This window comes from Zonotrichia leucophrys, unplaced genomic scaffold (assembly GCF_028769735.1).
Source record: "Zonotrichia leucophrys gambelii isolate GWCS_2022_RI unplaced genomic scaffold, RI_Zleu_2.0 Scaffold_94_176072, whole genome shotgun sequence".
Classification (NCBI taxonomy): domain Eukaryota; kingdom Metazoa; phylum Chordata; class Aves; order Passeriformes; family Passerellidae; genus Zonotrichia; species Zonotrichia leucophrys.
Window position 1 is genome coordinate 111,691 of NW_026992299.1, and position 64,382 is coordinate 176,072.

The window sequence follows — 64,382 nt, forward strand, 5'->3', positions numbered from 1 at the left end:
GGGCTGGGGCCTCTTTTAGTGCCTGCTTCAATTCCTGGAAGGCCTTCTTTTGTTGTGTCGTCCATTCCAACCGATGCTGCTTCAAGGCCTCATACAGTGGCTTGGATAGGAGACCGAAGTTCATGATCCACAGTTGACACCATCCCACCATTCCTAGAAAAGATCTCAATTCCTCATGGTTACGAGGCAAAGGAATAGCACATATTGCCTCTATTCGGTTAACTCCCAAACGTCTCTGCCCTTGTGTGATCTCACAGCCGAGATAAATAACGCTATTTTTGATCATTTGAGCCTTTTCCTTAGAGACCCTGTACCCTGCTTGGCCAAGCATATTAAGTAATTTAATTGTTAATTCCACACACATGTCCCTTTCCTTAGTGCCAGAAAAATGTCGTCCACGTACTGCAGAACTACATACAAGGATGGAGATATTGTTACCTGGGTTGTCTTCCATTCCTCCAGCTCCTTGGCCAGTTGATTTCCAAAACTAGTGGGGCTGAGCTTAAACCCTTGTGGGAGTCTGGTCCACGTAAGCTGCCTCTTTCTCCCAGAATCAGGACTCTCCCACTCAAAGGCAAAATATTTCCTACTCTCTACTGCCAGTGGAATGCAGAAGAAAGCATCTTTAAGATCAATCGCAGAGAACCATTTAAACTCCTCCGATACAGATGTTAACAATGTATAAGGATTCGCAACAACTGGATGTATGTCCTTTACTATTTCATTAATAGCTCTCAAGTCCTGTACCAAACGATATTTACCATTAGGCTTTTTCACTGGAAAAATTGGAGTATTATACTCCGATTCACATTCCTGTAATATTCCTTGAACCAAAAATTGTTTAATTAACGGGGCTACTCCCCTCCTTGCCTCAAGCTTCAAGGGGTATTGCTTTACCCTCACTGGTCGGGCCCCTTCCTTTAGTTCCACCTTTACTGGCTGGGCAGCTTTAGATTTTCCGGGGACCCCTGACTCCCACACCCAGGGTACTACAGCCTGCTCAATTTCTTCTGGAATAGGAGAGGCATCCACTTCCTTAATCACAAAAATGCCTGCTATTTGTTCCTCAGGTATCTCCAATTTCACCCTTCCCCCTTCAAATATTATTTTCACATTAAGTCGGGACAATAGGTCTCTGCCAAGAAGGGGTGTGGGGCAATTTGGCATATACAAAAATTGATGATCTAGTTCCTTCCCCCCAAACCTAAGATTTAAAGGTTGTAAAAATGGTTGTTCCTCTAGCTTCCCTGTTGCCCCCACCACCTGTACAGTTGTGTCACTCAAAGGCCCTAATAGTCTATTAAGTACAGAATATGTAGCTCCAGTGTCTACCATAAATTCTTGACCCTTCCCATTTATCTCTAAAACTACCCTTAAACCTTGGTCTAGTCAGCTTTGATTCTGATAATTTCCCAAAACTAGTGCTTGAGCAGTCTCTGCTGGTCCTCCCATAAATATTCCCACATGAGTATTCCCTACCAATCCCATATTACCCCCTCTAACCGGGCATTCATTTTTCCAGTGCCCCAATTGTCGGCAAAATGCACACTGGTTTGGATCCAACCTCCCCGTGTTAGGTGCAAACCCAAATTCTCCCCGACCTCTCATCATCCCCCTCTGTCCACGATTAGCTCCTCCCCGACCTCGTCCCCTAATGAATTTTCCTCCTGCCCCTGTCTGTTGCATTCCAGCCAGAATACTAGCTTGTTGTCTTTTTGCAGTTTCTTTTTCCCTGTTGTATACCTTCCATGCTACCTCCAACATTTTATCCAAATTCCGAGTATCCTCCCCTTCCAGCTTTTGTAACTTTTTCCTAATATCCTCTTGTGATTGCCCTAAAAACAACAATATCAATTGAAGTTTCCCTGATTGATCTTCTACATCTAAATTAGTAAACTTCCGAGCCATGTCTTTTAATCGTTCCAAAAAGGCAGACGGAAACTCATTCTTGTCCTGCTTGACCGAATACAACTTAGACCAATTCATAGTCTTAGGTATTCCTGTTCTAATTCCTTCCACCAACAATTCCTGATATCGTTTTACAGCCCTTATTCCTCCCGTAGAGTTTGGATCCCACCTGGGTTCCTCACTTGGCACCAATTCATCAACTGTTTCATTTAGTTGTCGCAACCTAATCTCTCACGAGCCTTTTCTCTCATGGCTTTAATAACCATTTCCTTTTCTGTGGAATCCATTATAGTATCCAATAATACCTGTAAATCATTCCAGTCCGGATTCTGAGTTTTTATCACCATTTTAACCACCCTTGCTACTCTTTCAGGGTCCTCCCGGTAACTCCCAGCCGATTGTTTCCGTATTACCAAGTCCCGTGGAGAGAAAGGCACCTTTATAAGTATCCTTTCTCCCTGTGGTCCCACAGCTTCCCTTAACGGTGCAATTAACTGTGGTCCCTTCTGCCCCTTCCTTCCTTGGCAAGTCCACTCTGCTAACGGAGTCCTTTTAACATTTTTACTCTTTTCACCATCAGTATCGCTCTCGCTCGACCCCATTTTTATAGTTATGTCAGCAGGGGGAGCAAAAGGTACATTAGGAACAACCGGACCCCTCGGAGGTGCTACACAATAGGACAGATCTTCCTCAATCGGGGGATACAAATCATGCCCCTTTCTTTCTTTACATCCAACACACCCGCTCTCATCATTCATCTGTAAAACCAAAATACCACACTCCTTTTGCCATTCTTCTTTCCGATATAAAATGAAAAACAAATCTAAACATGGTATTTCATCCCATTTCTCATTCCTCCTTAAAAATTGCATCAAAGATTCCATTATCCCCAATTACAGTGTACCATTCACCGGCCATCCCGCTTCCCCAATCTCATATTCAGGCCACCAACGGTTAAAATAATCTATCATTTTGTTCTTATCTAACTCTTGAGAAAAACCTTCGCCTTTCCACCCTTTCAATATACAACCTAATGGTGTATTTCCAGGTATTTTTCCATTGGCCTGCACTAAAGTTTTAAAAGTTTTAAAAGACATCATATTACAACCTTTAATTTTTAATTCCACCTTTAGTCCCAATAAACCAATATACCTTTTCGCCGTCCTTCCCCAAAAAAAAAACAATAGGAGGCGAATTCTGGACCTGCGTACCCTAAACGTCTTATGGCCGGAGCCTAGGCTTTTTCCATTAACCACCAAACCAAATCCAATTATCGCCTTTTTCCAATATAAAGCACCTTAGGGCTTACCTTATGCAGTCGTCCGACAGGCGCGGGGGAGTCGGGCACGACCGATGACTCCTCTGAGAAAATGCTTGGCACTGGCTTGGAGTATCGAGAGCGAGCGAGCCGCCCCAGCTGCCCTCGGAGTCCTGCCGCGGTCGCCAGGAAACTGTTGCCTGATTGATAAAGGACACAAAACTCGGATAAGTTTTGTGCGGCCCTTTATTGAAGGGCCCGGGGGCCTGCGGACTAGCGTCCCCAAAAACAGAGCCCTGAAATTCACACATGGGTGTTTTCCTTTTATATACATCCAATTCACAACAAAGTCTCCAAGAAACAGTGGCCCTTTGCCAAACTACGGACCCTTGTAATACACTCCCTAGTTCACGAGCAAAATCATAAATCTTCTACCTGTCCTATTGTATGCTACCCCCAAACCGGTTAGTCTTCTTTACTCTCCTACCCTGGCTTAATGTTTATTGAGTTCCTAAGGCTACTTGCCAGGGTTACACAGAACTCAACACATAATGTCAACGGCTACAAAATTATTTTTACAAACCAATTCACACAAAACTCATAACTAAACTATAATAAAACATTTTGCTAAATTTCATTTCTTTTCCAACAACTCCAAGACCAGCATGCTTTGAGACCTCGACTCCAAAATGCAACGAGAAAACCCCAAAAACAACGAGCCAAATAAGAATTGAGAGACTAAAATGATGTCTGGACATGAGGAGCCAAGTGCTGAGCCTGCAGAGATGTGGAGTCCCTCTCGCCCTGACCATGGGAGACGTCCCCAGCGCCGAGACTGAGGGGGACCGCACTGACAAAGCAACATCTGACGGGGACATCACGCCCTAAAGGCTCCCACGAGGACCGGATCCCCGGCTCTGCCCCTAGCGGACAGAGCTGCGCATATCCTCCTCCTCTGAGTCGCCCTGGGAGACGCGACGGCGACTGCAGCCCTGCCGAGCTGCCCAATCCTGAGCTGATCACTTTTAATAAAGGCATTAAAAAGGAGAAGAACTCTCCTGGCCCTGTTTATTTCAATGTGAGATTTTTGAATGGCTCCACACAAGTTTTTCAAGTGTCCTCTGAGTGTCCAGGTTCCCCAGCCCCAGGACCACCACTGGCTGGTTTTGTTGGTTTTGCATGGCTTAAGTTTTGGAGAGGAGGAAAGAGGGCAGCCATCAAAGTAGGATTTCTCTGAGGAGCTGCTACAAGCTTTCTCTCTCTGAGTGCAGGCAAAACCAATCGCTGACTGGGTCTGAAAATAGGCCCACTGCTGAACCAATTAGAAAAGCTGGTGACGCCTTTGGGACAACATATTTAAGAGAGGAAAAAAGGTGTAGGAAGCTCTTTGTTTCTTTCTGCCTTCCGAGGGAGCTGCAGGGACAGCTGAGCCCCTTCGCGGGGGTCGGAGGCTCTTTGCCATCAGGGCGGCCGGGCCCTGCCGCCGGGGCTCATCCCAGCGCCGCCAGCAGCTGCGGCCAAAGCCGGGAGCGGCCCTGGGGGCAGGAGCAGGAACGGCCCCGCTGCCTGTGCCGGGAGCAGCCCCGGGACCGGTGCCAGGGGAGGCCCCACGGCCGAAACTGCGAGCGGCCAGGGCCGCAGGAGCCCACGCAGCCACCGCCACCTGGGCACGGCCCGCGACACACTTAGCCTGCCGGGCCACCAAGAGCCTGCCGCAGCGACAATCAAAGGACAGAAACCCTCTTAGCAGGAGCACTCTCTTTGTTCTCAAGGCTAAGACAGCCATTTGCACGCATTAATCAGTGCACTGGGGGAATAGAGGGCTCAACACTGTCTGGTACAGCTAAAGGAATTCAGCATTTGTTTCAATTCAACTTTTTCTCAACACCTTCCTTCTCTGGGAATTGCTCACAAGCATTTTGTCAATGCACCTCACAAATGCTTTTGCTGATTGAAGCTGCATTGCCTCTTCCCTTCAGAAATTAATGAAGAAAACACAAACTGCCTTCTGAAACCCTTCTGCTCCCTTCTAAATCGGTTCATTACCCAAGCACAAGCCTCAGGCTCATCCCCGATTCCCTCTGGGAGATAGGAGGTAATATTTTGCTGCAGCCAAAAGGTTATTAGAAAAAAGAATGAAAGTTATTGGTGCTAGGTGGTGTTAGTTATGGTTTGCATTTGTTCCAGTTAATTTGCTGGGTGTTGCTATGAGCTGGAAAAGGAGAGGTGTTGAACACCAGACCAAAAGGGATGTAGGAGAAGAGGAGAGGGGACAGAAAAGGCTGTCAGGAGGGAACAGAAGTTCCCTAGTACCCAGCTAAAGGGAAAGGGGACAGGGATGGCCCAGAGCTGGGAAAAGCAATAAAAAGCAGCATTATATTGGCGTGTGTCTATGTTCAGATCTCAGGAGAGGGGGATACACAGCTGGCTCAGTTGAATCCTTACTAAGAAGGTTCTCTTTTGCTTGAGTGACTTTGTCTCCATTTAATTGTATCTAGGAGTTTATTTATTTCTAACACCTCTCTCCCAGCAGCTCAGAGCTGAATTGCACAGCGCTTGCTGTGTGCCAGAGAGCACAAAGCAGGCTGGCCTGGTGGGCCTCAATATTTCTGCAAAACACTCTGTGTAATGGGTTAAAACTTTAAGTTTGTTCATCAAAACTGAAAAAGTTATTCCAGTAAGACTACTGCACCACCTCTAGTTTGTTTAAGTAAATTTCCAGACTTTAAAGGATAAGGAAGGTGAAACCGAAAGACAATTGATTTCACAAACATTTGTTTATCTGTTTAGTAAACTGTTAATATGGGTGGAGGGTATGCTGTGATTGATAACACAGTATCAGCTTATCCGCTCAGGAAACCTAGGATTCCAGGAACTCAGCAGATTGAGCCTAAAAATTCCAGGAATCAGACAAAGGAAAATTACCAACCTTCATCTCCAGACCCCGGGAGGTGGACTATGACCACCTAAACACAAAAGAAGAATATGCAGAGTACTACACATCAAGCCGGAAGAAGGACTGTATAACAACTTCACGGAAAATCAGAAGGGGGTGACAGTGGCAGAACGGAGTCTCCCCTGTCGTCCAGCACTGATTTGCTTATTGCCTTGCCCGCTGTAATCAATAAATTCTCAATTGGTGTTACTTGGCAAATTGTCGTCTCAATTTATAACACTCTGCATCTCACACCTTTGCTCTGGCTCAGTGCAGAACTGCAGGATTGCAGGCGCTTCCTCCCAGAGCTGCGTGAGGCGCTGGCTCCTGCAGATGTGCCCTGTCAAGCTGTCCCTGCCTCACGCTGGCCTCGCTTCCCCTGGCACAAGTGCCGGCCGGGCCTGAAGGAGGCTGCCCTGTGTTCCAGCCTGCCGAGCAGCCCGGCTCCCTGTCCCGGTGCTCAGAGTGCTGCACACACTGCTGACCTTTGCAGGAGTTGCAGGGCAGCCGGCAGAAGAGGAGGAATCCTCAGGCAGCCAGCAGCCCTCGGCTGCCCTTGGCCTTTCTCTGCTCCTGGGCACACTCCAGACGGCCAATGCCTCCAGGCCGGGCTGTGCCCAGCACGGCTGCGCTTCCCCTCAGGAGCAGCCAGCTGCCACCTGGGCTCGGAGAGCGGAGGATTCGCCCGCTCCCAGGAACAGGCACCCAGGGCCTGCCTGCTGCCTCTTGCAGCTCCAAGGGCCTCCTTCCAGCCTGCCTCTGCCGGGGCTCAGGCTGCTCCGGCCTCTGCTGGGGCTACACCCCACTTAAGGTTCGGGCCTGCTCTCACCTCACAGGTGCTGACAGCTCTGCACCACAGGAGACCTTCCCGAGCACCCTCTCTGATCCTTCTGCTTTCTCCCTTGAGCAAGGCTTTCCTCCAGCCAAGGAGATTGCATTTCAGGATCCAAATTCAAGTGGCAGAAGCCCAGATGCTCTCAAGTCACAGCTGAAGGCCTGAATCTGCGCAGGATGTCTTAGGTGCCCCACTCCTCCTTTGGGTTTTCCTGAAAATGCCATTGCCCTTTCTGCCTCAACTAGAAGTGTCACAGATGTGCCAAAACCAGCCAGTGGGTGGTATTCCAAAGGCAGTGTGGTCTGGAGAAGATGAATGAAGAAGAGCCTTCCTCACTCACGAAGTCATAAATATGACTTAGCACCCATAAAAAACAACCAGTAATTCAGGAAATGTTGAATTTTCTGAAGGGGTCAGAAGGAGGAGAATCTTCCAAATGAGTTGATGTTTCAGCAACTTTATTTAAATACAACTCTAATCTATAATCCTATTCTACAAAACTCTTCAACAACCCTGCTCTATGATCCTGCTCTAAATTGGTAACAGAGATAACATCTTGACATGATTGTCACACTCGCATCTCCTAGGGTTAGGGTTACGGTTAGGGTTAGGCTTTGGGTTAACATTTAAGGTTAGGGTTGGCCTTAGGCTTAGGCTTAGGTTTAGGGTTACAGTTGGGGTCAGGGTAAGGGCTAGGGATAGGGTAAGGGTAAGGGTTTGGCTTAGAATTTAAGGTTAGGATTAGGGTTTTGGGTTAGGGTTTTGGGTTAGGGTCCTTCTTCTTCTTGACTGAGTTGATGAGTTGTGCCAGGATGGATGCTGGCTTGGCTGAAGTTACAAATTGATGCTGTCCACAGGAAGAAAAAAAAAATACACAAAGAACAGTGAACCATTACTTTCCAAGCTCAGTGCTTCAGAGACTCAATCAGGATACATCTAGTTACGAGAAAGACCCAGAAAGTGGAGCAATGGGACCATCTACTCCCCAGTCATCTCCAATGTGCAAGATCTTGCCATCACAGGCAAATGTGGCCCAGAATCCCACTCATGTGTTTGTTCTGATATCTTCATCTTGCTGGGGTTTTTACTCTACCAGTGCTCTAGAAATGGTGCTTTCTGTCCCTGGGGTTTCTTCCTTTCAGGAAACTCCAATGACTCACTTAGGTCCTTGCCTTTGCAAGACAGGCTTTTATTTCCACAGGGAGACAGAGCAGTGTCTACCTTTCCATGCCCTGCCCCTCGTGTGCTGGATGGCACCTTCCTTCCCAGCAGGGCCAGCCCAGTGGCACTGGGTCCTGCAGTTCCCTCTATGCCACACAACCTGGCAGTAACCCTGGCACAGTTCCTGTCTGCTTGAGGGTGCCAGGCAGCAGATGGGGCTGGGACAAGTCCCTCCCAGCTGGCCCTGTTTGCGTGGCAGAAACCTCTTAGAGTGGGCTGGGGGGCACAAACCAGGGCCCCTCAGAGGCTCACAGTGAGCCCCCTACAGCCCCTCCTGCCCACAGCCAAATCTCTGACTGCTCAGCTGGGACTGGCTTCCTTGGGTTCCTGCACCACCATTTCATGTGTCTGTACCCTGCATTGCTCTACTTCAGTTATTTTGCCATTAGATAAAACTGACCACCCAACCAAATTAAAAAAGAGGGCAACAGGAACAGAAAACAGAGCACCTGTCCTCTCAGGAAATGTGGAGAGAGGTGGGAGTTATTCAGTTTTGTGAAGAACAGGCCCCAGGGAGACTTCATTGCCTCTTTCTAAGACTTCAGAGGGGTTTTAAAGAAAGTGGTGGACATCTTTTTTAACGCCAGTTACAGTAGGATGTGGGTGAATATTTTTAAACAAAATCAGGATCAAGTCAGAGTAGGTCTAAGGAAGAGCTTGTTTACTTGGAGCATGGTGCCAGCCTGGCACAGGTTGCCCCAACAGCTTGTAGGTGCCCCATCCCTGCAAACATTCTGGCTCAGGTGGAGGGCAAAGGGCTCTGAGCAACCTGATCTCTTTAAAGATGTCCCTTCCCACTGCAGGTCACCTGCACCAGAGGACATTTACAGGGCCCTGCCAGCCCAGCCCAGTCTAGGATTCCTCAGTGGTTTCATTTGAAGAACTCCAAGAGTGGAGGTGAGGAGGAAGGGCACTCATCTGATCCTTGGACTTGAGTGGAGGAGGAGCCCACCCCTCAGAGCCTGTTTCACCTGCAGCCCCTTCACATTTTACCTGCAGGAGCTCCTTGGCAGACCAGCGCTGCTCCTCGTCTCTCTGCAGGCAGCAGCTCAGGAAGTCACACAGGCAAGGTGAGAATCGGTTGGGCTGCTGCAACTGTGGGCTTCCTTCTGTGGCTATCAGGCGTCGAGCCTGGAGAAAAAAAAACCATGAGGCTCCACCTGCTGCTTTCACATTTCCAAGGCTCTCACACATCCCTTTGTTTAACCTCTGTTCTTCAGTGGTAGTTTCTGCCCTGGCAGAGACCCAGAGATGATTTTCCTTTACCAACCAAAAACCCAAACCCCGAAGCAGCCACAGCTTTTCCACCATCCCACAGATCTTGCCTTGGCAGCTGATTTCATTGACTGACCTAGTTAGTGGGAACTACATCAGCAAAAGCACATTTGCTTCTCTGAGAATTCAAACCAGCTTGAGAGGCTTTTTGGAAGAGGGACTGTGCTATAGAAACTCATTCCAAGCGTTAGTACATGAAAGGCACCTCTGCAGTGCTTGTTGGTGCTTTAAGCACATGTGCCATAGAACAAAACTCATCAAGCTTTTTGTGCTGTTCTTGAAAACAATGGGAATTGGAAGGAAAGAAAGGAAATGCATCAGTTAATCCCCAGGTAAGGAAACAAATATTTACAGTCTCATCTTCAACACAGACACATAAGGATGCCTGCACAAATGTATTGGGATGAAAATGCCTGCTTAGGCAAAAATGAGCCACCTGCACTTCTGTCTCTCAGCAGTCTGAAAATTGCAGCTTCCCATTTTGCAGCAAAAGAAAAACTGTCATGGTCAGAAGAAGGAGAGGTGCCATCCCTATGGTCACCCTCTGCTCATTTGACTACTCAAATCAATACATTAGTGGTAGGCCCATCCCCGAAAGTGCCAGGAAACAAATGGGAGGTTTTGGCAGGCTCTCCACATCACCAGGCTCTGGCTTGGTGACACAGAGAATGTGCCTTTGGCTAGGAGAGAAACATGGTCACTGAGTGTTTCAGCAGCACTGCACAAGAAGCAGAAGAGACTCTGTGGCCTTTACACTCTCACGTCAAGGTTTCAGGCATATTTCCAAAGTGAGAAGAAACTGGACAGTGGGTTAAATTCCTTTGTAAAGACCACAGCTTTTGAAAGTTTTTGAAAGTTTTAGAAACTTTGTTGGGTTTGGGTTTCCTTCCTTCATTTCTAGAAAGATACAAGCAGTTCCAAGATGCTTGTTTCCTGTTACTGGGGCCATCTCCACACACAAAAGAACTGGAACCACTTATAACCCAAAGGAAAGTGTTGCCTGAGAATGGAGTTTGTTTGCATGTGTAAGGCTTGAGTTCCCCCACTGATATATCCAAATCGACAGCAGATGCTGATGTGCTGCAGGCACATTTTTAGGAGGGGACCTTGGTAGAAGTAGTTCCAGCAGATGGCAATGGGATTTTGTCCAATGGCATGCAGGACAAGGGACAGATAAGAAAGACAGTGGGATCAGTGAGTATTTGCTCCTTACCGAGGTATGACTTTGGTCCCAGTAAGGAGGTTCTTTTTCTACCATTTCAATCCCCACAATTCCAAAAGACCATATGTCCACTTTGGGGCCATATGGTTGACCTGTGACCACTTCAGGTGCCATCCACCATGGAGTCCCAGCTACCAAGCACGGTCTGCTCTGCTCAGGGGTGAGCTGAGTAGAGAGGCCAAAATCAGCTGAGGAGAAAGCAAAATATTGGTTTTACTTGAATTCTGTGCAATTAGGAAAGCAAGCAAAAGAATTCCCCAGTAGAAGTTTGCTGGCATTGGCGACTTTAAAAATCCCCCCATTTTTTACACTGCCTCCAGCAGTGGCTTTTGTTCTTTGGAGTCTTTAGACTTGTAGCTCCCTCCCTCTGGAAGGGGCACACAGAGAGCAAGGCCACTCTTGACTGTTTGTTCCTTGTCCTGCCTCTGTGCACGTTGCAACTGTGCCCTCAGGTCACAGCGGGTGTCCCTGCACTGCCACCAGCACCATTTAGGGGAGCTGGCTGTCACTCCAAGCAGCCCCACACCCACATCCCTGGAATGCTGCACCTGACCAAGAATATACTGACTCAGCTTGACAGAACCGTCGGTTCTGAGAAGGATGTTGTCGCTCTTCACATCTCGATGGATCACACGGTTTGAGTGAAGAAAATGCAATCCTTGCAGGCACTGAGAGAGAAAACAGAAAGAGGAGGACAAAAAGAAGTGTTGTGATTTCAGCACACAAGAAAGGTAACAAAGAATCTAAAAGATTCCCTCTCCAAGGGAATGGGCAGTAATGGCAGAACACAGTGCCACTGTGAGGAAGAGTTTGCTGCTCCAACACTTGCAGAGCAGGACCTTTCTGAGGAAAGGCACGTCAGCTTTGTAAAGAGCAACAGCATCTGCTCTTGTAGACTGACCCCTGCAAACTAGCCAGGATGACTGCTGCTGCAGTGGACATGCTCAGAAGCAAAGAGCATTTTGGCTGCGCTCCTGTCCTTTTTAGCTGAGGACTGAGAGAAACTAGTCTCTCTTTTTTTTCTTTGCTGTTTGTTTCAAATTGTACCACCAGCACCTTTGCTTTCACAGGCAAGGAATGCGGTGAAGACAGGCAAAAGTTTAGCGAGGCAAGATGGAGAACAGCAAATACAAGAGACAGGGCCAGAGTACAACATCAGGAGAGAAGAGTACTGGCACTGAGTACAGGGAGTGCAGGGGCACTGGCAGGCCTTTCACTTGAGATACTTTTACTTGCCCATAGCATACCAGCAACATAGAAACCAAGCTTGGCACATGAAATCACTCCTGATCTTTGCCCCTGTTTCCAGGACAATGCTGCCCAAGCCCTTGGAAACAGATGGGATTGCTGACCTCCCGACTGATGGCTGCAATGTGATGTTCAGACAGGCAGGTCTTGTAGATGATATCACTCAGAGCACCTCCATCCATGTACTCCATAACCAGCCAGAGTTCCTCGCCCACAAGGTAGCTGAAAGAAGGAAACAAGGGCATGGAGATAAACATGCATGACTACCTTGACTTTTTACTTGGCATCTTCTTGTTTCCAGGTGGCTTTGTGACGAGGACAGAATCAAAGGAATAGGGACTCTGCAAACTGTGCAGTCTGGAGGAGAAAGGCACAGCTGTGAAAAAGGAGATGTCTTAGATGGCCAGCAAGTGAAAAATGCAGTTTACCAACAGCCCAGATAAAAATCCTGTCAGGCATGGTGTTTCTGGAAATAAGCACCTAGTATCTCTGGCATGCACAGCAATGGCATAGAGGGGCAATGACCTAAGAGATATCTACTTTAGGATGGTTCATCACCATTTAAGAGCCTTTAAAATTCCCTCCCGAAAAAATGTGGAGGCAGTGGACTTTGAGGGTATTGACTTAGGAAGATACAGCTGATCCAGGTTTTGAATAAGTTTGGAATAATTTTCAAACGATGAGTGGCAGGGAAAACTCATGCAGACAAGATGCACTCTCTTCTCATCCATTGGAGATGAGTAGAGAAATATGAATACATAAAAATTAACAGCTCTACTTTCTGCCACCAACCAAAGTGGGTTTTTAACCTCTCATGTTTTCTGTATGTAAATGCACATCCTTGGGATAAGATCATGACCTCTCACCTGTCTAAATATTTCACAACATTTGGACTCCTACACCTCTTCATGATCCTTATTTCATTAATGGTTAGTTCCTTCCTCCTCAGTCCTTGAAGATTTATTTTTTTTATGGCTACCTAAAATGACATTGAAAATCAGTAACTTGAGCAGTTGGTGGCACAAGACCACAACACACATGCAGAGAGTGATTTTTGCAATGACATTGCTGAGCTGTGCCAAACTGCCTTGTGATTAGGCACTGCAGTAATTAGGAACTGACATTCCAACAGCCCATTTCTCTGCTCCCTTCGGGGCCAGTTACAGGATACGATACGTGGGGCCACTGACATTTTGCCTTGTCCACTTGGTAACAGTGGTGTCTCAGCTATCACCCACAAACTTCTAACCACACTCTCTGTTGCTTTGTTTGGGATTCAGAAGAAGTAATGCATGCCTTATTACAGTGTGGATACATTTTGGGCTATGGGCAGGGCTTAGGGCTTTTAGGGCACCTTGCAGATCTCTCCCTACGTGCAGTTCCTAAGTGCAGCACTGCAGGTGGCTAAGGAACTACCGGTAACTTTCAGATGGATTTTCTGGCAGCCAGAAAGGAGAATTCAGGACTCTGAAGCTGTAGCCCCAAAGAGCAGTGAGGTGCTCAAAGGCACCACCTTTGTTTTAGCAATGGAGAGCAAGTGAGTGCGTCCTTCTCTGAAAGGAACTGCTGCTCTCCGTGCCTTCCTTCTGGCAGCTGAGGAGGAGAAAGTCCCAAATGTATTTTCCAGGCTGGAACCAGTTTGTGCTTCTTGTGCCTTTTCAGCACAGCTCTACCCAAAGCTCCAGCCACAGCCCACACCAGAGGGGAAAGCCTCTCAAGAGCAGCAGAGTCTGCAGGGGCTGTTGACATTTACCTCTCTCCCTGTGACATTGTTGAGTGCTCTGACCACATCTCCAAAACCCCTAGGAACAAAAAAGAAGAGAAATGAGAAGCCATTTAGATCTTGCAGTGAAAGCCAGCCCACACAGGAGATCTGTGCTGTAAATGCCTAAAGCCTGCAGGATGCAGGAGGGCTCTGCCAGAAGGCAGGTGATGCATTTTCCTCTCGAGTGCATGGGCACTGGGCTTGTTCCTGAAGCATTGGGGTTCAACTTCAAAAGAGACATTCTTCTTTTGTCTTGGGTTTCACTTTCTAAACTGTGTGGTTCCTATCCTGACCACAGACTATTTCCTTCTGCAAACCAGGGGAAAGAAATGTTCCTGGGAACTGTTATCTTAAAGCTTTGATCGGGTAGGTTGCTCTTTCAGGCAAGCAAGATTCTTCTTTTTTCATTAGTGTGCCAGTATGATTTTGAGACATACAAAAAATGCTAAAGAAATTAACACAGAGCTGTCCCACACTTTAGAGACAAGGAGATCTTCCAGGTCCTGTTCCTTGATGCAGGCAAGACCTCGGCAGCATGGAAGTGTCTCTGACAATGCCTTCTGAGCCCACTCACAAATTCTGTGCAGCATTGATAGATGGGACAATCTATCCCCAGTTTGGGAACATCTTTGCAGCTGGCCTAACTTCATGCTGGATAGACATTCCACCAGAAAAACACCTGGCCTGTGGTTATGTAGAAGTAACTGTGGTTGGACTCACCCGCTGCCAATATGTCCCAATTCGGTGTATTTCATCATGGGATTTATCTGGTTCACCATTCTCCCTGAGGGAAATAAAATGCATTAGCTGACTTTAAAGCAGAGATCCCAGCTTCCAGGAGATACAAAAGTGTCGTGGTTTGACCAGGAAGGAGTGGGAATTCTGGGAAGCTGTGGTCAAACCAATGAAGGTTTTGGGTTTGAGACTGGTGTCCGGTGTGGCCAGTGGGGTTTGGACACACCTCCGAGAATACACAGGGGTTAAAAGCAAGGCACTGCCCTTGGCACTCCCTCTTTTGGACATCGCGGCGAGGAGTTCAGATCTCTCTCCCCCGCCCAGCCTGTTGCTGCTGGGCGGGGGAGGGGCCGGCCATGCGGTAGGCCCGGGGCCTGGACAGAGATGGGGTTGAGGGGGCTTCGGGGGGGCTTCGAGGATGGAAGGGTGGAAGATCCCAGAGAGTCAGCCCTCGGGCAGCCAGCTCCCCCCCCCCCCCCCCCCCCCCCCCCCCCCCCAGGAGAGCAGCCAGCCAGGAGGAGAAGGAGGGAGAGTGCCCGGCCGGAGCGGCAGCGTGTGGGCAGCGTGCGTGGGAGTCGCTCCGGACCGACAGAGACTGAAAACTTTTAACCCTTTCTTGCATGATTGGGGCCTTGCAAAAATGCTAATCCTCCTCGAAGCTGAATAAGAAGGGAGATAAGAGATGAGATGTGGAGATGATTGGATGGGGAGAGATGATTTGGAGTGGCCTTTTGGCTGGACTTTTCTCGTGGCTATGGACTCAGTTGTTCCTGTGACACAGACTGCATTTAGGGGGAGGCAGTGCCTCAAAACCAGGAAGGTTCTTCGTGAGGACCCCCCGGCCCCAGGGGGTTGGAAAAATATGGGGGGGACAGATGTCCCAAAAAGCAGAGACTGTGCCTTTTTGGAGTGAGACAAGGCATCCTTGAAAGACAACCCTAAAAGCAGCTCTGGTCCATGTCTCAGTGGTGAGAGCACTGGGCATGGAAGGAAGATGTCACAAGCGGCAGAAGGACTTTTTTTTCCGGGCGGTGCCGAAGTAACAGAGAAGCACACGAGGTTTCAGTGTGTTTCCAGGAGAAGCCTATGGAACGAGAAGGACTCCTTTCCTCTTCATGAACTGATGTTTGAGTATACTAAAGTGTCGTACCAGTTGTTTTGGGAGAATGTATTGGATTGGGAAAGTCAGGTGGTGGGGAGGAGGAAAATGGTTTTTTTTGTAAGGTTTTCAATTCTTTTCTTCTTTTTCCTTATGGTCTTTCCCTATTTTCCTGTAGTTTAAGTAATAAAGTGTCCTTTATGTTTAAGTTAGAGCCTGTTTTGCTTATTCCTGGTCACATCTCACAGCAGACACCAGGGTGAGGCATTTTCATGGGGGGGCACTGGCTCTGTGCCAGGCTCAAACCATGACAAAAGGCAGCCCCAATGTCTGGGGCTCTCAGCCCTTTGTGGTCAGCTCGGTAACAACAACCACAACAGCAACAGGACAGGCAGCCCTGCAGTGCAGATGGCTGGCACAGAGACTGATTTTGTAGAGTCCCTTGAAGAGTTCTCTTGACAGGAAACAAAGCATGGGGAGATGCAATCCCAGGAGTGAAGGCCATCTTCTCTACCTTTCAGCAGTTTGCCAAAAGAATGCCTTTCCATTTGTAAACCAGAGCAGCTCAAACTATAACCAATCGCAATGGGGCTTTCAGCATCAGGACCCTGACACATTTATGAGCAGGCTGAGCTCCAAGATGCCCCTCTCCCAGATAAGGAAGGCTCCAGCCTCTGCAATCCCTCCAGCCCTCAGGGACAGGGCAGCTAGCACAACAAGGCTGGCAAAGCCCAAGCATGAGCACTGACAAGCAGTGGGAAGTAGCCACAGCCAGCCTGAGCCCTGTACAAGCTGTTGCCCCCATTCAGGACACAACAGGATGGGCTTTGAGATCAGCCACACCAAGGTGCAGATCAGTGCCCTTTTTGTCCCAACAGGTGATGGTAGACACAGAATCCCCTGGGCTGTGGTCTCAGTCCCACCAGGTCTTATCTGAGAGCACAGCAGTGGCAGCTGTTACGGGCAAGAGGCAGATTCATTGGGTTGTGCTGCAGAATCACAAAGGGCTTGATGGGTTTTCCTAGAGACTGATCTGAGCAGGGCTTGGGCCAATGGCTAGGATTCTAACAGTCATGGGAAAGAGTGGGAATCAGGTACGGAAAAGTGCCATGGATCTGAGGAATATACCATGGCTGGGCTGGAGGCTCTCTTCTGAGAAATGCCTGCAGTACAGTTTTATCTGATCATGTCACTTGGATGTGTCTCTTGGACACATCTTGATTAGCATAAAACTAGAAGATTAAAAAATACCTGTTTTTTTTCTTTGGGGGCACATGGAAAACACCACGTGCTCTCTATTTGTCATGTAACCTGATGTTCTTTCAAAGTAGATCTTATTGACAAAAAGATAGCATTCTCATGAAAATAAACTGCAACAACACAAAATCAGTGGTAACAGTAACAGTCATAAAAATGCCATCAGTAAGACTGGGGACAGAAGGGCTTTTTCAGGCTGGAGAAAAATCAACTCCACCAAAAAAGCCCCATAAACCATCAAAACAAAAAAAACCCCAAAACACAACAAATAAACCCCACAGAAACAAAAAACAAAAGGCCCCTACAAAAATTAAACACAAAAACAACCCCGCCCCCAACCCCCCCAAAAAAAATCCCCAACCAAAAAGACAAAACTCCAAAGTCAGTCTATTTCTGTGAAGTTGTTTTGCTCTGATGACTGGTTGGAAGTAAGGAGTCTAAGGAGAATTTAGGAAGCTGACAATTCTGTTCAGTTTGGCCACGAGCACACAGGACTCGCCTAGATCATTTGCAAGGTCACAGCCTTCTGCTGATCCAAGAACAATCCCTGCTTCAGCCTTTAGCAGAGAAGGAAGCTCAGGCAAACCCAAGCCAGTCCAAGGTGCCCTCAGAGGCAGCAGGAACAGCCAGAGCGCTCTCTCGCTGCCTCGGAGCAATGCTAGCACTTCCTCTGCGGAGTCCAAAATGGCCCTGTGACACCCAACTCAGGAGGAGCATTTGGTACAGCTCTGCTGACACCTGCACACAGCACACTGTCCCTCAGACAAGAAACACCCCAGACGTACCCAGCATCTCCAGGTACTTCTCCTCGGTCTGCTCTTTCGGAGAGTTTAAGGAACTGCCCGAGCTTGAGTTCCCTGGTTTGAGAGAAGAGCTTCCTCGAGGTGATGCTGCTGCGGCAGCAGGTTCAGAGTGCATGATGTGCTGGACATGGAGCACTTCTGGTGGGCACTGTTCCTGTGCCTCACTCCTGACTTGGGGTCCTTCATTGCCAGATATTCGCTGGAAGTCTTCACAGGCTGCCCGGTGAGATGTCAGCACTTGCACCTCAAATGAAACAACAAAGCAGTGAGACACTACAGCTTGTCCCTGTCAGCCAGGAGTCATTGACTGTGAGGAAAGGCAAAGAACAGATTGACAAGGGATACAGACAGCTTGTTTCAATCCTCCATCTGGGTCACCACGTTCTACTGTAAAAACACCTCAAGAAAGAAGGGGAGAGCAGGAACAGGCCAGCAGGAATCAATTTGGATGACTGCTGGCCAAAAGGCCAAAGGACAAGTTTCACTGTCCAGGGCAGCAGTTGAGACTCAGCACAACAGAAAATGTCCTTCAGAATGACTGTGATACCCACTACAGCAGGATGGCACTCAGAGGCATGGCCCCCCTCCCTGCTGCTCTGCAGTGTCAAAGGCAAGAAGGGCAGAAACCACCAGTTTGGTGACTGCAGTGACTGCATCCCTCTTTTACTCACTTGGTCTTCTAGAGCCTGAGGGAGGCAATTAAGTTTCTCTCTGACGCTTTTCATTTCTTCCTCCAGCCTCTTCTCTCTTGCCTTGTTGGTAGCCTCAGAGTCCTGCAGGTCTGCCTGCACGTGTCCCTTGATAGACTGCAAACAAGAAGGGAGAGGGCATTTCATGAGTGGAGTGGCTGCCACTCTTTCACTCACCTGGTTTTCTTGATCGCCCCTCTGCTGATGGAGATTCTTCTCTTGAATTCTTCCCATGTCTTCCTTGTTCCTCCTCTTCACTGCCATGATGGCACTCTGAGCTTGGGGCAGCTCTGCTTGTGGCTCTGCCTTGATGTTCTGTGCACACAAATGCAGAGCAAGTGACTGCGAGCTGCCATAGGCTCAGCTTTTTCCTCTTGCAGCCTCAAATTCAAATTTATGCACCCACTTCTTTCTGCTTCCCTCCCCACTTCTGCTTCCAATGTAACCCTCCTGTCCCAGGGCTGATCTCTGCAGATTCCAAGGCTCTGTGCTTCCAGTGCCTGTGGGCCTCCTGGCCTCCTCAGTCCCAAGAGCTCTGGCTTATGCCCCCCTTCCTGCCCTTTCTTCTGTCACCTGGCCAGTCAGGCTTACCTGGCCATTCTCCTGTGCCTCTTCCACCTGCTGCCTGAGCTGCTCTTCCTGCTCTCGGGCTGGGAACAGCTCTCCCTGAGTCTGGCATGGCATCTCTGATGAAGCAGTCTGCTCCTGCTCTCCCTCTAGAAGCACCTGCACAGAAAGTAAGAAAAGATGGGTTTCAACTTCCCATATGACATTTGTGGGCCAAGACTCAAAGACTGCTGGGCTTACACGTTCCCAAAGCACTGTGTTGCTGCTCTGCTGGGTCATTCTCTCTTTGAGGGGAGGCACAGACTCCAAAGTGACCCTGGCCCTACAGTCAGGGGCCATCTAGAAATGAAGCTCCAACAGCCTCGCAGGCAGCTGACAGGGAAGGTGTGGCATTTCTCAAGGGTCTGGTGAGGGCCTCCCTCTGCTTCTGCCATGTCCTGTTTGTCTTTCAGTAGTGACTGACACCCTGCCCTGTCCCACAGGTCCATCCTGGCTCTGCGGGTGGCTTCCTGGGTGAGCTCAGCGCTTCTGGAGTTCTCTTCAGGCCTGCAGCAGCATTCTTGCCTTTTTGACATTCACACTCTTGTTAGAAAACCTGGTTATTCAGGAAATGAGGATGCGTGCAAAGATCTCTGATGGAGGTCACAGAGCATCTATGGCCATCTCAGTATATGGAGGAGGACCAAGGTGTTTCTTCTCCCTCTTTTGTCAGCTGAGAATTCTGACCAGCAGTAACAGATAATCTCCTAAGCCCCCCTTAATGAATGCACTTACACAGCCCTGGGGATGCCAGCGAGGGAAACCATGTGTCATGTAATGCATGGCATGTATGACCAGAGTCACCAAACACCACCTAAACATGGAATTGTTCCGCCTCTCTAGGACAGGTAGAAATTTAAAGAATTAATTGAGGACTTCAGGGCATTAGAGGCCAGAAGAGGAAAACAACTCTGAGGGGAAAAAACCACCATATCTGGATAGGGAAGCATCGCTGCCTGCTCAAAATCATTTAAGGGAACATGTCTCTAATCCTCTCCTGAGAGAAATGCTTTAGGTGACCTTTTCACATCCAGCTGCCTTGGACCAGAGCCAGGAAGATTCAATTATGTAAATGTTACATAGACAGATAGGTAGGAAGATAGACAGATAAATCTCACTACTATAATCTCTTTTTTCTGTCCTCTCTGTTGCTACACACATCAAAACTTGGTAGCCAGTGTCTCGACCAGCAGCAATTCTGGGATTTCTCTCCTGTTGCTCAAAAACTCATAGTCTTGGGAATCTGGAGTGTGCAGGTCCTTATGGAAAGGGATCAGATCCAGAGCGTTGCACTGCAAACTGCTCTCATTGTGCATCTCTGCTCAGGCAACTTCTCTTGGACATGACCACAAAGATGGCGCTAAAGTAGCTGGAATTAGAAGTCCAGTCCAGCCCCTCCCAGCTCCTGTGATCTCTGAGGGGCAGCTGGAATGCAAGGGCATTGATCTCCTGCTCAATTCCAAAAGATAACACACGCTGATTCCCGGGGCTGTAGAAAATCATAGGCACTATTAAAATAAAAGTGATCATTAAGGCTGTGATAAACAGGTATGATTCGTGATGATAAAAATTGAAACAGTAATCAATATCGATACAGTAATTAATATTTGAGAATAATAAAACAGTTAATAGTTAAAAGTTGTAATGCCAAAGAAGAGAGGGAAAGGAGGGGCTCCTTCCCAGCAGATGTTCTCAAGGACCACAAGAAAGAAGCTGAAGATACAGTTGCTAAAAATGACCAAGAACCTGGTTGGGTCCAAGAAAATGCTAATTATAAAGGACTTATTGCTTTGATATGTAGATGCAGCGATACGTTAGTCTTGGCTTATATTGTACTGGCTTGGTGCGCATGTGTAACCCAAAGGTGAATTAAAGGACAATGAAGAAGACTACAGGGCCTTCATCAGTGTCGACCCCCAAAGACTTGTGCGACCACCAAACTGAGTGGTGGCGCATGTGTGGTAAAGGTGGTAATGAAGGCGGAGACAGAAAAGTGACGAACCGAAAATGGGAGGAGATGGTATTGACACATGGCATATAAGGGGTGACTTTTACTTGGCAAGCTTGTACGTGAAGTGGCAAGGGTCAAGAACCCTGCCCTCTGTACCCCGCGGTTGTTTTTGCTTATGGGCTATTATTCAAACCAAATTATCCATTATTTATATATTTTCTAAACTATTCAATTAAAATTGTTGCTACCTTAAATATTGTTTGGTTTTTTTTTGATGGGATAATTGGGCAAACATAACAAGGCCATGAAAGAAGGCCAGGAAACACGAAAGATCCATCTCAATAAATATACAAAAAGGGTGTGGAATGCCTTCCAGAGCTTGATAAGAGCAGAAAAGAATGTGCAGAAGCATCTTTGCTTGCTGGAAAAACTGGATAAGGAACAGGCCTTCTCCTCCTTGGAAACCTGCAAACTACAAGACGGAAGTGTCAGCCACTACAGTGTCCAAAGCAGATGGATAGAGGAGGGCATATTTTGCAGGGAAACAGCCATTGTGCTGAGCACTGTCATGTAGGGATCGATGGAAGTCTCCTTTAAGGTCCAGCACAAGGCCCCCATTTTCCAGGCTAAAGCTCCCTCAGCACCTCCTCCCTGGCCTTGTGCTGCACCCCATTGCCCAGCTCCCCTGTCCTTCTATGCACACGCTGCAGCCCCTCCATGACTTTCTGCTTCCCAGGGCCCACAGGTGCACACAGCAATGCAGCTGTGGCCGCAGCGCTGCCCAGCACAGGGCCACGCTCACTGCCCTGCTCCTGCTGCCCCACTGCTGCTGGCACCGGCCACCATGCCCTTGGCCTTCTTGGCCCCCTGGCCACATGCTGCCTCATCTTCAGCTGCTCAAGGCCGCCAGCCCTGTGTCCTTTTGGCCCACACAGCTCCCCAGCCACAAAGGTGCCCTTTTCCCTTCAGATACACCAGGTACCACTGCAAGATGGTCTTGCTCTTCCGAGCAACAAAAGACAGCAGTCAAAGACTTGCAGCTTCATCCCCACTCTAAGATCCAATGCATTTGCCCAAGCCGCAGACTTCAGTGCAAAACAGATCAGCAGAAACTTGCCCTTTCTTTTGTTTGCACCTTCTCAAAAACATAAAGGCTGTGGGCCAACATTAACTCAACAAGTGCAGAACAACTCAGGAAAACTGCAGAAGACTTCCACAAGACAAAGACATTTTTCCAAAAGGGAAAACAAACCAACAAAGACTTTTGTCCTCCAGCAGTACCACATGTGCCCTTGGCCCTAACTCTGCACATGCCCAGAGATGGAGCTTCCCTGAGCCAAGCAGCCAGAAGCTCTGCCAGAGCCCCCAGTTGTGAACTTCCCAACAAGACAGGTCAAAGACCAATTTCTAGCTGTCACTGCCTGCAGGAAAAGGCCATGTCCTGCAGGACTCCAGCACTCAGCATCCTCGGCCAGACACAGCAAGTGCTGGCAACTCAGAAACTTGCACCTCTGCCTTGCATTAAAGACAGCACCCCCCACAACAGGAACTTACTCTCTTAAAAATATGAGCAGGCTGTGGTGTGACCATGGCTGGACAGACTTGGTGGTCGTCTCCCTCATTTTCCTCTTCTCTGTCTTCTTCTGGAATAGGAGAAAGAGCCAGGGGAAAAATGGCTCTTGCTCTTGTCACCTGTGGCAAGACAGAATGATAGGGACAGGCCGTTACCTAGCGCTTAGAACCTCATTTCTCCTCACATCCACAGACACATCTTCTAAGGAGAACTCATGAACTTTGTGAAGCAATGGCATTTGAAGTCACTCCAACCAGACTGAAATGGGCACATTCAACAGAACAGTATAATGCTATAAATTCAATATACCTCACTGGCTGCTGTTTGCAAGCAATCTTCTCTCTGCAAAAGGCAGCTTTTAGTTCTTGAAAGCTCTGAAATGGAAAACTAGGAAACAGCCAGCAAGACCTTTGCTACTGCTGCTGAAGACATGGAAAACCAGAAAGGGTTCAGAATCCCTTTCAGTGATTAAAGGAGCAGGAAAGGTTGTGGAAAAGCCTCCTTGCTTGCTGGAAAATGAGAAAATGAACAGGGTTTCTCCTCATTGGAAACCCAGAAACGACAAGATGGATGTGTCACCCACTCAGGTGTCTAGAGGCCTTGGATACAGGAGGGCATGATTGGCAGGGAAACAACCCTTGTTCCAAGCACTGTCATGAAGGGATTGATGGAAGACTGCTTGAAGGTGCCTGAATTGCGTCCCATTTTCCAGGCTAAAGCTCCCTCAGCACCTCCTCCCTGGCCTTGTGCTGCAGCCCGTTGCCCAGCTCCCCTGTCCTTCTGTGCACACGCTGCAGCCCCTCCATGACTTTCTGCTTCCCAGGGCCCACAAGTGCACACAGCACTGCAGCTGTGGCCGCAGCGCTGCCCAGCACAGGGCCACGCTCACTGCCCTGCTCCTGCTGCCCCACTGCTGCTGACACAGGCCACCATGCCCTTGGCCTTCTTGGCCCCCTGGCCACACGCTGCCTCATCTTCAGCTGCTCAAGGCTGCCAGCCCTGCTTCCTTTTGGACCACGCAGCTCCCCAGCCACAAAGGTGCCCTTTTCCCTTCAGATACACCAGGTACCACTGCAAGATGGTCTTGCTCTTCTGAGTAACACAAGACAGCAGTCAAAGACTTGCAGCTTCATCCCCACTCTAAGATCCAATGCACTTGCCCAAGCCGCAGACTTAGGTCAAAACAGATCAGCAGAAACTTGCCTTTTCTTTTGTTTGCACCTTCTCAAATGCCAAAAAAGGTAGTTGGGCCAACAGTAACTCAACAAGTGCAGAACAACTCAGGAAAACTGCAGAAGACTTCCACAAGACAAAGACATTTTTCCAAAAGGGAAAACAAACCAACAAAGACTTTTGTCCTCCAGCAGTACCACATGTGCCCTTGGCCCTAACTCTGCACATGCCCAGAGATGGAGCTTCCCTGAGTCAAGCAGCCAGAAGCTCTGCCAGAGCCCCAGTTGTGAACTTCCCAACAAGACAGGTCAAAGGCCAATTTCCAGCTGTCACTGCCTGCAGGAAAAGGCCATGTCCTGCAGGACTCCAGCACTCAGCATCCTCGGCCAGACACAGCAAGTGCTGGCAACTCAGAAACTTGCACCTCTGCCTTGCATTAAAGACAGCACCCCCCACAACAGGAACTTACTCTCTTAAAAATATGAGCAGGCTGTGGTGTGACCATGGCTGGACAGACTTGGTGGTCGTCTCCCTCATTTTCCTCCTCTCTGGCTTCTTCAGCAATAGCAGAGAGAGCCAGAGGAAAAACGGCTCTAGCTCTTGTCACCTGTAGCAGGACAGAATCACAGGGACACGCCGTTACCTAACGCTTATAACCTCATTTCTCCTAAAATCCCCAGACAAATCTTCTAATAAGAACTCATGAACTTTGTAAGCAATCTCAATTGAAGCAACTCCAACCAGATTGAAATGGGCACTTTCAACAGAACAGTATAATGCTATAAATTCAATATACCTCACTGGCAGATATTTGTAAGCAATCCTCTCTCCAAAAAAGGTAGCTTTTATTCCATTAAAGAACTGACAGGGAAAACTAGGAAAGAGCCAGCAAAACAATTTGCTACTGCTTCTGCAGACATGGAAAACCATAAATGGTTCAGAAGGCTATTCAGCATTTAAAGCCTGAGAAAAGGAACTGCAGAAGTCCTATATCTTGCTGGAAAAAAGGAAAATGAACAGGGCATGTCCTCCTTGGAAAGCCACAAAAACAACGTTGAAAGTCTCACCCACTCCAGTGTCAAGAGGCCTTGGATAATGCAGGGGATGTTTGGCAGAGAAACAGCCCTTGTGCTGAGAACTGTTAAGCAGGGATTGATGGAAGCCTCATGAAGGTCCCTCAAGAGCCTCCTGTTTTCCAGGCTAAAGCTCCCTCAGCACCTCCTCCCTGGCCTTGTGCTGCACCCCCTTGCCCAGCTCCCCTGTCCTTCTGTGCACACGCTGCAGCCCCTCCATGACTTTCTGCTTCCCACAAGTGCACACAGCACTGCAGCTGTGGCCGCAGCGCTGCCCAGCACAGGGCCACGCTCACTGCCCTGCTCCTGCTGCCCCACTGCTGCTGGCACAGCCACCATGCCCTTGGCCTTCTTGGCCCCCTGGCCACACGCTGCCTCATCTTCAGCTGCTCAAGGCCGCCAGCACCCCTGGCTCCTTTTTGCTCACGCAGCTCCCCAGCCACAAAGGTGCCCATCTGACTTCAGATACAGCAGGCACCATTGCAAGATGGCCTTCCTCTTCCGAGCAACACAACACAGCAGTCAAGCACTTGCAGCTTCACCCCCACTCCGGGCTCCAAGCCACTTGCCTAAGCTGCAGACTGCACCAAAATATGCATCAAGAGAAACTGCCCACCTCTGCTTTTGGCCTCACAAGGAGGCTTTACAACTCCGCACTTTGTTTCGTTGGCCGTACAGCACGGGGATGGCCTGCCACAGCTGCATGGACCACACAATCCTCCTCTTGCAGCTTATGAAAAGCCAAAAGACAGCTGGCCCACATTAGACTGTACAAGTGAAGAACTACTCAAAGAAATTGCAGACTTCTTTCACAAGCAAGCACACCTTTTCGAAAAAGTGGAAACAAACAAACCAAGGCCTGGCACCTCCAGTACTCCCTCCTTTGCCCTTGGCCATAGCAGTGCAGAAGGCAAGAGATAGAGCTTCCCTGAGCCAAGCAGCCAGATGCTCTCCCAGAGGCAGCAGCCCTTTGCTGCCTCAATGTGACAGGTCAGTGGCAAAGTTCTGTGGTCGCTTCCTGGAGGAAATCCCAAGTTCCTGGCAGGACTCCAGCACCCAGCATCCTCAGCCGGCAACAGCAAAGTGCTGGCTGCTCCAAAACTTGCAGCTCTGCCTTGCACTAAAGACAGCACCGCACACTACTAGCACTTACAGCTTCACAATATTCAGGCTCTGGTGTGAGCACTGATGGAGGCTGGCCGTCATCCACCTGTGTTTTCTCCTCTCTGCCTTCTTCTCCAGGAGCAGCGGGAGCCAGCAGAGAGACGGCTCTGGGTTCTGCCATCTGTGGCAAGAGACAAGCATGAGGGAGAGGCCATTTCCTATCATGCAGAACCTCATTTCTTTTCACATCTACCACTATATCTTCAAAAGAAAAATTATAACATTTCATAGCGACAGAGGGGTTCTAAGTCACAGCCACCAAATTGAAATGGGCCAATTCAACAGAGCTCTAGATGGATATGAAGTGGTTTCTCCTGCCTGGCTGCTATCAGCAAGCAGGGTTGTCTCGGCAAAACGGTGCTTTTAGTGGTAGCAAGCGCTGAAATGGAAAAGTAGGAAAGCCACAGCAACGCCTTTGCTACTGCTGCTGCTGATGTGGAAAACTAAAACTGCATCAGAATCCCATGCAGGGCTGGGAAAAGCAGGAAATGTTCTGCAGAAGCATCTTTGCTTGCTGGAAAAACAGGAAAAGGAGCAGGCCTTCTCTTCCTAGAAAACAAGGAGCCAACAAACCACAAGATGGAAGTGTCACCTGCTCCAGTGTCTCAAGCCCTTGGATGCAGTGAGGAGATGTTTGGCACTGAAACAGCCCTTGTGCTGAGCACCGTCATGCAGGGATTGATGGAAGACTGCCTGAAGGTGCCTGAATTGCGTCCCATTTTCCAGGCTGAAGCTCCCTCAGCACCTCCTCCCTGGCCTTGTGCTGCAGCCCGTTGCCCAGCTCCCCTGTCCTTCTGTGCACACGCTGCAGCCCCTCCATGACTTTCTGCTTCCCAGGGCCCACAAGTGCACACAGCACTGCAGCTGTGGCCGCAGCGCTGCCCAGCACAGGGCCACGCTCACTGCCCTGCTTCTGCTGCCCCACTGCTGCTGACACAGGCCACCATGCCCTTGGCCTTCTTGGCCCCCTGGCCACACGCTGCCTCATCTTCAGCTGCTCAAGGCTGCCAGCCCTGCGTCCTTTTGGCCCACGTAGCTCCCCAGCCACAAAGGCGCCCATTTCACTTCAGATACAGCAGGCACCATTGCAAGATGGCCTTCCTCTTCGACCAAAACACAAACAGCAGTCAAGGACTTGCAGCTTCACCCCCCACTCCGGCTGCAAGGCACTTGCCAAAGCTGCAGACTGCAGAAAATATGCAGCAAGAGAAACTGTCCACTTCTGCTTTTGGCCTCAAAAGAAGGCTTTACAACTCCGCACTTTGTTTCGTTGGCCGCACAGCACGGGGATGGCCTGCCACAGCTGCATGGACCACACAATCCTCCTCTTGCAGCTTATGAAAAGCCAAAAGACAGCTGGCCCACATTAGACTGTACAAGTGAAGAACTACTCAAAGAAATTGCAGACCTTTTTTCACAAGCAAGCACAACCTTTTCGAAAAAGTGGAAACAAACAAACCAAGGCCTGGCACCTCCAGTACTCCCTCCTTTGCCCTTGGCCATAGCAGTGCAGAAGGCAAGAGATAGAGCTTCCCTGAGCCAAGCAGCCAGATGCTCTCCCAGAGGCAGCAGCCCTTTGCTGCCTCAATGTGACAGGTCAGCGGCCAAGTTCTGTGGTCGCTGCCTGGAGGAAATCCCAAGTTCCTGGCAGGACTCCAGCACCCAGCATCCTCAGCCGGCAACAGCAAAGTGCTGGCTGCTCCAAAACTTGCAGCTCTGCCTTGCACTAAAGACAGCACCGCACACTACTAGCACTTACAGCTTCACAATATTCAGGCTCTGGTGTGAGCACTGATGGAGGCTGGCAGTCATCCACCTGTGTTTTCTCCTCTCTGCCTTCTTCTCCAGGAGCAGCGGAGCCAGCAGAGAGAGGCTCTGGGTTCTGCATCTGTGGCAAGAGACAAGCATGAGGGAGAGGCCATTTCCTATCATGCAGAACCTCATTTCTTTTCACATCTACCACTAATCTTCAAAAGAAAAATTATAACATTTCATAGCGACAGAGGGGTTCTAAGTCACAGCCACCAAATTGAAATGGGCCAATTCAACAGAGCTCTAGATGGATATGAAGTGGTTTCTCCTGCCTGGCTGCTATCAGCAAGCAGGGTTGTCCCGGCAAAATGGTGCTTTAGTGGTAGCAAGCGCTGAAATGGAAAAGTAGGAAAGCCACAGCAACGTCTTTGCTACTGCTGCTGCTGATGTGGAAAACTAAAACTGCATCAGAATCACATCCATGGTTGGGAAAAGTTGGAAACATTGTGCAAAAGCATCTTTGCTTGCTGGAAAAACAGGAAAAGGAGCAGGCCTTCTCTTCCTAGAAAACAAGGAGCCAACAAACCACAAGATGGAAGTGTCACCTGCTCCAGTGTCTCAAGCCCTTGGATGCAGTGAGGAGATGTTTGGCACTGAAACAGCCCTTGTGCTGAGCACCGTCATGCAGGGATTGATGGAAGACTGCCTGAAGGTGCCTGAATTGCGTCCCATTTTCCAGCTAAGCTCCCTCAGCACCTCCTCCCTGGCCTTGTGCTGCAGCCCGTTGCCCAGCTCCCCAGTCCTTCTGTGCACACGCTGCAGCCCCTCCATGACTTTCTGCTTCCCAGGGCCCACAAGTGCACACAGCACTGCAGCTGTGGCCGCAGCGCTGCCCAGCACAGGGCCACGCTCACTGCCCTGCTTCTGCTGCCCCACTGCTGCTGACACAGGCCACCATGCCCTTGGCCTTCTTGGCCCCCTGGCCACACGCTGCCTCATCTTCAGCTGCTCAAGGCTGCCAGCCCTGCGTCCTTTTGGCCCACGTAGCTCCCCAGCCACAAAGGCGCCCATTTCACTTCAGATACAGCAGGCACCATTGCAAGATGGCCTTCCTCTTCCGAGCAACACAAGACAGCAGTCAAGGACTTGCAGCTTCACCCCCCACTCCAGGCTGCAAGGCACTTGCCAAAGCTGCAGACTGCACAAAAATACGCAGCAAGAGAAACTGCCCACCTCTGCTTTTGGCCTCACAAGGAGGCTTTGCAACTGCGGGCTTTGTTTCTTTGGCCGCGCACCAGGGGGATGGCCTGCCACAGCTGCATGGACCACACAATCCTCCTCTTGCAGCTTATGAAAAGCCAAAAGACAGCTGGCCCACATTAGACTGTACAAGTGAAGAACTACTCAAAGAAAGTGCAGACCTCTTTCACAAGCAAAACACACCTTTCCAAAAAGTGGAAACAAACAAACCAAGGCCTGGCACCTCCAGTACTCCCTCCTTTGCCCTTGGCCATAGCAGTGCAGAAGGCAAGAGATAGAGCTTCCCTGAGCCAAGCAGCCAGATGCTCTCCCAGAGGCAGCAGCCCTTTGCTGCCTCAATGTGACAGGTCAGCGGCCAAGTTCTGTGGTCGCTGCCTGGAGGAAATCCCAAGTTCCTGGCAGGACTCCAGCACCCAGCATCCTCAGCCGGCAACAGCAAAGTGCTGGCTGCTCCAAAACTTGCAGCTCTGCCTTGCACTAAAGACAGCACCGCACACTACTAGCACTTACAGCTTCACAATATTCAGGCTCTGGTGTGAGCACTGATGGAGGCTGGCAGTCATCCACCTGTGTTTTCTCCTCTCTGCCTTCTTCTCCAGGAGCAGCGGGAGCCAGCAGAGAGACGGCTCTGGGTTCTGCCATCTGTGGCAAGAGACAAGCATGAGGGAGAGGCCATTTCCTATCATGCAGAACCTCATTTCTTTTCACATCTACCACTATATCTTCAAAAGAAAAATTATAACATTTCATAGCGACAGAGGGGTTCTAAGTCACAGCCACCAAATTGAAATGGGCCAATTCAACAGAGCTCTAGATGGATATGAAGTGGTTTCTCCTGCCTGGCTGCTATCAGCAAGCAGGGTTGTCTCGGCAAAACGGTGCTTTTAGTGGTAGCAAGCGCTGAAATGGAAAAGTAGGAAAGCCACAGCAACGCCTTTGCTACTGCTGCTGCTGATGTGGAAAACTAAAACTGCATCAGAATCCCATGCAGGGCTGGGAAAAGCAGGAAATGTTCTGCAGAAGCATCTTTGCTTGCTGGAAAAACAGGAAAAGGAGCAGGCCTTCTCTTCCTAGAAAACAAGGAGCCAACAAACCACAAGATGGAAGTGTCACCTGCTCCAGTGTCTCAAGCCCTTGGATGCAGTGAGGAGATGTTTGGCACTGAAACAGCCCTTGTGCTGAGCACCGTCATGCAGGGATTGATGGAAGACTGCCTGAAGGTGCCTGAATTGCGTCCCATTTTCCAGGCTAAAGTTCCCTCAGCACCTCCTCCCTGGCCTTGTGCTGCAGCCCGTTGCCCAGCTCCCCTGTCCTTCTGTGCACACGCTGCAGCCCCTCCATGACTTTCTGCTTCCCAGGGCCCACAAGTGCACACAGCACTGCAGCTGTGGCCGCAGCGCTGCCCAGCACAGGGCCACGCTCACTGCCCTGCTTCTGCTGCCCCACTGCTGCTGACACAGGCCACCATGCCCTTGGCCTTCTTGGCCCCCTGGCCACACGCTGCCTCATCTTCAGCCGCTCAAGGCCGCCAGCCCTGCGTCCTTTTGGCCCACGTAGCTCCCCAGCCACAAAGGCGCCCATTTCACTTCAGATACAGCAGGCACCATTGCAAGATGGCCTTCCTCTTCCGAGCAACACAAGACAGCAGTCAAGGACTTGCAGCTTCACCCCCCACTCCAGGCTGCAAGGCACTTGCCAAAGCTGCAGACTGCACAAAAATATGCAGCAAGAGAAACTGTCCACTTCTGCTTTTGGCCTCAAAAGAAGGCTTTACAACTCCGCACTTTGTTTCGTTTGCCGCACAGCACGGGGATGGCCTGCCACAGCTGCATGGACCACACAATCCTCCTCTTGCAGCTTATGAAAAGCCAAAAGACAGCTGGCCCACATTAGACTGTACAAGTGAAGAACTACTCAAAGAAAGTGCAGACTTCTTTCACAAGCAAGCACACCTTTTCGAAAAAGTGGAAACAAACAAACCAAGGCCTGGCACCTCCAGTACTCCCTCCTTTGCCCTTGGCCATAGCAGTGCAGAAGGCAAGAGATAGAGCTTCCCTGAGCCAAGCAGCCAGATGCTCTCCCAGAGGCAGCAGCCCTTTGCTGCCTCAATGTGACAGGTCAGCGGCCAAGTTCTGTGGTCGCTGCCTGGAGGAAATCCCAAGTTCCTGGCAGGACTCCAGCACCCAGCATCCTCAGCCGGCAACAGCAAAGTGCTGGCTGCTCCAAAACTTGCAGCTCTGCCTTGCACTAAAGACAGCACCGCACACTACTAGCACTTACAGCTTCACAATATTCAGGCTCTGGTGTGAGCACTGATGGAGGCTGGCAGTCATCCACCTGTGTTTTCTCCTCTCTGCCTTCTTCTCCAGGAGCAGCAGGAGCCAGCAGAGAGACGGCTCTGGGTTCTGTCATCTGTGGCAAGAGACAAGCATGAGGGAGAGGCCATTTCCTATCATGCAGAACCTCATTTCTTTTCACATCTACCACTATATCTTCAAAAGAAAAACCGTAACATTTCATAGCGACAGAGGGGTTCTAAGTCACAGCCACCAAATTGAAATGGGCCAATTCAACAGAGCTCTAGATGGATATGAAGTGGTTTCTCCTGCCTGGCTGCTATCAGCAAGCAGGGTTGTCCCGCAAAATGGTGCTTTTAGTGTAGCAAGCGCTGAAATGGAAAAGTAGGAAAGCCACAGCAACGCCTTTGCTACTGCTGCTGCTGATGTGGAAAACTAAAACTGCATCAGTATCACATCCATGGTTGGGAAAAGTTGGAAACGTCGTGCAAAAGCATCTTTGCTTGCTGGAAAAACAGGAAAAGGAGCAGGCCTTCTCTTCCTAGAAAACAAGGAGCCAACAAACCACAAGATGGAAGTGTCACCTGCTCCAGTGTCTCAAGCCCTTGGATGCAGTGAGGAGATGTTTGGCACTGAAACAGCCCTTGTGCTGAGCACCGTCATGCAGGGATTGATGGAAGACTGCCTGAAGGTGCCTGAATTGCGTCTCATTTTCCAGACTAAAGCTCCCTCAGCACCTCCTCCCTGGCCTTGTGCTGCAGCCCGTTGCCCAGCTCCCCAGTCCTTCTGTGCACACGCTGCAGCCCCTCCATGACTTTCTGCTTCCCAGGCCCACAAGTGCACACAGCACTGCAGCTGTGGCCGCAGCGCTGCCCAGCACAGGGCCACGCTCACTGCCCTGCTTCTGCTGCCCCACTGCTGCTGACACAGGCCACCATGCCCTTGGCCTTCTTGGCCCCCTGGCCACACGCTGCCTCATCTTCAGCTGCTCAAGGCGCCAGCCCTGCGTCCTTTTGGCCCACGTAGCTCCCCAGCCACAAAGGCGCCCATTTCACTTCAGATACAGCAGGCACCATTGCAAGATGGCCTTCCTCTTCCGAGCAACACAAGACAGCAGTCAAGGACTTGCAGCTTCACCCCCCACTCCAGCTGCAAGGCACTTGCCAAAGCTGCAGACTGCACAAAAATACGCAGCAAGAGAAACTGCCCACCTCTGCTTTTGGCCTCACAAGAGGCTTTGCAACTGCGGGCTTGTTTTCTTTGGCCGCGCACCAGGGGATGGCCTGCCACAGCTGCATGGACCACACAATCCTCCTCTTGCAGCTTATGAAAAGCCAAAAGACAGCTGGCCCACATTAGACTGTACAAGTGAAGAACTACTCAAAGAAATTGCAGACTTCTTTCACAAGCAAGCACACCTTTTCGAAAAAGTGGAAACAAACAAACCAAGGCCTGGCACCTCCAGTACTCCCTCCTTTGCCCTTGGCCATAGCAGTGCAGAAGGCAAGAGATAGAGCTTCCCTGAGCCAAGCAGCCAGATGCTCTCCCAGAGGCAGCAGCCCTTTGCTGCCTCAATGTGACAGGTCAGCGGCCAAGTTCTGTGGTCGCTTCCTGGAGGAAATCCCAAGTTCCTGGCAGGACTCCAGCACCCAGCATCCTCAGCCGGCAACAGCAAAGTGCTGGCTGCTCCAAAACTTGCAGCTCTGCCTTGCACTAAAGACAGCACCGCACACTACTAGCACTTACAGCTTCACAATATTCAGGCTCTGGTGTGAGCACTGATGGAGGCTGGCCGTCATCCACCTGTGTTTTCTCCTCTCTGCCTTCTTCTCCAGGAGCAGCGGAGCCAGCAAGAGACGGCTCTGGGTTCTGCCATCTGTGGCAAGAGACAAGCATGAGGGACAGGCTGTTACCTATCATGTAGAACCTCATTTCTTTTCACATCTACCACCATATCTTCAAAGGAATAATCAAAATATTTCATAGTGACAGAGGGGTTCTAAGTGAAAGCCACCAAATTAAAATGGGCCAATTCAACAGCACTCTAGATGGATATGAAGTGGTTTCTCCTGCGTGGCTGCTATCAGCAAGCAGGGTTGTCTCGGCAAAACGGTGCTTTTAGTGGTAGCAAGCGCTGAAATGGAAAAGTAGGAAAGCCACAGCAACGCCTTTGCTACTGCTGCTGCTGATGTGGAAAACTAAAACTGCATCAGAATCCCATGCAGGGCTGGGAAAAGCAGGAAATGTTCTGCAGAAGCATCTTTGCTTGCTGGAAAAACAGGAAAAGGAGCAGGCCTTCTCTTCCTAGAAAACAAGGAGCCAACAAACCACAAGATGGAAGTGTCACCTGCTCCAGTGTCTCAAGCCCTTGGATGCAGTGAGGAGATGTTTGGCACTGAAACAGCCCTTGTGCTGAGCACCGTCATGCAGGGATTGATGGAAGACTGCCTGAAGGTGCCTGAATTGCGTCCCATTTTCCAGGCTAAAGTTCCCTCAGCACCTCCTCCCTGGCCTTGTGCTGCAGCCCGTTGCCCAGCTCCCCTGTCCTTCTGTGCACACGCTGCAGCCCCTCCATGACTTTCTGCTTCCCAGGGCCCACAAGTGCACACAGCACTGCAGCTGTGGCCGCAGCGCTGCCCAGCACAGGGCCACGCTCACTGCCCTGCTTCTGCTGCCCCACTGCTGCTGACACAGGCCACCATGCCCTTGGCCTTCTTGGCCCCCTGGCCACACGCTGCCTCATCTTCAGCTGCTCAAGGCTGCCAGCCCTGCGTCCTTTTGGCCCACGTAGCTCCCCAGCCACAAAGGCGCCCATTTCACTTCAGATACAGCAGGCACCATTGCAAGATGGCCTTCCTCTTCCGAGCAACACAAGACAGCAGTCAAGGACTTGCAGCTTCACCCCCCACTCCGGCTGCAAGGCACTTGCCAAAGCTGCAGACTGCACAAAAATAGCAGCAAGAGAAACTGTCCACTTTTGCTTTTGGCCTCAAAGAAAGGGTTTGCAACTGCGAGCTTTGTTTCTTTGCCGCACACAGGGGATGGCCTGCCACAGCTGCATGGACCACACAATCCTCCTCTTGCAGCTTATGAAAAGCCAAAAGACAGCTGGCCCACATTAGACTGTACAAGTGAAGAACTACTCAAAGAAATTGCAGACTTCTTTCACAAGCAAGCACACCTTTTCGAAAAAGTGGAAACAAACAAACCAAGGCCTGGCACCTCCAGTACTCCCTCCTTTGCCCTTGGCCATAGCAGTGCAGAAGGCAAGAGATAGAGCTTCCCTGAGCCAAGCAGCCAGATGCTCTCCCAGAGGCAGCAGCCCTTTGCTGCCTCAATGTGACAGGTCAGCGGCCAAGTTCTGTGGTCGCTGCCTGGAGGAAATCCCAAGTTCCTGGCAGGACTCCAGCACCCAGCATCCTCAGCCGGCAACAGCAAAGTGCTGGCTGCTCCAAAACTTGCAGCTCTGCCTTGCACTAAAGACAGCACCGCACACTACTAGCACTTACAGCTTCACAATATTCAGGCTCTGGTGTGAGCACTGATGGAGGCTGGCAGTCATCCACCTGTGTTTTCTCCTCTCTGCCTTCTTCTCCAGGAGCAGCAGGAGCCAGCAGAGAGATGGCTCTGGGTTCTGTCATCTGTGGCAAGAGACAAGCATGAGGGAGAGGCCATTTCCTATCATGCAGAACCTCATTTCTTTTCACATCTACCACTACATCTTCAAAAGAAAAACCATAACATTTCATAGCGACAGAGGGTTCTAAGTCACAGCCACCAAGTTAAAATGGGCTAATTCAACAGAGCTCTAGATGGATATGAAGTGGTTTCTCCTGCCTGGCTGCTATCAGCAAGCAGGGTTGTCCCGGCAAAATGGTGCTTTTAGTGGTAGCAAGCGCTGAAATGGAAAAGTAGGAAAGCCACAGCAACGCCTTTGCTACTGCTGCTGCTGATGTGGAAAACTAAAACTGCATCAGAATCACATCCATGGTTGGGAAAAGTTGGAAACGTTGTGCAAAAGCATCTTTGCTTGCTGGAAAAACAGGAAAAGGAGCAGGCCTTCTCTTCCTAGAAAACAAGGAGCCAACAAACCACAAGATGGAAGTGTCACCTGCTCCAGTGTCTCAAGCCCTTGGATGCAGTGAGGAGATGTTTGGCACTGAAACAGCCCTTGTGCTGAGCACCGTCATGCGGGGATTGATGGAAGACTGCCTGAAGGTGCCTGAATTGCGTCTCATTTTCCAGACTAAAGCTCCCTCAGCACCTCCTCCCTGGCCTTGTGCTGCAGCCCGTTGCCCAGCTCCCCAGTCCTTCTGTGCACACGCTGCAGCCCCTCCATGACTTTCTGCTTCCCAGGCCCACAAGTGCACACAGCACTGCAGCTGTGGCCGCAGCGCTGCCCAGCACAGGGCCACGCTCACTGCCCTGCTTCTGCTGCCCACTGCTGCTGACACAGGCCACCATGCCCTTGGCCTTCTTGGCCCCCTGGCCACAGGCTGCCTCATCTTCAGCTGCTCAAGGCCGCCAGCCCTGCGTCCTTTTGGCCCACGTAGCTCCCCAGCCACAAAGGCGCCCATTTCACTCAGATACAGCAGGCACCATTGCAAGATGGCCTTCCTCTTCCGAGCAACACAAGACAGCAGTCAAGGACTTGCAGCTTCACCCCCCACTCCAGGCTGCAAGGCACTTGCCAAAGCTGCAGACTGCACAAAAATACGCAGCAAGAGAAACTGCCCACCTCTGCTTTTGGCCTCACAAGGAGGCTTTGCAACTGCGGGCTTTGTTTCTTTGGCCGCCACCAGGGGATGGCCTGCCACAGCTGCATGGACCACACAATCCTCCTCTTGCAGCTTATGAAAAGCCAAAAGACAGCTGGCCCACATTAGACTGTACAAGTGAAGAACTACTCAAAGAAATTGCAGACTTCTTTCACAAGCAAGCACACCTTTTCGAAAAAGTGGAAACAAACAAACCAAGGCCTGGCACCTCCAGTACTCCCTCCTTTGCCCTTGGCCATAGCAGTGCAGAAGGCAAGAGATAGAGCTTCCCTGAGCCAAGCAGCCAGATGCTCTCCCAGAGGCAGCAGCCCTTTGCTGCCTCAATGTGACAGGTCAGCGGCCAAGTTCTGTGGTCGCTGCCTGGAGGAAATCCCAAGTTCCTGGCAGGACTCCAGCACCCAGCATCCTCAGCCGGCAACAGCAAAGTGCTGGCTGCTCCAAAACTTGCAGCTCTGCCTTGCACTAAAGACAGCACCGCACACTACTAGCACTTACAGCTTCACAATATTCAGGCTCTGGTGTGAGCACTGATGGAGGCTGGCCGTCATCCACCTGTGTTTTCTCCTCTCTGCCTTCTTCTCCAGGAGCAGCGGGAGCCAGCAGAGAGACGGCTCTGGGTTCTGCATCTGTGGCAAGAGACAAGCATGAGGGAGAGGCCATTTCCTATCATGCAGAACCTCATTTCTTTTCACATCTACCACTATATCTTCAAAAGAAAAATTATAACATTTCATAGCGACAGAGGGGTTCTAAGTCACAGCCACCAAATTGAAATGGGCCAATTCAACAGAGCTCTAGATGGATATGAAGTGGTTTCTCCTGCCTGGCTGCTATCAGCAAGCAGGGTTGTCCGGCAAAACGGTGCTTTTAGTGGTAGCAAGCGCTGAAATGGAAAAGTAGGAAAGCCACAGCAACGCCTTTGCTACTGCTGCTGCTGATGTGGAAAACTAAAACTGCATCAGAATCCATCAGGTGGGAAAAGCAGGAAATCGTTCTGCAAAGCATCTTTGCTTGCTGGAAAAACAGGAAAAGGAGCAGGCCTTCTCTTCCTAGAAAACAAGGAGCCAACAAACCACAAGATGGAAGTGTCACCTGCTCCAGTGTCTCAAGCCTTGGATGCAGTGAGGAGATGTTTGGCACTGAAACAGCCCTTGTGCTGAGCACCGTCATGCAGGGATTGATGGAAGACTGCCTGAAGGTGCCTGAATTGCGTCTCCATTTTCCAGCTAAAGTCCCTCAGCACCTCCTCCCTGGCCTTGTGCTGCAGCCCGTTGCCCAGCTCCCCTGTCCTTCTGTGCACACGCTGCAGCCCCTCCATGACTTTCTGCTTCCCAGGGCCCACAAGTGCACACAGCACTGCAGCTGTGGCCGCAGCGCTGCCCAGCACAGGGCCACGCTCACTGCCCTGCTTCTGCTGCCCCACTGCTGCTGACACAGGCCACCATGCCCTTGGCCTTCCCTGGCCACACGCTGCCTCATCTTCAGCTGCTCAAGGCCGCCAGCCCTGCGTCCTTTTGGCCCACGTAGCTCCCCAGCCACAAAGGCGCCCATTTCACTTCAGATACAGCAGGCACCATTGCAAGATGGCCTTCCTCTTCCGAGCAACACAAGACAGCAGTCAAGGACTTGCAGCTTCACCCCCCACTCCAGGCTGCAAGGCACTTGCCAAAGCTGCAGACTGCACAAAAATATGCAGCAAGAGAAACTGCCACTTCTGCTTTTGGCCTCAAAGAGGCTTTACAACTGCGGCCTTTGTTTCTTTGCGCCGCACGGGGGATGGCCTGCCACAGCTGCATGGACCACACAATCCTCCTCTTGCAGCTTATGAAAAGCCAAAAGACAGCTGGCCCACATTAGACTGTACAAGTGAAGAACTACTCAAAGAAATTGCAGACTTCTTTCACAAGCAAGCACACCTTTTCGAAAAAGTGGAAACAAACAAACCAAGGCCTGGCACCTCCAGTACTCCCTCCTTTGCCCTTGGCCATAGCAGTGCAGAAGGCAAGAGATAGAGCTTCCCTGAGCCAAGCAGCCAGATGCTCTCCCAGAGGCAGCAGCCCTTTGCTGCCTCAATGTGACAGGTCAGCGGCCAAGTTCTGTGGTCGCTGCCTGGAGGAAATCCCAAGTTCCTGGCAGGACTCCAGCACCCAGCATCCTCAGCCGGCAACAGCAAAGTGCTGGCTGCTCCAAAACTTGCAGCTCTGCCTTGCACTAAAGACAGCACCGCACACTACTAGCACTTACAGCTTCACAATATTCAGGCTCTGGTGTGAGCACTGATGGAGGCTGGCCGTCATCCACCTGTGTTTTCTCCTCTCTGCCTTCTTCTCCAGGAGCAGCGGGAGCCAGCAGAGAGACGGCTCTGGGTTCTGCCATCTGTGGCAAGAGACAAGCATGAGGGAGAGGCCATTTCCTATCATGCAGAACCTCATTTCTTTTCACATCTACCACTATATCTTCAAAAGAAAAATTATAACATTTCATAGCGACAGAGGGGTTCTAAGTCACAGCCACCAAATTGAAATGGGCCAATTCAACAGAGCTCTAGATGGATATGAAGTGGTTTCTCCTGCCTGGCTGCTATCAGCAAGCAGGGTTGTCTCGGCAAAACGGTGCTTTTAGTGGTAGCAAGCGCTGAAATGGAAAAGTAGGAAAGCACAGCAACGCCTTTGCTACTGCTGCTGCTGATGTGGAAAACTAAAACTGCATCAGAATCCCATGCAGGGCTGGGAAAAGCAGGAAATGTTCTGCAGAAGCATCTTTGCTTGCTGGAAAAACAGGAAAAGGAGCAGGCCTTCTCTTCCTAGAAAACAAGGAGCCAACAAACCACAAGATGGAAGTGTCACCTGCTCCAGTGTCTCAAGCCTTGGATGCAGTGAGGAGATGTTTGGCACTGAAACAGCCTTGTGCTGAGCACCGTCATGCAGGGATTGATGGAAGACTGCCTGAAGGTGCTGAATTGCGTCCATTTTCCAGGCTAAAGTTCCTCAGCACCTCCTCCTGGCCTTGTGCTGCAGCCGTTGCCCAGCTCCCATGTCCTTCTGTGCACACGCTGCAGCCCTCCATGACTTTCTGCTTCCAGGGCCCACAAGTGCACACAGCACTGCAGCTGTGGCGCAGCGCTGCCCAGCACAGGGCCACGCTCACTGCCTGCTTCTGCTGCCCCACTGCTGCTGACACAGGCCACCATGCCCTTGGCCTTCTTGGCCCCCTGGCCACACGCTGCCTCATCTTCAGCTGCTCAAGGCTGCCAGCCCTGCGTCCTTTTGGCCCACGTAGCTCCCCAGCCACAAAGGCGCCCATTTCACTTCAGATACAGCAGGCACCATTGCAAGATGGCCTTCCTCTTCGAGCAACACAACACAGCAGTCAAGCACTTGCAGCTTCACCCCCACTCCGGGCTCCAAGCCACTTGCCAAAGCTGCAGACTGCACCAAAATATGCAGCAAGAGAAACTGTCCACTTCTGCTTTTGGCCTCAAAGAAGGCTTTACAACTCCGCACTTTGTTTCGTTTGCCGCACAGCACGGGGATGGCCTGCCACAGCTGCATGGACCACACAATCCTCCTCTTGCAGCTTATGAAAAGCCAAAAGACAGCTGGCCCACATTAGACTGTACAAGTGAAGAACTACTCAAAGAAATTGCAGACTTCTTTCACAAGCAAGCACACCTTTTCGAAAAAGTGGAAACAAACAAACCAAGGCCTGGCACCTCCAGTACTCCCTCCTTTGCCCTTGGCCATAGCAGTGCAGAAGGCAAGAGATAGAGCTTCCCTGAGCCAAGCAGCCAGATGCTCTCCCAGAGGCAGCAGCCCTTTGCTGCCTCAATGTGACAGGTCAGCGGCCAAGTTCTGTGGTCGCTGCCTGGAGGAAATCCCAAGTTCCTGGCAGGACTCCAGCACCCAGCATCCTCAGCCGGCAACAGCAAAGTGCTGGCTGCTCCAAAACTTGCAGCTCTGCCTTGCACTAAAGACAGCACCGCACACTACTAGCACTTACAGCTTCACAATATTCAGGCTCTGGTGTGAGCACTGATGGAGGCTGGCAGTCATCCACCTGTGTTTTCTCCTCTCTGCCTTCTTCTCCAGGAGCAGCAGGAGCCAGCAGAGAGATGGCTCTGGGTTCTGTCATCTGTGGCAAGAGACAAGCATGAGGGAGAGGCCATTTCCTATCATGCAGAACCTCATTTCTTTTCACATCTACCACTACATCTTCAAAAGAAAAACCATAACATTTCATAGCGACAGAGGGGTTCTAAGTCACAGCCACCAAATTGAAATGGGCCAATTCAACAGAGCTCTAGATGGATATGAAGTGGTTTCTCCTGCCTGGCTGCTATCAGCAAGCAGGGTTGTCCCGGCAAAATGGTGCTTTTAGTGGTAGCAAGCGCTGAAATGGAAAAGTAGGAAAGCCACAGCAACGCCTTTGCTACTGCTGCTGCTGATGTGGAAAACTAAAACTGCATCAGTATCACATCCATGGTTGGGAAAAGTTGGAAACGTCGTGCAAAAGCATCTTTGCTTGCTGGAAAAACAGGAAAAGGAGCAGGCCTTCTCTTCCTAGAAAACAAGGAGCCAACAAACCACAAGATGGAAGTGTCACCTGCTCCAGTGTCTCAAGCCCTTGGATGCAGTGAGGAGATGTTTGGCACTGAAACAGCCCTTGTGCTGAGCACCGTCATGCAGGGATTGATGGAAGACTGCCTGAAGGTGCCTGAATTGCGTCTCATTTTCCAGACTAAAGCTCCCTCAGCACCTCCTCCCTGGCCTTGTGCTGCAGCCCGTTGCCCAGCTCCCCTGTCCTTCTGTGCACACGCTGCAGCCCCTCCATGACTTTCTGCTTCCCAGGGCCCACAAGTGCACACAGCACTGCAGCTGTGGCCGCAGCGCTGCCCAGCACAGGGCCACGCTCACTGCCCTGCTTCTGCTGCCCCACTGCTGCTGACACAGGCCACCATGCCCTTGGCCTTCTTGGCCCCCTGGCCACACGCTGCCTCATCTTCAGCTGCTCAAGGCCGCCAGCCCTGCGTCCTTTTGGCCCACGTAGCTCCCCAGCCACAAAGGCGCCCATTTCACTTCAGATACAGCAGGCACCATTGCAAGATGGCCTTCCTCTTCCGAGCAACACAAGACAGCAGTCAAGGACTTGCAGCTTCACCCCCCACTCCAGGCTGCAAGGCACTTGCCAAAGCTGCAGACTGCACAAAAATACGCAGCAAGAGAAACTGCCCACCTCTGCTTTTGGCCTCACAAGGAGGCTTTGCAACTGCGGGCTTTGTTTCTTTGGCCGCGCACCAGGGGGATGGCCTGCCACAGCTGCATGGACCACACAATCCTCCTCTTGCAGCTTATGAAAAGCCAAAAGACAGCTGGCCCACATTAGACTGTACAAGTGAAGAACTACTCAAAGAAATTGCAGACTTCTTTCACAAGCAAGCACACCTTTTCGAAAAAGTGGAAACAAACAAACCAAGGCCTGGCACCTCCAGTACTCCCTCCTTTGCCCTTGGCCATAGCAGTGCAGAAGGCAAGAGATAGAGCTTCCCTGAGCCAAGCAGCCAGATGCTCTCCCAGAGGCAGCAGCCCTTTGCTGCCTCAATGTGACAGGTCAGCGGCCAAGTTCTGTGGTCGCTGCCTGGAGGAAATCCCAAGTTCCTGGCAGGACTCCAGCACCCAGCATCCTCAGCCGGCAACAGCAAAGTGCTGGCTGCTCCAAAACTTGCAGCTCTGCCTTGCACTAAAGACAGCACCGCACACTACTAGCACTTACAGCTTCACAATATTCAGGCTCTGGTGTGAGCACTGATGGAGGCTGGCAGTCATCCACCTGTGTTTTCTCCTCTCTGCCTTCTTCTCCAGGAGCAGCAGGAGCCAGCAGAGAGACGGCTCTGGGTTCTGCCATCTGTGGCAAGAGACAAGCATGAGGGAGAGGCCATTTCCTATCATGCAGAACCTCATTTCTTTTCACATCTACCACTACATCTTCAAAAGAAAAACCATAACATTTCATAGCGACAGAGGGGTTCTAAGTCACAGCCACCAAATTGAAATGGGCCAATTCAACAGAGCTCTAGATGGATATGAAGTGGTTTCTCCTGCCTGGCTGCTATCAGCAAGCAGGGTTGTCTCGGCAAAACGGTGCTTTTAGTGGTAGCAAGCGCTGAAATGGAAAAGTAGGAAAGCCACAGCAACGCCTTTGCTACTGCTGCTGCTGATGTGGAAAACTAAAACTGCATCAGAATCCCATGCAGGGCTGGGAAAAGCAGGAAATGTTCTGCAGAAGCATCTTTGCTTGCTGGAAAAACAGGAAAAGGAGCAGGCCTTCTCTTCCTAAAAACAAGGACCAACAAACCACAAGATGGAAGTGTCACCTGCTCCAGTGTCTCAAGCCCTTGGATGCAGTGAGGAGATGTTTGGCACTGAAACAGCCCTTGTGCTGAGCACCGTCATGCAGGGATTGATGGAAGACTGCCTGAAGGTGCCTGAATTGCGTCCCATTTTCCAGGCTAAAGTTCCCTCAGCACCTCCTCCCTGGCCTTGTGCTGCAGCCCGTTGCCCAGCTCCCCTGTCCTTCTGTGCACACGCTGCAGCCCCTCCATGACTTTCTGCTCCCCAGGGCCCACGAGTGCACACAGCACTCCAGCTGTGGCCGCAGCGCTGCCCAGCACAGGGCCACGCTCACTGCCCTGCTCCTGCTGCCCCACTGCTGCTGGCACAGCCACCATGCCCTTGGCCTTCTTGGCCCCCTGGCCACACGCTGTCTCATCTTCAGCTGCTCAAGGCCGCCAGCACCCCTGGCTCCTTTAGGCCCACGCAGCTCCCCAGCCACAAAGGTGCCCATTTCACTCCAGATACAGCAGGCACCATTGCAAGATGGCCTTCCTCTTCCGAGCAACACAAGACAGCAGTCAAGGACTTGCAGCTTCACCCCCCACTCCAGGCTGCAAGGCACTTGCCAAAGCTGCAGACTGCACAAAAATACGCAGCAAGAGAAACTGCCCACCTCTGCTTTTGGCCTCACAAGGAGGCTTTGCAACTGCGGGCTTTGTTTCTTTGGCCGCGCACCAGGGGGATGGCCTGCCACAGCTGCATGGACCACACAATCCTCCTCTTGCAGCTTATGAAAAGCCAAAAGACAGCTGGCCCACATTAGACTGTACAAGTGAAGAACTACTCAAAGAAATTGCAGACTTCTTTCACAAGCAAGCACACCTTTTCGAAAAAGTGGAAACAAACAAACCAAGGCCTGGCACCTCCAGTACTCCCTCCTTTGCCCTTGGCCATAGCAGTGCAGAAGGCAAGAGATAGAGCTTCCCTGAGCCAAGCAGCCAGATGCTCTCCCAGAGGCAGCAGCCCTTTGCTGCCTCAATGTGACAGGTCAGCGGCCAAGTTCTGTGGTCGCTGCCTGGAGGAAATCCCAAGTTCCTGGCAGGACTCCAGCACCCAGCATCCTCAGCCGGCAACAGCAAAGTGCTGGCTGCTCCAAAACTTGCAGCTCTGCCTTGCACTAAAGACAGCACCGCACACTACTAGCACTTACAGCTTCACAATATTCAGGCTCTGGTGTGAGCACTGATGGAGGCTGGCAGTCATCCACCTGTGTTTTCTCCTCTCTGCCTTCTTCTCCAGGAGCAGCAGGAGCCAGCAGAGAGACGGCTCTGGGTTCTGTCATCTGTGGCAAGAGACAAGCATGAGGGAGAGGCCATTTCCTATCATGTAGAAACACATTTCTGTTCACATGTACCACCACATCTTCTAAGGAAAAATCAAAATATTTCATAATGACAGAAGGGTTCTAAGTCACAGCCACCAAATTAAAATGGGCCAATTCAACAGACTCTAGATGGATATGAAGTGGTTTCTCCTGCCTGGCTGCTATCAGCAAGCAGGGTTGTCTCGGCAAAACGGTGCTTTTAGTGGTAGCAAGCGCTGAAATGGAAAAGTAGGAAAGCCACAGCAACGCCTTTGCTACTGCTGCTGCTGATGTGGAAAACTAAAACTGCATCAGAATCCATGCAGGCTGGGAAAAGCAGGAAAGTTTGCAAAAGCATCTTTGCTTGCTGGAAAAACAGGAAAAGGAGCAGGCCTTCTCTTCCTAGAAAACAAGGAGCCAACAAACCACAAGATGGAAGTGTCACCTGCTCCAGTGTCTAAACCCCTTGGATGCAGTGAGGGGATGTGGGGCACTGAAACAGCCCTTGTGCTGACCATTGTCATGCAGGGATTGATGGAAGTCTGCCTGAAGGTGCCTCAACAGCTTCCCCTTGTACAGGCTAAAGCTCCCTCAGCACCTCCTCCCTGGCCTTGTGCTGCAGCCCCTTGCCCAGCTCCCCTGTCCTTCTGTGCACACGCTGCAGCCCCTCCATGACTTTCTGCTTCCCAGGGCCCACAAGTGCACACAGCACTGCAGCTGTGGCCGCAGCGCTGCCCAGCACAGGGCCACGCTCACTGCCCTGCTTCTGCTGCCCCACTGCTGCTGACACAGGCCACCATGCCCTTGGCCTTCTTGGCCCCTGGCCACACGCTGCCTCATCTTCAGCTGCTCAAGGCGCCAGCCCTGCGTCCTTTTGGCCCACGTAGCTCCCCAGCCACAAAGGCGCCCATTTCACTTCAGATACAGCAGGCACCATTGCAAGATGGCCTTCCTCTTCCGAGCAACACAAGACAGCAGTCAAGGACTTGCAGCTTCACCCCCCACTCCAGGCTGCAAGGCACTTGCCAAAGCTGCAGACTGCACAAAAATACGCAGCAAGAGAAACTGCCCACCTCTGCTTTTGGCCTCACAAGGAGGCTTTGCAACTGCGGGCTTTGTTTCTTTGGCCGCGCACCAGGGGGATGGCCTGCCACAGCTGCATGGACCACACAATCCTCCTCTTGCAGCTTATGAAAAGCCAAAAGACAGCTGGCCCACATTAGACTGTACAAGTGAAGAACTACTCAAAGAAATTGCAGACTTCTTTCACAAGCAAGCACACCTTTTCGAAAAAGTGGAAACAAACAAACCAAGGCCTGGCACCTCCAGTACTCCCTCCTTTGCCCTTGGCCATAGCAGTGCAGAAGGCAAGAGATAGAGCTTCCCTGAGCCAAGCAGCCAGATGCTCTCCCAGAGGCAGCAGCCCTTTGCTGCCTCAATGTGACAGGTCAGTGGCAAAGTTCTGTGGTCGCTTCCTGGAGGAAATCCCAAGTTCCTGGCAGGACTCCAGCACCCAGCATCCTCAGCCGGCAACAGCAAAGTGCTGGCTGCTCCAAAACTTGCAGCTCTGCCTTGCACTAAAGACAGCACCGCACACTACTAGCACTTACAGCTTCACAATATTCAGGCTCTGGTGTGAGCACTGATGGAGGCTGGCCGTCATCCACCTGTGTTTTCTCCTCTCTGCCTTCTTCTCCAGGAGCAGCGGGAGCCAGCAGAGAGACGGCTCGGGTTCTGCCATCTGTGGCAAGAGACAAGCATGAGGGAGAGGCCATTTCCTATCATGCAGAACCTCATTTCTTTTCACATCTACCACTATATCTTCAAAAGAAAAATTAAACATTTCATAGCGACAGAGGGGTTCTAAGTCACAGCCACCAAATTGAAATGGGCCAATTCAACAGAGCTCTAGATGGATATGAAGTGGTTTCTCCTGCCTGGCTGCTATCAGCAAGCAGGGTTGTCTCGGCAAAACGGTGCTTTTAGTGGTAGCAAGCGCTGAAATGGAAAAGTAGGAAAGCCACAGCAACGCCTTTGCTACTGCTGCTGCTGATGTGGAAAACTAAAACTGCATCAGAATCCCATGCAGGGCTGGGAAAAGCAGGAAATGTTCTGCAGAAGCATCTTTGCTTGCTGGAAAAACAGGAAAAGGAGCAGGCCTTCTCTTCCTAGAAAACAAGGAGCCAACAAACCACAAGATGGAAGTGTCACCTGCTCCAGTGTCTCAAGCCCTTGGATGCAGTGAGGAGATGTTTGGCACTGAAACAGCCCTTGTGCTGAGCACCGTCATGCAGGGATTGATGGAAGACTGCCTGAAGGTGCCTGAATTGCGTCCCATTTTCCAGGCTGAAGCTCCCTCAGCACCTCCTCCCTGGCCTTGTGCTGCAGCCCGTTGCCCAGCTCCCCTGTCCTTCTGTGCACACGCTGCAGCCCCTCCATGACTTTCTGCTTCCCAGGGCCCACAAGTGCACACAGCACTGCAGCTGTGGCCGCAGCGCTGCCCAGCACAGGGCCACGCTCACTGCCCTGCTCCTGCTGCCCCACTGCTGCTGGCACCGGCCACCATGCCCTTGGCCTTCTTGGCCCCCTGGCCACACGCTGCCTCATCTTCAGCTGCTCAAGGCTGCCAGCCCTGCGTCCTTTTGCTCCCCACCCACAACGGTGCCCTTTTCACTTCAGATACAGCAGCTGCTGGGTTCTGGAGCAGACTTCACTGCTTTGGAGTTTGCATTTCAATGCAAAGGGAAGATCACAATTTTCGCACTCTGTAAAGGGTCAAGTTAGACAGTCAGATCCTTTCAAGAGAAACTGTTGAAAGAAAGAAGCTTTCCCTGAATTCTGGGAAAAATTGCAGAGTTTTAAGAAGGCCTTCCAAGAAGGTCTGCCAGTCTACATTTTCAAAGGTGTCTTGCTTGTCCCAGCAAACTGAGGAAATGACAGACTCTGCTGCCACAAACTCTCCCATGGAAGGAATTGAAGCCCTGCAGGTTCCCTTGCAAATGCTGCCCCTGTGGCTACAGACACCCCCTTTTTAGCTGAATGACTTGACAGGAGCTTTACCAAAGCAATGGCATCCTAATGCTCTTTCTGTTTCAAAATCAGAAAATCAGTCACTAAGAAAGAGCAGAAGGACATACAAAAGCCAGGTTAGGTTACACCCTAACCTAAGTAGAAGGGAAACCTCTACTTACGTGTTAAATTCATAAAATAATAAATGGAATAAGTAATGGAATATGCAGCAAAAGCTGCAGTGGCCAGATGGTTAATTATTGTCATTTCTGCAATTTTTCTAAAAACTAAAAAGTCAAGCCTCTTGTCAGTGGGCAGCTGCCTAGTGACAAATGCTACGACCAGGAGGGTTCTCCTGATCTCAGCAAGGCCTATGGCTGCTCTGACACTCAGGCCTTCCCTGCACCAAGGCAACCTTCTGATGTCACTACGACAATGTGGCAACCACGCCTTTGACATCACAAAAGGACAGCTCTGTGTTGTCTGTGAGTTTATGCAAAGCAATAACCAACCTTCCCTTGAGCAAACACAAAATAGCCTGGGAAGTTCTCCTCTGTCACAAAGCAGCACAAATTCCCCTCATGGGCCAAACCCTGTTGTTCAGGGGGTCCAACAGGAACTCCAAGCACTGAGTACTCAGCTGGGACACAAGCAAAGGAAACCAGACCAAGAGAATGGCCCACAGCATTGCACATCTGAGAAATTACTGTAATTTTTAACATTTCGAAGGTATATTAAACATTAACAAAGGAATGAAATAAGGAAAAATTGCAGCATTGAGAGCCTCCATGACTAGCAGACATGCACTCATCCAGAAAAAGGATGCTCTGCCTTTTATACCCTTAGCCCCTCCAAAAGTTTTGTCAGTCAACTCTTTCTCTGCTGTCCATTGGTGGAGATTACTTTCTTGCACCTTGACTGGAGGTCAGGTATTGTTACACCCTGCCTGCTGGTCACAAGCCAGCCCTCCCCAAATGCCCTGACTACCAAGGCAATTCCAAGGGGGAGGAGAAAGATGACTGTGGGAGGATTGTCCTGGGGAGACGTTATGATGCTTGTATATCCCCATTCATCTGTTCTGTGCCTTTAAGACCGGCACTGAAGAGTGGAAGTTTTGTTTGGGTTTCTCTTATCAGGACACAGAGACAAGCGGTACACAGAGCTGTTTTTTTTTTACTTCCAGCTTTTGCTTGCTGCTTTTGCTTGCTGCTTTGGCTTGCTGCTTTTGCTTGCTCTCTTTTTCTGCTCTTGCTTCTGCTCTGCTTTCTGCCTCTGCTTATTAGCTAGTTCTAGCTAAACAGTCCACATTGCTTCCTGGACTGTTTCTCCTCTCCTGTTCCTGTGACCATCTCGAACCTGCTCCAGACTGGGACCCGGGAACACCAAGGGTTCGGCTGCAGCGGCTGGCCCAGCGCCGGAGGGACTGAGAACAGAGCAACCACCCCCGAAAGAGACTTTCTGATTTTGCCATCTTTCTCAGAGCGGTGTCATCGGGTATTGTTCATTTTGTGTGCTGGGGGGTGCGGGGCCAGTCAAATAAACAGGTTCTTTCCACCTCTCTCCGAGGAATTTTTTCCCGAACCGGTTGGGGGGAGGGGCCGTGTGGGTTTCGCTTTCTGGAGGGGTCCTCCTTTGCAGATTCTTTAACAAATTTGCCCTAAACCAGTACAAGGATATATTACAAATTCATCAGTACACATTTGAACATCCACATAACATCTACTTCTTACTTGTCAGAGCCAACCATTTCATTACTCGTCTAGAACACATAGAACAAGGAGAGAAGGCACTGTTGGCATCACAGCTGAAAAGCTTCCTAACAAATCTGCCCACATACTTGCACCTTTATTGGACGTGCCCAGGGCTGTGGTGCATGTACATCTCTGCCTTTCTTCCCCTTTGGAAGCAGTCCAGCTGGCAGCATCTGCCCACCAGCAGCAGCTGCTCCAAGCTGGGAACGCCACTGGCGGTGCTGATTTCCAGAGGCTTCTGTGTCCCCGGGGAAGCCAAGGCAGGAGCGGGTTGAACGGTGCTGGCGCTGCTGCTGCCCTGTGCCAGAGAGCCCCGGCTGGGCAGGGCACGGTGCCCACTGCACTGCGGGCTCCTTCTCCTGGCAGAGCTGGGCACACCTGGGAACAAGGCATGGCAACTTGTGGGCAGCCCAAGGGGTTTCTGGGGCTGCTCTGCTCTGCACACACCCAGGACACCGGCAGCACTGAATTTTAACCCTCAAACAGGTAAACCAGAGGGAAACAGCTAGAAAAGATTTCATTTGGACTGTTGTTACCTGCTCAACACAAGTCTTCCAAATGAACGTTACCAAGCAGGGCCCAATCCCTGCTGCCAGCTCAGGGTTGGAAGAGAGACAACACTTGATTTCAGCACAGGGTGTGTGGGGAATCACTTCCCTAATACGTTCACACCAATCTCACTTACTAGTTTGTATCCATGGATCTAAGACATATTCAATACTTTGCTGAGACTCACAGGCTAAATATTCCCCCAAATTGTTTGATTTACTGACTGATACTTATTGAATTATTGATACTTAAATCACTTCTCTGAATTTACTGACATGAGATAGGAGTGTCCTGTAGGTCCATTCTGGTTTTTGTCACAGGCTCAGGAGGAGACCCATGCACAATATAACCCAGGACAAAATGGGGCTTGCAAAGCAAATTCATTCTATTAGTTGCAGTAGCAAATAATACCTACCAACCCCTGGATTCCTAAAAAAATGCTGAGCAGTAGAAGGAGGTGGAGCGTGGTTCTCTGCAGCAGGGGCAGGTAGGCAGTGCACTTTCAGGACATCCCCTGGATGAAAACGCTGCGCATCTCATCCTTCTCACCCTTCCAGCTCAGAACCAGGCCTTGTATCTCCTGCTCAGGAGTGGAATTTCTCAGTTACAGCATTGGCTCACACATGGCTGGTGTGTGAGATGAGGCTAATGAATCAAGGATTTAAAAGAACTGGAAGAGTTAAAATTTTAGCAAGATTTAGTTAGGGGGAAAGAGTATAGCAAGATGAGTAGAAATAATAAGGGATTGTTAATTATTTGCACTAAGGTAGTTAAGGCTATGGTAATATATCCCTTGCCTGTCTTTACTATGTTTAAAGAAGAAGGATGGGATGCGGATTTCTTTGTGACAAAGAAGAGGACCAGAGCCTGCACCTGGGCCCCGAAACTTCAGCTATAGCCAAGAAGTGCAAAAGCCTGCCAACAGGTCATAAGTAAAGAGGTCAAACTGAGGAAGACGTCTTGGCCTTCATCAGAAGGACACCATTCCCCACTGTAAAACCCACCAACCCATTTGAAGTGAAAGACTGCAGAAATGTGAAGGAACTTTGGACTCCATTATAATACATTTTAATACAAAGGAGGGTAGGCAGTGTTACCTAATGAATATGTGTTAGGTTTTTTGGGAATTATATGAATGTGTAAGATATTTTAGATGAGTAGAGAGCCAGTGATTCTTCACACATGTCTTTAGGAGACAACTCCTCCTGTGCCTGGCGCTGTAATAAACACACCACCTTCTAACTTCAGCTGTGGTGAGTTCTATTCCACACCTCATTTGGTGACCGCGCCAGGAACGCTTCTCTGCTCCAGCGAGCACAACCGCGCTGTGGACGTCTCTGGGCACTGCCAGGACATTCCTTTCCTGGAGGCACCTCCGCTCTCGGCTGTTCCTCGTGGAGGACAGACAAGACTGCTGGGACTGTGGAGAAAGGGAATGTTTAACTCTGTATAAAGTAACCCGTAAGGCGAACGCAGGGGAAGGGCCGTTCCTAAGTCACACAGAGATGTCCTGCGCACAACGTACGCCTGTACAGTTTGGGTTTGGGTCTGGCTGCCGGCAGAAAGGATTTGCTGTGTCAATAAGGACCTGCTAGCAATTCTGGGGGTGAATTGAGCAAATCCTGTTTTATTGCTGCAATTTTTCCTGTGTGTTGTAATTGTGGTTGTGTTTTCAGTGTGTGAATGTTTGAGGAAGATGATGTGGGTGGATGCTGTTGTGATTTATGGTGTGTGTTGTGTTGAGAAAAGCGAGCACTCTGTCCCCTCATAAAGAGATACTCCTTTCCCGGTGAGCTTGTGTGTGTGGACTTTGTAATTGCAGGGGTTGGTACTCCCTGTGACACCTGGTGCCTGGGTATACAGGGGGGTTGAGTGGTTTTTACTCCCTCATTGTGATCATTTGGGACTGTACGGGGGGGTTGAGTAGTTTTCTCCCTCACTGTTATCATTTGGGACATACAGGGGGGTTGAGTAGTTTTTCTCCCTCACTGTTATCATTTGGGACTGTACAGTTGTGTTTGGGGAGATTTTAGGATTTCATTTGCATCAAGTGCAGCGATTTATGCAGAAAACTACAGTCTGATTTAACATGTTGCACTGTGGTAGTTCCTTTCTACTGCTCCCCTCCACCAGGATTTAAAATCTCCTGCCACGAGGTGGACGCTCTCTTTCCTCTCCTGGACATCCTCTTTTCTCTCCTGGATGCTCCCTTTCTCTCCTGGAGTTGTTCTCCATTAAAGCTGTGGGACTTTGGTCCCGAGAAGAAAGAGCGCCTCTCGTCTTTTGCTTTTGTCCCTGTCAGTGTCACTGGGGTCCAGAGCTCGCCAAACTGATCCCCCACGAGGCAAAAACCGACAAATGGCCCCACATGCAGAGCTCAAAAATTGGCCACATTCTTGATGAAATAGGGTGTTTGCCACACTTTTGGAATTCCCTATTCCCCCACAGGTCAGGCAATTGTTGAAAGGACACACCACACTCTAAAACCCATTCTAGATCAACAAAAGGGGGAGTGGCCCAGGCAACAACCCAGATGAGGTTGAGCTAAGCTTTAGATGTCTTTATGTTTTGAATAGCTCATTTTCAGGACCTAATCCTCCAGTTTTGAGGCATGTTTCAAACAGCCCACAAGCAAAATTGAAAGAAAATCCTTCCATTTTGATCAGAAACCTTGAGTTAGGACAAATTGAAGGACCATTTGCACTAATCACTTGGGGCAAACGGTATGGTTGTATTTATTTGCACAGGTGCCAGACCTAAGTGGTCCCCTTGAAGGATGTGAAACCGTCTCATACACAAGAGCGCACCGACAGCTCCACCAGCAGGGAAATGAGCACCCAGACATGAGCCGCACGGAGAAACTACGGTTCATGCCAGATGTTCCCTGTTCAAGCTGTGGAAGCTACAAATCTTGAGTTTGATTGTTGATTTTTAGGCTGTGAAAAGGGTTTGTATCATAGAGCTCTTTCAGCAAAAGCGTGGTGTCCATTGTGTTCAAAAGAATTCTAAGATATCCAAATTTGTAAAACTTGAAGGTTAGAGGGACTGTGTAGTGCCCTATATTTGGCCAGTCCCTGAACAAGTGCTACAAGATTTTCTTGAGAACTGAAATAGATGGGGAAGCTTTTGCCAAAAAGCAGCTGAACAGGACCATGGAGTTTGCTCAAATGATATACTGGCACTTGTTGGTTTTTCTTGCTTGCTTTTGTAGTGCATGTATGCCTGTAGATCAACCAAAAATGAATGTTTGCCTTGCATTAGCCAAGTCAGCAGGCTCAGACACCACATGTTTGACCAATTCGAGCCCAGACAAATCCCTTGTGACATATTTGTTGGTGCGCCAGTGCCAGCCAAGGAATGCCCAATACCCAACTTTGTAGAATACATCTTTGTAGAATAGGTCTCTATGGATTGGGTGTTTTGGCAGTGATACTAGTAGTAATACCTTGCTTACGTCGGTGTATGTGACAAATGATGGGCAAAACTATCAAAGAAATTTTTATCAGACAAGAAAGAGAGATAGGAAATGGATTCACAGAGAGTTCTTGAAATCTCACACAGTTGGTGAATGAAGGTATAGAAATGGAGGAAGGTTTTGAATTAACACCTTGAAACAGACGAGACTTTTTTGGAACAATGACTTGTAATTGCTATCAGATATGACTTAGCCCTTTGAACTGACTGGACTTTCACAGCATTAAAATTGCTGTGTTGGAATATAGCAAGGTTTAATGCAAGGAAAAAAGATGCTTTAAGCAAGTAATAAGCAGGTATACTATAGTAAAGCTATGAAATGCAAGGTAGTTAATAAACAGCACGGATCAAAGGTTTCTTTTCACTTGTACCGAGATGGGGAAATGTGGGAATCCTTCAATTCAAAGGGTTTTGGGAAAGCTGCAAAAGGCAGACCTCAGAGACAGCAGAACTGCAATTAGAGCTAAGCAGCAGCCATAGGATTTGTCAGTAGAAAAGTTTTATAAGAAGTAGAAAAGTAAGGACAAAGAGAACAGTGGTCTGTGTATTAATGCTTGGCTAGAATAACTGGTCAACCTTCAAAAAAGTATATCTATCTAAGATATTAGGAACTTCTCAGTTTAATAATGGAGCTCTGTGTATTACAGCGACCTTAGACAGTCACTGTGGTGAGAGAAGGATGAGAATCTTGTTTCTTGATCAGAAGGCTTGATTTATTGATATATAATATATAGTACATTATAACTATACTAAAAAGAATGAAGAGAGAGCTTGCATAGAGCTGCTAAGCTAAGAATAGAATAGAAGGAATGAATAACAAAGTTCTGTGTTCAGGGAATGTCCCCTGAGCTGCTCCTGTGATTGGCCCTTAATGGTACACATGGAAAGAGGGCCAATCACAGGAACCCCTGCCACATTTTCACAGCAGCCGATAACAATTTGTTTACATTCTTTTTCTGGGGCTCTGCTTCCCAGAAGAGGGACAAATCCCAAAGAAAGGATTTCTATGAAGAAATGTCTGCGACATCTCACCTTTCGAAATTGTATAAATAAAAAGAAAAATGCTGATGTGAAATGAACAGGAGATTTCTTCAACTGTAAAATATACAATACTAATAAATCACGAAAGCAATCCTACAATCTAAGAAAATGCAAAAAAACAATGCAAAGAAAATTCAAGTCCAAGCAGCTGAGTTTCAGGAACAGACCATGAGCTGGAGTTGTTTCTCTTGGATATCTGAGAGTCCTTTTTGGTCCTGAAAACAGACTTGCTGCAAAAGTCCCATCAACAGTTATCACAACCCATTGACAGTCTTACCACCATTTCAAACAACTTGAACAACTTTCAGAATGTCCTGTTCTGGCCCTTCAATGCTTCAGTGCTTCAGAGCTGCTGCTCACTGTTTTCAATCTTTTTTATTTAATTTTAAAATTTTTTTTGGTTTGTTGTTTTGTTTTGTTTTTTTTTTGTGATCGAAAAAGAAAAGAGCAGCAACAGAGCAGAGCAGTGCCAGAGCAGGAAAGGCCCTCAGGGCCCTGGCCCACGATGGACCAGGAACCCCAAAACTGGCCCACAAAGGGGGACCAGGACCAGTAGGAGAAACCTCAACCCCCAGAAACACCAAGAGGCCAAATGCTGGCCCTGGCCCAAAAACCTCCTGAGCCGAACGGCTCAGGCCAAACCCCTGAGGCAGGCTCTGCATTCCCACAGGCCTGCACCCTGCTGCCAGTACAATGGCAGCACGAGTGGGGACACGCTTCCTTTTCCCAAAATCACTGAGGCATGCCAGCAACAGGGAAATAGAAGCCTTGCCCAGCAATCTCATCTGGGGTCTGGAGATGTTTGTTCCCCACAGCAAACCAGCTACGGTCTCCTCCATCTGTGCCCTCTCCCTCTGCACTGCAAACGCAGCAGGTTTGTCTCTCATCCGCCCCATGTTTTCATCCCCACCCCCTCCGGGCTGGGGACCAGAGGCAGAGCTCTCGGGAATGCCACTAGGGCGCAAGAGAGGCGGCAGAGATGACAGCCTCCAGGGGACCATCCCCGAAAAAACACCCCCGAACCCGCCGAGAATGCTGATCTTAAAAGCAGGCAAATACATCGCCCCAACAGTCAGCTGGTGAGCACTCCCCGCTCCACGGAAGGAGAGACCAGCCGCCGGGGCCGCTGCTAGAGAGGCCATCGGACCGGGATGGTCCGAGCTCGAACAAGCCGCCGGTTCCAGGGCAGTCTCTGACGCCGACACGGAGGACAGTGTCTCTGAAAGCAGCAGAACTGCTGGGGCGGCCAGTGGAAGCAGCGGGGGGGGCCGAAGGGGCCGGAGAGATCTCCTCTGCCAAGCTGGAAACTGGAGACGCCTCGTCGTCGCCTAGCAACTCAGCAGGCACAGGAAGTGCTGCTCCTGCATTCTCCAACCCAGGCGCTGGCAGGAGCACGGAGGCCTGTGAAGCCATGGGCGGGACCGCCTGGAGAGGCGGAGACGGGATCGCCTGGAGTGGCGGAGTTGGCAGGGGTGGGGCGGCCTCAGAGACTGGTGCCGCCCCCATCTCTGGGCGGGGCGGAGTCGGAGAGGCCGGCTGTGGCAGCACTGTCCACTCCCATCCCCCCGGAGAGAGAGAAGGAGGGGAAGGAGAAGATTGCATCTGCGCAGGCTCAGAAGAAAGAGTAAAAAAAACTTCTTCACGCAGCGAAGTTTCAGCCCCCCCCGCCACGAAGCAGGGTGGGCTGGGGAGCCCCCACTCATCCCCCACCGGGTCTTCTCCCACCGGGGATGGTGGAAACGGAGCCTGCCCATAGCAGTTAGAAACCCATTGAAAAACAGCTGCTCTCCGTTTCAGAACTGGGAAGAGCAGTAGAAATACTGAATACATAGGATGCAAACGACGTTCGCGGCTGTAGACGGAGTAAACTATGGAATCCAAGCACTCCCACACGAAAACGTCGAAAGCATATAGGACATCAGTAAAGAACCCAAAAAGCGTTGCCCATCGAAAGAACTTATAGAGATCTGTTTTTTCCAAAAAAAGTCCGTCTTCTCTACACCATTCTTGTCAGAGGGCAATAAGTTTCTTCTCTGAAGAAGAAAAACGAACCACGTCCTCCGAGGGGTGTGTCCCCTATATAAACAGCCATACTTTTCTCACAGCTGAACCCTCAGGGATAGAAAACCAAACAGTATCTTCTGAAAGAGTCCAGCTTGCTCTGGCCAGCTCCGCAGGTATGCTGCTCAGGTCTACCATGTTTCCTGAAGGTTTTCCAGAAGAAGGTTCACTTGTGGTCAGCCTTGGCTGTGAACTCTGTCCAAATCAGGATCTTCAATTCCGCAACTCCTGGCTGAATCCACTTCTGTGGTCACTTCAAAGCAACCATCACTTGCTACACATACAGGATTTTTCCCAATGCAGCAATTTTGCTCCTCTGGTCTTATCAAGTTAATTTTTGCTCTGACACGAGGAGTCGCCAGATATTACAGCGACCTTAGACGGTCACTGTGGTGAGAGAAGGACAAGAATCTTGTTTCTTGATCAGAAGGCTTGATTTATTGACATATAATATATAGTACATTATAACTATACTAAAAAGAATGAAGAGAGAGCTTGCATAGAGCTGCTAAGCTAAGAATAGAGTAGAAGGAATGAATAACAAAGTTCTGTGTTCAGGGAATGTCCCCTGAGCTGCTCCTGTGATTGGCCCTTAATGGTACACATGGAAGGAGGGCCAATCACAGGAATCCCTGCCACATTTTCACAGCAGCCGATAACAATTTGTTTACATTCTTTTTCTGGGGCTCTGCTTCCCAGAAGAGGGACAAATCCCAAAGAAAGGATTTCTATGAAGAAATGTCTGCGACACTCTGTGCATTGTGTTTTAAGGCTTACAAGCAGGTATTGTATTCAAAATAGGCAAGCATTGTTTTAACCAAAGGTACGTGTGCTTATAGTCGTTGGATAGAACTACTATCAATATACTTCTGCTTTGTGTGATTGATCAAAAACTTTTCAAGTAAGTTGTACCATTAAGTTCTTTGCCTGCTGCCAGAGATGTGAGCTGCTGGCATCTTCCCACAGTCATAACCATGTAATGAGACTGGTGCTGGAAAACAAACAGCTCGAGGCAGTTCCTCAGCAGTCCCGTCCCGTTCGTGATTTGTACAGAGACCCCCAGCCGGCAATAGTATATAGATGTTAAATTACATCTATGATAAATTAATAGGTATTATTTCATTCATTTTGATATCTTTTCATTTAATATAGATTTATATATTTTCATTTCATATAGATTTGGTTTCTTCCTCCAGCTTGGGAGAGTGAAGATTTACAACAGTGCAAAACCTTCTGCCCACACAGCAGTCAGCCCCCGGGCATGTGCATGCACACCCACCCACTGTGCTTGCTCTTCTCAGCATCTCAGGGCTGCTGTTTGCACAGAATTGGGATGAATTTAACTCGACAGAGCCACGAGTGGGGTGTCCAGCTTGTCAAGAACACTCACATGGTAACGAACAACACAGCACTCTCACATCACATTATCACAGGTCATTTCATTTTTGCTGGGCACTGAGGAAGTCTCAAAAGAACCAAAGACACAGACAACGGGGTGGAAAACATTGGCATCATGGTACTGCTGGTATCCTCATGGAGGAAAATCTCTTGGATTTCTTAAGGTGGGAGCTTTCCAAAAACTAGGAAAATTGCTCAGCACTGGCTGCCCAATTGTGAATGGTTTTCTTGACTTGGCAAAGCTGGGGTGTTAACAATGGACTCCGTCCTTGGTTCAAATCACCTGCCCTCACCTGCAGACAAAAGCAGCAGCACCACCACCACCAGCTACATCAGTCAATGTTCTCAAAAAGCTGTGTTAAATTTGGGCGATCAAAACACCTCAGACACTGTGGATTAATGACAAGACTCTGAGGAACAGTTCCAAAGCAAAGGGCAGCAGCTTCTCTCTGGGCGACTCCTTGTGCTCCGAGGCAGCCGGGCTGGCCTGGCTGCCCAGGACCCTGCGCTCCACGGGCTCTGCAGAGCTGCACAGCGGGGAGGCAGCTTCGGGCACCTCAGCCCTGGGCAGGAGTGGCTGCTTGCTCTGCAGGGCTGCCTGTGGGCAACAGCAGGGTGCTGGCCTTCTGCTCTTGGCCCCAGCCTGGCCTTGCAGGGCTAATCCTGTTCCCTGTCTCAGATGTGCTAAAGACAAACATGTTTGTTTGCAGCTCAGCACAGGTGTGATTTGCACCACAAAAGACCAAAGGACTAAGGCCTGAACAACAGACCCTGATTGAAGTCTCAGCAACAGGACCTGAGCCAAAGTTGCCCTCTAGATGACCTTTCCAACCCAATGTTCTATGTATCTGCTCCTTAACCAAGTGTTACTATGAAAAGGATTGTTGCATCCATTCACTGGTGAAACACGTCTTCACCTTTCTGCATGAGGAAAACGGACACACCTGGCCTTGGTTCCTCCTAGAGCCCTGGGCAGGCTCGGGGAGAAAACCAAGAGGAGAATGAAACCAGCTGTGCCCCCAGCAGGAGCTCTGGCACATTGGTCGTCCAGCACTATCAGAGCCAGGCTGCTCTCACAGCGCACTCGGGAGCCTCGTGACCGGCAAGGCGGAGGCACCGCAGGATTTCCCGGTTCCCGACCGTGGCTCTGCAGGGCTTGGCTGGGACAGCTTCCCCCAGCTGATGTGCAGCTCTGGATGAAGGGGGGGAAAGCATTGGGGTACCTGGTGGTGCATCTTCCTGAATCACCCAAGGCACCCTTTTGTAATAATGCTGAGGTGCATTGCTTAGCTTATCCTTTCCTGACTCTTTTTTGTACTTTTGCCTTACAGTAAATTACACTGTTCCTTCAGCTGGTGTCTGTGTCTGCATCGCTGACCCTCCCCACCATCAAAACAAACACACAGCCAATTTAGCATGAGACCTGCCTCTTTGCCAGCCCATCTCTTGGCAAACACCCCTGGTGGCCATCTCCACAAATGAAATTCCCACTTTGCAACTTCCTTTTCTGCAGGCAGGTGAGAAAAGGAGCCACTCCCAGTTATGGAAACCTCCAGAAACCAGCTGCTTTCAGCAGTCACAACCCTGAAATATCAACCTCCTTCCTTAACCTGACACAGAGAGCTCCCACCTAAAGGCCTTTTGTCCAAGGATAGCCACAGAAGAGCTTGAGAAGGGAGCAGTTTGAAACACAACTGCTTCAGAGTTTAAACCTGCCTTTATCAAATGAGCACACACCAACCAGTCCCAAAGGGAAAGCAGGCAGGAAAGAGAAGCTCCTCTCCCACAACAGCAAACTCTGTGCTTCCTTCTGTTCCAGCAGGAGAGTGGAGGCCATGGGCTACCCCTCACTTTGGGAAGGAGCTCTGGGAATTGGCCTGATCTGGGAGGGCAGCAAAAGGAATTCTCCAAAAAGTAGGAAAAGATTCTCTGGAAGGAATAGATGATGACAATATTTCTTCAGAAAAGTGAAAAAAAAATAATTGATGCATTTCAAAACTGCCCACACTGAAATTTTTTTGCCAATACAATAACTCCAAAGTCTCTGTGGTGTGTCATGAAGCTCAGGAATGAACCTGCAAGGCTTGGATAAACATCATTGCTCTCCGTCCCCCAGAGCACAAGCAGCTCCCAACAAGACTTCAAGACTAAGGGACCAAGGTTCCCCCTTCAGCTCTCCACAGCAGCTCTAGGGAGTCTCTCTCCATTGCAAGATCTCCTTTGTCAGTCTACAGTGACAAGAGCTGGCTGCAGGAGGCATTTCATTGGAGCTCTCCCCAGATTGGGGGAAGAAAAAGAAGAGGTGATTGCTGAGGAAAGAAAAAGGCAACCCTGTTAGGGGAGACACCAGCGTGATTTCGCTACAACTCTAGGCCAGAAATCCCTTGAAGAAAGCAACATCCATCCATGGGGCAGCACTTTAGCTTTGATATCCATGCTGACAAAATTGCTTAAAATTGCTGCCCCTTCCTGCTGCTGTAGCTGACTCCAAATCATGAGAAATGTGCCAACTCTGCCAGAGACAGGTAGAGATGGTGAGATAAAACCAGCTAGTCTGCTGAAAAGGAGTCCAAATGAATGTTTTCTAACTCCCTGTTTTCATCCTTTCCCCAGCCAAGCCAGAGCAATGTCCTTCCTCTCTGTCCCCTATGGTTACACAGACAGGGGATGCAGAACGGGGACAGAGCCTGTCACTGATGCCAGTGCCCTGCTCTGCCCTTCCCTGCCTGCCTTGCCCTTCCCTGTCCTGCTGCAACGTGCTGTTCTGTGCTGTGCCGAGCCAAGCCTGGCCAGCAGTTGTCACGCATTTAGGGAATGACCCTCCCCTGTGCCGGCCACCAGCATAATAAACATACCACTTTCTAACTTTGACTAATTAGAGAGGCTTTGTCCTCTTTCAGTTTTTCAGTTTTAACAGTTCTGGGAGCTTTTGTTTTCCCTGACAGAAGTACAGTTGCTGCCAAGGGAAACACACCCAAAGACCAGTAGTGACCCAGCCTTCCCTTTGCTTCCCTTTTCCTTCCCTCACTGCTACACAGCACTCTCATACCAGGACCTCAGTGCTGCCTCACCTGAGGATTTAGAGCTGCCTCCAGGCCTTTCAGGCTAAGTGCAGGTTCTCAGGACTCAGGTTTTCCTGGCTTCTTGGGAAAAGGTGTTTGCTTCATCTGGACATCTTGGGGTTTCATCAGAGGAACCAGGAACAGGCAAATTTCATCTCCACTGTGAGTTCTTCATTCTGCTGGTTCCCATGGAGCTTAAATGCCAACCTAAGCTCATCGTTCCTCTGGTACCCATAGACCATCACAACCCTTCCATGGCCTCTCCAGAGAGGAGCAGCTGCACATCTTCAGAGCAGCAGTTGCCAGCCTGCAGCCCATCAGGGAGAGAAAGAGCTTCTACCCTTGCTTTCCAAGCAGGTCCTGGTTAATGACTCTTTAAAGTGTTTTCCTGCAGTGCTCTATCATGGGTAGATCTCAAGTGAGAATCAGGTAGAAAGTGTCAAGTCACCTAGGAAGGGAGACCTTGAAACCAGAAAGATTCTCTGCCTGCTATTCCTGTCCTCACTGCGGATTTGGAGGGTGTTCTGGCATTTTGCAGACAGCCTCTCTGTAGGAGTACAAGGGCAAGGTGAAAGATATTGCCTATCAAGTGGTCAGTGTTAGATGCACTCTCCTCTTTCTGTGAATGAAGCCAAACTAGGACTCTGATAGGACATTGCAGATGTTCAAGACTGTCTGCCCTGCAAATCAAGCCATGCCACTGAAATGAGCTCTGTGTGCCCCACAACAGCTGCAGCTGCAGAATATGGCCTCATCCTCAAGGCTGTTTATAGAATAAACTCACAGTACAAGTTTAGCATGCATGTCTGCAGGTCTTGGCACTTTCTGGGTGAATCCATTTTCTGTGGTTTTTGTGATGAGAAACCAAATGTAGCCAAATCCCAAAGCTGCGGAGAAGATGCAAAAAGCTGTGATTATAAGGAGTTTGTGTGTGTGTGTGTGTGTGTGTGTGTGTGCGCGTCTCTGTGTATGTCTATATCAGATTTTCAGTCCATGCTTTAATCCATGTACGTGTCAATTAGGATAAATATTTTTAAGAGGAAGGACTCACTCCTCCAATCCCCTGGGAAGTCTGAATACATTTCTGGTACTGAAGTTGCTGTGTGCTTCCTGTGATGTTTGATCCAAGGCAGCACTAGAGCTCTGCATCCCAAAGACACATTGTGGAGCCTGACCAATATGTTTGGATTCTTGCAGCCACCCCAGACACTTCAGCCCCCAGTGCTCCAGCTGGCAGTGCAGATTCTGCAGCATGGACAGCCCCCTGCTGGCTGTGGAATACTCCTGGGGAAGAGGAATTGCCACCCCTGGATCTGGACATGGTGCTTGAGACACTGGAGGAGATGTTTTCTCCCTCTGCTTGGGCAATTGCATTGGACAGGGAAGGAAGGGGCTGTACTGAGAGCTTGTGAATGTTGCTACATGGCTGAGAAGGAAAAGCTTCTTGAGTTCAGCTGTGAATGGACAAGGAAGGCTTTGCTTGGTAAAGTAAGATTTCCTAAAGAAGAGGGAATGAAAATGTCATCCCTGAGTAAGGATGAAAATGTGTGAGCCTGTGTTGGCCAAGTTTGGCTGCTCCTTTTCCTGGGAAGAATCCCTGATGCAGGAGCATTTGCGGCGAGGAAGTGGAAGATTTGTAGGTTCTTTGTAGGTTTGTTTGATGGGAGAGAAGAGAGTTTGGAGAAGTGGCACTGTAGGCCCAGTGTCCCGTGCAGGGAGGGGCATGCCAGAGCTGCCTCTGTTGCAGCAGCAGATGTGGGCTGTGCCTCTTTTGGGTGAAAAGGCCAAGGCAAAGCAAGGGCTGGGCTGCAGCTGCTGCTGCTGTGTGAGCCCTGCCGTGCGTGTAGGTGCTCCCAGAGCTGTGGCTGGGGCTGGGCTGCAGCTGCATATTTCTTGTCCTCTCAGAAAGCTGCTGCCTGCAGTCCAGTTTCCATCTGGGAAATCCTCAGCTGGGCAAACTGGCCAGTCTATGCTGTCCACGTTGCAGATCTCAGTCCCCTTGCTCTTGGGCATCTCTGTGGGAAGAGATGTGTGTTCCCATGCTGTCCCTGCCAAGCTGCAGCCTGGATGAGACTGGTGTGCTCAGGGCTGTGGAGGGAAGAGCACATCCCTGTGCCAGGAGCTGGCAGGACTCCTCCTTAGCAGCCATTTCATGTGTTCAGTGTCACCCCCATGTTCAACACTGTCACTGTCAGCTTTGACAGGTTTTGGACTGTGTTTGAGAAGTCAATTTTTTCTGACTGTTGAAGGGCTTTGGGGCCCAGAGTTCTTGTTAGGAACAAGGGATTAAGTGTGTGAGCCATGGAGTTGTTGGACCAGGTGTTTTGTGTAAGTGGTGAGAAGGGTTTCTTCCTTTCTGTTTCTCTTTCAAGGGGAATATTAATGTTGCCCCTGAGTCTTCAGGAGGGGAGCCTGTGGACAGCTGCAGCAGAGGGAGCTTTGCCTGGCACTGAGAGCTGCAGGAACAATTCCCAGGAGCCCAAGGAGCTTGGTAAGGACAGAGCCACCACTGGTTTAGAGAGGGGTGAGATGGCTGCTCTGAGCCTGCCTCTGGCAGGAAGGGAGATGAGAAGGGTTGAGTTCCTGTCTGCAGGCTTGGTGCTTCCTGGTGCCTTGAGTTCAACTCCTGCACGGGCACAACCCGCCTGAGCCCTGCCCTCCACGCTTCTCCAGAGGCTCGGACACTGAGTCCTCTGCTGGGGCAAGAGACCAGGGAATAAACCTGACCTTGTGGGAGTTGTGTCACCAAGCCAGTGTGTCCCAGTTTTGTGCTGATGTCCATGGATAAGTTTGCTGCAGGATGTCAGTGCTCTGAAGGCAACCCTGAGTGAGTCTTGAAGCAAGAGAGGAAAAGCCCAGCAAAAGGTCAGTGTAGAAGTCTGAGATTTTTGTCTCCAAGCATTAAATCCATGTAGTGCCAGTCTGCTGATAGCTGTAGTGAGATACATTAAAAATACTAGCAGCAGAAGCTCTGAGGCCAAAGAAAATCATTACTCACAAATCCAGTAGCTCAAGGAAAAACTGAAATTACCCCTTTAAATTAGCAAGAACTAAAGGGGAGAGAGAGCACTTTGGGTCTACATTCTTGAGCAAAGCTGGTGCTGCCTGCAGTCCTGTTAGGGAGCTCTTTCCCTCTGGGATGACCGAGAGCTGGTGGTTGTTTTGGAGGAGCTGTTGCTCACTGCAGAGGGCAGGTTGTAGACGGCAGGGAACGGTGCTAGTTCATAACTCAGCTCCCAGCACCTTCAGCTTCAGCCATTTCAGTGAGGACTGAGGTCTCTCTGTCAGCACAGAGAAAGAACCAGGCTGGGCTTCTTTGTGGCAGCTGGCACTGTCTGTGTTTCAAGCTCTCATGGGGGCCCTTTGCACTGCAAGGGCTTTGACTTTATTGGGATACTTCAAAACTTCTGAAGTTTTAAACACTTGGAAAGAGTCTGGCTTCTTGAAGAGCGAGCTTCAAACTGCCAAGTGATAGTCTGCCTTTCCTGCCATCTTTTACAGTCTTTGATAGAAGGACAGTTACTTCCAAAGGGACAAATGATGCACAGAGGCCAATATTGACCTAGTGTTCCCTTTGCTTCCCAGATTTCCAGCTGATCTGCCTTGCCAGGAGGGCTGCCCTGCATGGGAAGAAGGATCAGAGGAGAGCCTGTGAGCATGAGGCAGGTGGAATCCCTTAGTATACACATAGATTTATAGATTTCTACAATTATACTTCTATATCCATATAGTTGCATTTATAGATTTATAGAGGTGTGTTTATATGTGCATATATATATACATCTATACAGTTAAATTTATCTATGTTTTAATAGATGGAACAGAATTAGTTAAATTTTTCAATTTTGAGATTTACATTTATATATTTATAGAGTTACATTTAGATGACTACATTTAGACGGCCAGATTTAGATGCTTGCATTTAGGCGCTTAGATATAGACTTAATTGTGGGGAAACCATAAAAATTAGAGGGTTTTTAGGAAATGGTTTTAAAAAAGAGTATTTAGGCCTCAGGAGGCTCGAAGTTCTGTTACAGAGAAAAAAGTTTCCCAAGCAAGCAGAAAAGTTTCCAAGCAGTAGACGTGACAAATACAATAGGACTCTGTAGATGTGGCTTTAGGATGGCAACAAGTTTATTTAATGTATATCTTTAGAAGGTTACTGTGAATAAGCTCTGTTCTTTGTCTTTTATGAACCAGTCTTTGTTTTAACTACTCTTACGTATTTTTAAAAAGATTGGATAGAAAGCTTGTCAAAATGTCCCTTTTTTTGGTGTGATTGGTTGAAATCTTAAACTGAGATGGTTTTATGTCATTCCGTTTTACCCCACCTTCGGGGACATTTTCCTTTAGGCCAGCATGGGTGTTAACATCTAACAATGTTCTGAGGCTGATGTACTAATAAACAAAAAAGGCTGGTCTGAATTGTCCCCGTGTGGGCCCCTATTTTGGGCTTTTTTCCGGGCGG

At 49.8% G+C, this 64,382-nt stretch overlaps 1 protein-coding gene across 1 annotated transcript; it reads right to left on the minus strand.

The window, feature by feature from the left end:
• Nucleotides 1–7,690: 7,690 nt before the first annotated feature.
• LOC135460716 (uncharacterized) lies at nucleotides 7,691–60,156 on the minus strand. Its single transcript, XM_064737633.1, has 17 exons — nucleotides 60,122–60,156; nucleotides 57,930–58,044; nucleotides 57,262–57,450; nucleotides 45,180–45,310; nucleotides 39,381–39,453; nucleotides 38,122–38,253; nucleotides 36,373–36,503; nucleotides 32,846–32,975; nucleotides 31,083–31,214; nucleotides 18,842–18,976; nucleotides 18,233–18,565; nucleotides 12,769–12,881; nucleotides 12,007–12,124; nucleotides 11,223–11,322; nucleotides 10,646–10,842; nucleotides 9,151–9,288; nucleotides 7,691–7,783 (listed from the first exon to the last, which is right to left on the minus strand). The coding sequence occupies exons 1-17, from the start codon at nucleotides 60,154–60,156 to the stop codon at nucleotides 7,691–7,693; spliced, it is 2,295 nt and encodes a 764-aa protein (XP_064593703.1).
• Between the last annotated feature and the right edge of the window lie 4,226 nt (nucleotides 60,157–64,382).

Coding starts and splice junctions, on each gene's coding strand:
- LOC135460716 (XM_064737633.1), bottom strand. CDS start 60,156: ATGGTCTATGGGTACCAGAGGAACGATGAGCTTAG. Junction 58,045..60,121: donor CAGAGGAACGATGAGCTTAG/GTTGGCATTTAA, acceptor CCCTTCATCCAG/AGCTGCACATCAGCTGGGGG. Junction 45,311..57,261: donor CTTTGGAACTGTTCCTCAGA/GTCTTGTCATTA, acceptor CTCTTGCCACAG/ATGGCAGAACCCGAGCCGTC.